Consider the following 72,089-nt stretch of genomic DNA (forward strand, 5'->3'; position numbering starts at 1 on the left):
GTACTGCATTATAAAAGGATATGGAATCTTTAAAGGGTGCAGAGGAGATTTACTAGGATGTTGCCTATTATGGAGCGAAGGTCTTACGAAGAAAGGCTGAGGGACTTGAGGCTGTTTTCGTTGAAGAGAAGAAGGTTGAGAGGTGACTTAATAGAGACATATAAGATAATCGGAGGTTTAGATAGGGTGGACATGGAGAGCCTTTTTCCAAGTATGTTGACGGCTATTACGAGGGGGCATAGCTGTAAATTGAGGGGTGATAGATATAGGACAGATGTCAGAGGTAGTTTCTTTACTCAGAGAGTAGTAAGGGTATTGAATGTTTTGCCTGCAATGGGAGTAGATTCGTCAACTTTATGTACGTTTGAGTCGACACTGGACAAGAATATGGACGTACATGGAAATGTGTATTTTAGATGGGCTTCAGATTGGTATGACAGTCCGTGCAACACCGAGGGCCGAAGTGCCTGTACTGCACTGTAATGTTCTATTTTCTATTTGTTCAAGGGCTGGGAATTGGGTTACTGCACGACCTCGAACAAGACTTCACCACCGTAGTAAAGCTTACTCAAGAGAAACAATGAAGAAATGAAAGATGTTTTAAGTTTGTATTAATCAGTCTCTCCTACCTCGACATGAAAACATCTGTCTGACATGTTATGGGAGGCAGTGGTAACTTGTGGAATACATGGAGAGAAACGTAGCGTTCACCCGTGTAAGATCAGGTTGGAGATCAAAATGAAGTTTGCGAACTAACAATGAATGTTCAAGTATTAGTTCCAGGAACATAGTATTTTCTTGGGAACGACGTGGTATAATCCAAGGCGGGAGTGGTGCCCTCATTGTGGAGAAGCCAAAGGAAAGCCTAAGGAAAACCAGTGAACTGAGGAGTTAAAAGACAAATACCATGAATTTTCTCAGGCTGTGTTGTAACGAGATCCCACTGTCGTAAATCACAGCAGGGAATCAAAACAATAATGAAAAATGGTGAACGAGTTGAGGTTCACTTCGATGACACACTGTTTTATGTCATGGTTCTGGAAAAACCTGAACAGTTAGACGGTCAGGCGGAGGTGTTTCATCCTGGAAGCTTCATAGACTTACAACAGAAAAACGATATTTTGCAGATGAATACCCAGAGCAGGGATCAGAATGTATTCGTGACTGTAATCGTCTTCAGGCTAGAATCTAAGACAAAAATGGAGACCACAGCTGGATAATGCTGAGGAGAAATAGGCAGACATGAACCTGATTGCGTTGCAAGTAGCATACAGACACGAAGCACTACGGGAAGCTCATGAATTAACAATAGGAGGTATCCTAAGGGTGAGGCCAACTCAGGCTAAGGCTCAAAAACACTTCTACAGGCCGAGACTGCATGGGGGGTGGGGGGGGGCGTGTTTGAGCTTTGCCATACCTGTAAAATGCGCCATAGGTTAGGAAAACCACCAGAGATGTCAGTTACTGTCCCGCAGTGTTCGGAATCATATCCAGATGGTGCCAATTTTGATGTCCCTCAAAATAGGTTAAGTAATAAGGAAATCCATGAGGATTAGAATAGGATAGTGAACTCCCTGCCTCAGGATCAAAGGAACGCATTGCAAAGTTTGTAACAGCGTTTTGAGAACATATGCAGAAATAGAATGGGGAAGGTTGAACTATTGTGCATGAGGTGGAAGTAAGGAATGCTGCCCAGATAAAAGAACAGCTCTGGAATTTCAGTTCTCTCAAAGCCACACAAATGCAGAAGAAGGTAAATGCGATGCTTTAACAAGATGTAATAGAGCCAAGTCAGACTTAATGGAGTTAACTGATATCTTAGTTCTAATGCTTGATGGGATTTAACGGTTTTTTTGAGGTCTGGTTTTGAGGTCATACCCAACACCAACGGAAGTTGGACAAACCACCTGCATCGTAAATTTGGACTTACTGCATGGTGATTGGCCGGTTCCTTGACTGGAGAAAGTGAAAGATGTTTCTTAGTTTGTAACTCCAAATGAGCATTATCAATTCAAAGTGCTGTCCTTTGGAAGGAAGAGCGCACCAGCCACATTCTAAAGACTATGTGACAGGATTGACTGTGTCATACATATTGGTGTCTTGGTGATATCTCGTTATTTGGGGAAAGATCACATGTTGCACTTAGCAGAGCTGTTTGAAGGATTACAGAAAACAAAATTGATTTCACGAAGGGAGAGGTGATGCGCTTTGGAAAAACACCGGGCATGGAACAATGACCCCAAGGAACGTGAAGACGAAGGACATCGCGGAATTTCCTCGACCATCCTCGAAGAAAGAGGATCTTCGATTTTTGGAACTTAGTGGATTCTCCCAGAAGTTTATATGAAATCTGAACAGCCTGGTGCAAGCGCTGATGGATTTGCTAAAGAAGAACATGGACAGAATTCCGCAAGGAGGCATTTACAAATCTGTCATAGATCAGGCCAAACATACTCAAAACATTTTAAGAATTTAGTCCAGAACGAAAGTTTTCTTGTTGTTTTAAGCAAATGTAAGCTAAATATTCAAGGCGTGACACAGCTGGTCAAATCCCTCGATTATAAACAAAATATTATTTGTTAAGCACGAACAAATAAAAGCAGAATTAAGAGTAACATATTTGGTTGAAATCGCAACCGACACGAAAACGGAATTTACCAAAGAGCTGCGTCACTTTCCTGAAACATCCCATAACGCCACATCGGCAGAAAGGTAATTTGAAACACAGGTGCTTGCAGGAGAGATATTGCAGAAGAGGGGACAGGATCAGCGCAGAGCTCTCTCTTTGGGACACAAACCAAAACCTTGAATGGTCGCTTCAAACAGTCTGCTTGCCAAAACCAAACTAAACGAAATGGAACAAAAAGTACTGAACTGGGAGAACTGGCCGCTCCCCTTCCATTATATAAGTATTTAAAACAACGATTCAAAGCATTTTCAAGTCCATATTTCCAAACACATCGGAAACTTTAACTTTCGGATCGCTGTCGAAAAAGATCAAAGGCAAAATACCATTTTTAAAGGAGCAGGATCGTCACACTTTCCCCGTAAAATAAAAAAAGAAGGACCATCAATACCCAAAGATGGCTTATTTTTATTATCTCGTAATTTTACATTATTCGTACATTGCAACACATACATTACACAGACAACAGCCATGCAAACATGGACTACTACATTTTATTTCATTCTGTTTCTTCCTGTCACCGAATGCCTACATTTCTCATCCAAGATTAGATATTGTGTTGGCGATTACGTTTTATCAGACTTCTACATGCAAATTTTTCAAATTAAGTGGCTGTAACAACAAGATCCATTCAAACACTCTGGACCTTTCATCATTATATTTCTCCAAAAACATCAATGACTGATCATCAGTTTATATGATTGTCCCAGATGCATTACCGGTAACAAAAAACGTTGAAATGTTGCAGAACCCACACCAATCTCAAAATCTCTTCTCAACAGTCGTATATTTCTGCTGATAAATTTTCAAATTCGCAGAGAAGTGGCAGATAGTTCTTTTTGTCTTCCCGTCGTCTTCGAGTAAGAGCACAACACTGGCACGCACATCTGCATCGAAAGCCAGCTTGAATGGCTTGACATAATTAGGTGTGTTTAGTATTGTGGCAGTGGTTAACACACCTTTCAAGGTGGAAAAACACCCATCTGGCAATCCGCTATTGACTGAAATGATTTGCCTTTCTTTAGCACGTCAGTGAGTGGTGAAGCCACACTGTTAAAATTTGGTAAGAACTTCCGATGCAATCCACTCAATCCCAAAAATTGTCGCACTGCTCTTTTTTTTGCCAATGGTACGGGAAGCGCCCCATTTACCTTTTTTTTTGCATTTCATGGAGCAATTTGTCTACGTACAATAATAAAGCCAAGAATTTTAATTGGGCTTCGGCAAATTCACCTCTGGCTAGGTGTATCACTAAATCATCCCCCAGAGTCGCTCGAACAATTTCATTAAATGTTCCTTGAATGTGTGACCAGAAGTAACCGTATCGCCGATATATGCAACACAACTGGGCAATCCGAAATGACCGTTTTTTAAAAAACTTTTAAATGTAGTTGACGCATTTTTCATACCAAACATCATGACTTAAAACTGATATACTCCATTCGTTGAAACAAAAGCTGAGATTCTCTTCACTCTTTTGGACAAAGTTACCAGCGAGTAACCTTTGAACAAATCAACTCAGAATTATGAGTTATTTGTCCCACGTTTTCGACACAGTCTTCCGAACAAAAAAAATAGATGAGGCAGCAGTCTTTGCAACTGCATTGGCTTTGCGATAATCTACCCATAACTGTTGGGTTGTCTGGGTAAGTGCCAGTCGCTGTAACTCACATTATTTTTGACTGATTAGAGCATGCGTTTAATCTTATTTTGAATCTGCGCTGACATTTAGATCGGTTGACCCGTCAGGATGTTGTTTAATCAGAGCAGCATTTCCTATATCTACATCCTGCCTAATTAGGTTGTTACTTCCCTGCTTCTTACGGTATGTCTCTGCATGTGATAGCCAAATCTATTTCAGGACATTTCGATTTTCCACTGGAAGGTAACTCAATAAGTTATCTTAAAAAGTGACAACTTCTTCCTTCCCGGGCTTAATTCGTGGAATATCCAATTCAGAATGCTTTGAATTTGATTCGTTACTCTGTTTTCTAACAAATAACACAGACCCCTTTTGTTTTCCTTCATTATGAACATAACGTTTGGGCATATACTTATGATCCACTGTGTGAAATTTCTTTCTGTCTGGAATCTTTAGCAAATTGTTCATATCACTCAATCTCCTTTCGACTTGATAACTCCACTAAACCTTGTTTACAATTGCTCACTTATCATTGGTAGTAACAATGTCACCTTGCATCCGATAGAACTATTACGAGTTTCTGACGTATTGTATGCTTACCGTTTCATTCTACAGTGTGATACATTCACATGCCGTCTACCCGACCCCCGAACGCTATTTGACCATCTCTTAAAGTGCGGCACAAAGTCCATATATTTGGCTTCTGAATTCTAACTCCATTTCTGCTTATTTAGTTTTATCGGTCCTCATCATTCAAAACTAATTCAAGTGGACTAAACTTGGTCGGTTCATTTGGTAAATCTCTGATGGGAAAGAGTAAAAGCAGATTTTTTTGTATTCCAATCATCTCGATCGTCTTGACTATAAACCCTGAACGTTTAATGACTGATGCCACCTTTCTAACGCTCCCTGCCCTCTGGATTGTATACAGCAAATCTGAATTGATTTATTCCTAATCTGTCCATAACTTCCTCGTGTAAGTTTGGACTCAATTTGATATTTGCTCTCATTTTAGTTCTCTGGTTATTTCATATCTTGGGAACGAAATTGAGTAACGCCTCCACAAACCGTTTAGCTGCGATACTTCATAACGAAATGGTATTGTAAATCTACTGGACACATGCATTATTTTGTAGCAAATACGACTTTGTATTTCATGTAGGACTCGGAAGCCACCGTTTAAGGCACTTGTAAAATTTTCCTCAAAAGCAAGAAGAGTTATTGAACGTATGGATTTTATTCTGCCCCGTTGTTATCGAATTACCTGACATGTATGACATGCCTGGACAAATTTACATACATCCTTGTGTAGTACAGGCCAGCAAAAAAAAATATATATAATCTATCCTGAGTTCTTCTTATCCCGAAAGGACATACTGGTAGTTCATCTGCTTCCCGCAATACCCCCTTTCTTTAATCCACTGGGAATTCGATTTGATCAACTTCGACCCATTTCTGATCGGCCTGAATATGTCTCCATTTCCCTTTTGAGTCATCATATTTATGTTAGTAACACACCGGGATGCACCTACAATCTCCTGTGATACAATTGGTTTAGTTACTCATCTTTTTGTTGCAACTGAGTTAATCTTTCCAAACTAATGTCAAATTTGATCGGACAAGGTATCTGATAATTTCACTTCACCTGTCTTATCTGTACTCTTTGATCTCTTCTGTTTTAACTGGTGACTTTGTGACCTTCTTAACATACAATCAGAAAAAATCCCATCATAAGCATCCTCACATATCTCAGTTGCGTGATGTTGCACTTGCTTTTCAACCACTGTGGAGAGGACTCCCACTGTTAACCAACCAAAACGCTAGCAAGCATAACACTTATTCCTGGAGCTAAGAGCTTGTCCAGTACTCCCACCATAATTTCTGAGTTATTCATTGGACATTCTGACTTCAGTCTACCTTGTTGTCCGCTTCTTGTCTGATTGTGAATTCCGGTTGCAAGTATGTTTTTCTGGCAATTGACTTTCTGAGGTGCATATAAACCTCAAAGATTGAGAGGATTCTATATGTTTTATTATTGCAACCTCATGGCGTACTTCTCCTGCCCGATGTGAATAAACTTTATCTTCACAAAGATGTGGATTAAGAATATCTGGCATTTCTTGCCTAACCAACCTCCGACTTGGTTGCACATTGTTGTGTAGATTTTGGTTTCCATTGTCATTTCTATTACCACTTCAACAAAAGTCACTGGCTTATTCTGTTTTCCTATATCTGGGTTCCAAATGTTTTTTTCTAACAAAGCAACACTGTGATTTCACGTGGCCTTCTTTATCGCAGTGAAACCATCAGACCTTGTTTTAACTTCCCTTATCCCTTCACGACGTAATCATCAGCCATCTTTTCCTCTAACCTTGCCGTTCTTACTCTCTGCTATTCCACATGAGTTCTCTATACTTCAAGGAGTGTATTTTTGAACTCCTCCAAAAATATTGTCTCTCTAATAGAGTCGTACATTTGCTCTACATTAATTCCCTTATTCATCTATGAAAATTACTCATTTTATTTATCATTTCAAGCATAATATATGTTTGACCAGGATTCAGATTGCTAAAACGTTGTCAGTCGGCTTCTGGCAAAAGCTCATATATACCTAAAAAAGCTTCTTTTACCTCCTCTTAAATCCTAGATTACTCCAATGGTAGTGCTACCAATACATCACGAAGTACAACTTTTATTTTGAATAACAAAACCAACATGGTCACTGGCCATTTGACCTAATTTGCCAGCTTCTCAAATGAGATGGAAACTACTTTCAAGTCTCTCTTATCAAACGTAGTCTGAATAAGTTAAAACAGATCCCCACGAGGCATTTTGAAAATATTGGTTTGCTCATCCTCACTTTCTTTCACACCAAAACGTGCCTTCCGGTTTTTCACAATTGTTTTAAGCTGATATTACTTTCGAACCGCCAGTTGGCTAAGTTCAAACTCATTTTCTTTCTTCCTTTCCTCTCTCTCCGTTCGTTCTTTCTCTTCACTTTTTTTGTGTTTTCGTTCTGCTTAAGCAATTCGTTCTTTTCTTCCTTCCTCTACTTAACTGCATTGGAAACAACTTCATAACTTTTGCCCTTTCCTTTCCTTTTTCATCTAATTCAGTCTCAATTATCAATTGAATTTTAGCCATATCCAAAATTCTGGGGGCGTTTCCAGTAAACTTAAATACTGAATGATTTCTAGAATTATCATTCCTAACCTACGGCAAGATGGCAGCTTCAACTCCTATTGGACGGTCAATATCAGCAACTTTTCCTTGTTCACCTTTTGTAAAAGGTGGCACGGCGGTACAGTGGTTAGCACTGCTGCCTCACAACGTCAGAGACCCGGGATCAATTCCCGCCTCAGGCGACTGACTGTGTAGAGTTTGCACACTCTCCTCGTGTCTGCGTGGGTTTCCTCCCACAGTCCAAAGATGTGCAGATCAGGTGAATTGGCCATGCTAAATTGCCCGTAGTGTTAGGTAAGTGTGGACTTGTTGGGCCGAGGAGCCTGTTTCCACACTGTAAGTAATCTAATCTAGAGTCACTTCTTTCACCCCCCGAAAAGTGTTAGTGACTGAAACAGCCATTACTGCTCTGAGCACATTTAAAATTACTGATTTGAAAAACCGGTTAAAAAGACAAACACCTACCATTCTCTGCCTTTGATTCCAGTAAAGATAAGCGTCAATTGTAAATATTGAACAAATCACGCTAACAGCCACAAAACCTAGATGGACTCGGCCAGACCCACTCAAAATGTTTCAGTTGTCTTAAGTGGGTACTTAGTGGATGTTCTGCAAGTGGCTCAGCTAATCAGTTTTAAACAAAACATAATTCATTTCCAAGATCAACGAATGAAACAAGCACAAAAGAGTACAGCATATTAAATAACTTAAACTATCCAAAACCCTAACAGATTACCCCAACTTTATGATGTTGTCCCAAATTGCTGAAACAACAACCATAAACACCCGTTCAGAAAAATAAGTTAAGGTCAAACACAGGTTCTCACAAAAAAGATATCAGAGACACAGAATCAGCATGGAGCTCTTTACTTTACTGGTAACCTGAAAAAAAGACTGCTTGCTAAAATCAAACCACACCAGACCAAACCAAACCAGAGTGAAGCTGAGCTGAGAGAAAGCAGCACGCCATTTTCATTGTCTAAGTATTTCTTTAAAAAAAAACATAGAATCTTCTTCATGTAGATAAACCCAAACATGTCAGAAACCGTGTCTTTATAAACCCATTTGGGAAAGAAAAATCAAGGAAACATAATCTCGTTAAGGGAGCAGCATCATTGCAAAGCACTCTTCACCATTTATCACATGTCAACCATGTTTCCTCTCCATCTCCTCTGCTCGATGTAAAACAACCCGCCATCTGTCCAATCTCTCTTCGATATTGGAAGCTTTTCAGTCCCAAGCAACATTGAGTTGAACCTCCCTTTTCACCCTCTCCAGTGTGATCACCTCCGATAATTTGGATTCCAGAACTGCACACAATATGTTCACTATGCAGTTTAACCAATGTTTTATCAAGTTAGCAGCCAAACCGTACTACTACTAAACCCTACGATAAGCTAAATAACACAAAATACCACATGAGGATGTTGTGAAACCTGAAAGGGTTCAGAAAAGATTTACAAGGATGTTGCCAGGGTTGGAGGATCTGAGCTACAGGGGGAGGCTGAACAGGCTGGGGCTGTTTTCCCTGGAGCGTTGGAAGCTGAGGGGTGACCTTATAGAGGTTTACAACATTATGAGGGGCATAGAAAGGATAAATAGACAAATTCTTTTCCCTGGTATCGGGGAGACCAGAACTAGAGCGCATAGGTTTCGGGTGAGAGTGGAAAGATATAAAAGAGACCTAAAGGGCAACCTTTTCACGCAGACGGTGGTACGTGTATGGAATGAGCTGCCAGAGGGTTTGGTGGAGGCTGGTACAATTGCAACATTTAAGAGGCATTTGAATGGCTATGTGAATAGGAAGGATTTGGAGGGATATGGGCCGCGTGCTGGCAGGTGGGATTAGATTTAGTTGTGATGTCTGATCAACATTGACGGGTTGGATTAAAGGGTCTGTTTCCGTGCTGTACATCTCTATGACTCTATAATCATTTTATTCATCTTTGCTAATATCTTAAGGGACTGACATAGATGCAAACCAAAGTCCCTCTGATCCTCAGTGCTTCTCAGAATCGTACCATTCATTATGTATTCTCTTTCCTTGTTTGTTCTGTTCAAACAATACCAATTCATTATCTCACATTTATCGGGTACAATTCTGTTTGCCTCTGACCACCGTTTCCATATGCTCTTGTAACCGAAGGCTAAACTTCAAACAATTTACCACTTCATCAGTTGTGTTATCTCCCACCAACTCATTCAACAGATGAACCAAATTCATTTCGAACCGTTTCTTCTTTTTCTCAACACTTCTTGAGTTTGGAAGATCTCAAACAACTATCTTCGTCGTGTGAAGTCTCATCGATCCGGCCATTAGCTGACAATGAACTGAATATGCACATGCCGACTGCTCACATGTGATTAGGCTCATCGTCTCCCAGCAGATTTGCTCTATAGCTAAGATCACTTCCTCCGAAGACCAACCTCATCTCTGGCAAAAGAAATAAATGTCTTCATTTGTTGAAGCTGATAATATTCAGATGTATTTGTCAGCACAATCACATATGAATTACTTGTCTACTTGCCCTTTTACTGAGATTTAGTCACAAGTGAGGTACCAGAAGATTGGAGGTTGGCAAACGTAATGCCACTGTTTAAGAAGGGCTGTAAAGAGAAGCCAGGGAGCCATAGACCAGTGAACCTGATCTCGGTGGTGGGCAAATTGTTGGAGGGAATGCTGAGAGACAGGATGTACATGTATTTAGAATAGTCAACATGGCTTTATGTGTGGGAACTCATGTCTCACAAACTCGATTGAGCTTTTTGAAGAATTAACAAAGAGTATTGATGAGGACAGAGCGGTAGATGTTATCTATATGGACTTCAGTAAGGCGTTCGACAAGGTTCACCATGGGAGACTGATTAGCAAGGTTAGATCTCATGGAATAGAGGGAGAACTAGCCATTTGGATACAGAACTGGCTCAAAGGTAGAAGACAGACGGTGGTGGCGGAGGGTTCTTTTTCAGACTGAAGGACTATCACCAGTGGAGTGCCACAAGGATCAGTGCTGGGCCCTCGACTTTTTGGCATTTACATAAATGGGTTTGATGCGAGCAGAAGAGGTAGAGTTAGTAAGTTTGCAGCTGACGCCAAAATTGGAGGTGTAGTGGACAGCCAAGAGGGATAGCTCAGATTACAACAAAATCTTGACCAGATGGGCCAATGGGCTGAGAAACGGCAGATGGGGTTTCATTCAGATAAATGCGAGGTGCTGCATTTTGGGAAACCAAATCTCAGCAGGAATTATACACTTAATGGTACGGTCCTAGGGGGTGTTGTGGAACAAAGAGACCTTGGAGTGCAGGTTCATAGCTCCTTGAAAGTGGAGTCGCAAGTAGATAGGATGGTGAAGGCAGCGTTTGGTATCCTTTCTTTTATTGGTCGGATTATTGAGTAAGGAGTTGGGAGGTCATGTTATGGCTGTACAGGACATTGGTTAGGACACTGTTGGAACGTTGCGTGCAGTTCTGGTCTCCTTCCTATCGGAAAGGTGCTATGAAACTTGAAAGGATTCAGGAAAGATGTACACGGATTTTTCAAGGATTGGACGACTTGAGCTCCAGGGAGAGACGGAACAGGCTGGGTTGAGGGATGACCTTATACAGGTTTACAAAATTATGAGGGGCATGGATAGGGTAAATCAGCAAAGTCTTTTCACTAGGGTCGGGGAGTCCAGAAATAGTAGGCATGGGTTTTGGGTGAGAGGGAAAGATTTAAAAGAGATCTAAGGGGGAAACGTTCTCACGCTGAGGGTGGTGCGTGCATGGAATGAGCCGCCAGTGGAGTGGTGGAAGCTGGTACATTTGCAACATTTAAGTGGCATTTGGACTGGTATATGAATTTGAGGGCTTTGGAGGGATATGGGCGGGGTGCGGACAGGTGGGTCTAGAATGGGTTGGGATTTATGGTCGGCATGGACAGGTAGGATTGAAGGGTCTGTTTCCATCCTGTACATCTCTATGACTCTATAATCATTTTATACTTCTTTGCTGATAACTTAAGGGACCAATCATGGGAATTGTAGGAATCTGCAATGCCCTCCCAAGAAGTGTAGTAGAGGCAGAAAACCTCAAAAGCTTGGATGAGAAATGTCATAACATTCAAGGCTGTCTGCCAAGTGCTATAAAATGTGATTAATACAGATTTAATGCACCTTTCACGCCATAAACCCAAGGGGTTGAAGACATCCCTCTGTATTGTTTCATTTTTTCGTTAAATTATTGTAGATTTATGACCCTGACGTGATTTTCCGTTTATTTTTCTTTTAGGTAAGTATTAATTATTGTAAGTTCCAGCTGTAGCTGAGGTCAGTCTCAGCTTCGGGTTCTCTGTTACAGAAAGCCTTTCCCCAATTAATTTATGGACGTTGTATAGACCAGGCCCATCAACACATTTCAAGATGGTAGACCAGATCCTTATTTTCTCTGCTTTTAACGTGGATATTCTAAGGTGGAAGGAGTTGATCAAATCGCTCAGTTTGAAACAAATCAGAATCTCTTTACAGACCACCGAATGAATCACGAACTAAAGAGAGTATCATGTACAATACATTAACATATTTTAAAAGCTAACAGATTCTATTACCCCTGAATGATGCTATTCCAATTTCACGCAGTCATCTTGGAAAAACGCGTAAAATGATATAAATTCTCACAGGAAAGATGTCAGAGAGATAGTGTCAGACAAAAAAAACCCAGCACGATTGAATCCCGCACCTTTCTCCCCTTCCGCCCCAGCAGATTTTCATTGACCAGCAGGTTAAAAAGAAAACAAACTAGCATAACAAAGAAAGCTGGGAGTCTGGCCACTACCATTTCGTACGACAACTGCTTAAACACAAACACTAAAGACGTCCTCTGGTTGTTGTCTTAAGCTGTACGTGTTAACCATTATTAAAGTAGCGAGTTGAAACAATCTGGTCCCTCTGTCATTATTAATCCTTTCGAACAATAACAAGGGTAAAATAGCTTTGTCAAAGGACCAGCGCCATCACCTACTGAATTAACAAGGGAATTATTGTCTGACAGTGTGCAGCAAAAAAAAACTCTCTCAAAGTGCTCGGCATATATTATAATTAGTCACTGAATAGTCTCAGCAAATTTAAAGTCATCTCTGAAAAGATTATTAAAAGTATTTGGATATTGCTGGGAATGTAAGCGCAAGAAAATAGTGCAATATTGCTGCTTGAAGACAATTGCAATGAACATTTCATGATCATGATCACGTTAATCCGTTCCTTGCGGTTTTAAATACGAACGTAAATCTAAATTTATCACACTGTATCATTAGGGTAAATCTGTCATAATGTGTTTGTTCAAAATCGAAAAAGTTGCAGTTCTAATTACAGCTTCCCAGTAGACATAGCACACAATATAAAAATACTTGTCTGAATTGTCACATCACCAATTCCGAGAAAATACTAAGACATTACCCACGGGAGGAGGGGCGAGATTGTTTTACAAGCAACACAATGCATCTTCCAAGGCAAATGGTGGCAAAAGTATTCTACACTATTATTGCTACTGTTGGTGTTCCTGGTAGGTCTTGTAACAATCTCTGTTATAGAAGTCAGGGCATTGAATCGTACTCACTTCCACGCTTGGATTAATGTTTAGTTTATGTTTTTCTTTTAGCAAATTAAATTGCAATGGTAAGCGATAGTGTCCTCGTTTACTCAGACTTAAGTGAATGTGTATCTTTCAGAAGACTCCTCAGTAATGAGCAGCTTTGTCTCTTTCTTTATACTGTATAGAATGCGTTTGCCAGAGGCCACAGTGATGGCGTTTCGCTCAGCACCAATTCTGGTTTTTCAAGAAACTGTTGAGCAAGAATGGGCTCTCACAGGTTTTTCTAAGCTTACTATCAGTAAATAGGTTTTATGACAACAACTTCTTGTTGACATTTAATATTTCCAATTTCGTGATCTAAAAGACATTGCTGGCGCTCAGGCGGCCTGCTCCACATGGAGACCAGGTACAACATGAGCAATAACTGAGTTGAGCAGGTCATTGTGAAATGAAAAGCTAAATTCAACATGAATGGCTTTGAATACCTGGTGGCTGAGACAATGGATGTTTGGGGGCACGATTTCTGTAAGTATAGATAGCTGGGAGCAGTGTTGAGAATTGGGGTCCGATTACAATATGCTTTCCTGAAATTATTTGATCAAAAGTTTTCATGTGAACTGTGACATTACAACAAGCTGCACGCTACACTGTTGTGAAATTTAATAGGAGAAGTGTTGAGAGTGGTGTGGTGGCAGTCCCCCAGATTGGTACAAACAACTTTGATGAAAAGAACGTTTCTCATCATGCCGTTTATTGTTCGCTGAACGTTAATGGTCTAATGGAACGTTCTTAACACATCGGACGTCTGTGAGCATTACTTTGTCCTTGGTTAGCATGTGTCTTTAGTTAGTACTGCATCCACACAGTGCCAGAGTCACAGGTGCGATTGCAACCATGGAACATTGCATGGAGGTGGCCATGAAAGATGTGCAGATTCCATGGATTGACCATGGTAGATGCGTGCTAAAGTAGATAGTGTGTGCCATTGTGTCGGTGTGTTTCTCTTTGGAACGTCGGTATGGGCTCGATGGATGAAATGGCCTCGATTTGCACTGTCAGGGTTCTATTATTCTATTAATTTAAATATATTATTGTTCTCATATTTATGACGATGGTGCTGCTGATGACGTGCTGACATTTTGGAGATGAAGGCTCTGGATATATTTTTAAACCGATTTACAGTGACACCTGCCGTTCATAGCACAGTTTGGACAAACCGTCAATGTTGCGATATCTCTGTTATCCCAGCTGGGCCACCGCGATCAGAAAGGTAAAGAATGTGCAATAGAATAGCTTTTGTCACCGAACAAAGGAGGCTTGGGTTGGGAGGACTGCGACACTGTCTCAGACATTTGATTGGGTTCGTTCTCCTCCAAGATGACGAGTTAGCATAATGCAGATTCGGTCATAATGAGAGAAAGTCACCCGTGCTGATATGACCTGCTTTGTGACTTTGAGGGACTCAGTGACTTAGAGATTTTCAGTGGTCTGCAACTGATTCATGATCCTTCAGCCGAGATCTTCTAAGAAAGAAAATGAGTCATCCATCGATCCTCAGGCAGCAAGATGTTCTTTGCCTTTTGGCTGAGAGATGTCACTTCGACAGTTGCCACAATTGTTACATGGGGCTCAAGGTGTCACTGCTCAATGTTATTGAAACTGTTTCTTAGAAATTATGCTGCATCTTCCTTACAATTTTGACGATTGTAATGTAGATATGTGTGGGAAGGACAGATCGACCGTATTATTTGTATATGAAGTCAGTAATGACAAGAACTCCTGCTGGTTGAGGATGACCGTTCAGGGAACCTAACCGCACATGTGTCCGACTTTTTCTGGTTGGGTGATTTAACTTCATGATTTTCAGACGGCTTTATCAATTTGAGGTTGTTTATTGACGATTGTATTTAGGTGAGTAGCGAGGGATCAAACATACTTTAAGGGACGAGAGTGAGGAACCGTTGAAAACATTTTTTGTTGTCTGCTAGCATGTGCAAGTTTTTAAATGTTTGCCGTGATGATAAGTCTCAGGTGAACATTGTCAAAACACATTGCCATTCTAAATTGCATTAGTAGCACCGTGTGGCCATATCTGGCTTGGCTGTCTTTTATGTGGCAGGATTTACGCAGTGAATCACAATCATTGACAAAATAATGTCCTATTTCTTCAATGCTAAAATGACAGAACATGTTTTGATGGAGTGTTGGGTAGCAAGATATCAAAGGAAATTCATTTGGAAGCATATAGCCTTAGGAAGATTCAAAGAATACGCAGTATCGTTATGAAGCATTCAATTCTTTGCTTTACCAATTACGTGTGCATTTGTGTGGATGTTGTGGTTTGAAGGGGAATTCAAACCTTTTCAGAGAAACCCATAAAGCAGAGAAAATCAACTGCTGCTTACCCCAGTAAAACATTTCATTGATTATGCTAATCATGTTCTACCCTATTCCTTTTGAAGTCATGATTCGGAGATGCCGGTGTTGGACTGGGGTATACAAAGTTAAAAATCACACAATCACATGATGAATAAGCGTCTCTCTGAAAACTAGTGTGCTTCCAATTAAACCTGTTGGACTATAACCTGGTGTTGTGTGATTTTTTTTAACCTTTTTGAAGTGTGCAATTGAATATTTCAGAATTTGATCCTGTGCTTCAGATTCTTAATTCTTGATATGACACTGAACAACAAAAATGTTTATGCTGATGCCAATCACTTAGAGGCTGGGTCAGGCACAGAAAATATGTTATCAGTAACTTCAAGTCCACTTTCCTTTTCTCTCTCTTACAGTTAACCTAGTGGCGATTGTATTCTTATCTGGGGGCAAGTGTGGACTTTCTACCTGCACCATTCGCTATCTGGTGGCCATGGCAGCATCAGATTTCCTGTTCATTTTATTTGACGTTATCCTTGATCGGTTCAGTTACTACTATTACCCACGGTGTTTCCTGGACATCACTCCTGTTTGTAGTATTATTTATGCCCTGAACCGCTTATCCATTGATTGTTCTGTCTGGTTCACTGTCGCTTTTTCTTTTGATCGTTTTGTGGCCATTTGTATTCATCACATGAAAACTAATTATTGCACTGCGAAAACAGCGATGAGAGTTACAGCAACAATATCCATTTTCTTTTTTTTCAAGAACATTCCTATTTATTTTCGATTTGAACCTAGAAGGTATTACAACAATGTTCCATGGTACTGTTCTACGAGGGACAGTTATCATGATGAACCTCAATGGATTAGTTTCCGATATTTTGAAAAATTCTTAACACCAATTTTACCATTCGCTTTTCTTCTCTTGCTCAACGTTCTTACAGTGCGACACATCTTCCATACCATTAAGGTGCGGAAGGGACTCAGGGATCAGAGGAAAATAGAGAATGATCCAGAAATAGAGAGCAGAAAGAACTCTGTCATTTTACTGTTTTCCATATCAGGCTGCTTCCTACTTCTCTGGCTGATGTATATTTTATATTTCTTTGATGTTGCTTATCATTTGGATGACTACGTTTTTGATCTCTTTGAACAAATCGCATATATGCTTCGAAACTTAAGTTGTTGCACAAATGCATTTATTTATGTGGTGACACAAAAGAATTTCAGAGACCAGCTTAAGTATGCTGCGAAATATCCATTTGTAAAAGTAATAAAGTTGATTTCTAAATCTAAGTGATGGGGAGTCAACATTAAATGCTTACAATGGAACAAGTTGTCCAGATGAGGAATTGCAAGAACGGAAAAGGAGGATTAGCAATGGGTTCGCATTCCTTTTAAATTGGGTGAAGAATGAAACTAGGAGAATGACATTGGACGATAAAGTATGTTGAAGTGCTGCTCCCAATGAACAATAGTCAGGAGAAAGCTAAACCGCAGCAACAAATATAATGGGATGTGCAATCAGATATTCGAAAAATGAAAATAATTCGTCCCATTCAATCGGTATTCAGAGAATGAGCCGGACAAAGAAAAAAGGAAAAGTGATCCACAACATGGTGTCATCGTTCATTTGGGATGAAAGTTGATCAGGCAAAGGCAGACTCATCCTCGCTTAATTGTCTGATGCGAAAGTCTGTGTATAGTCGGCATATGTGTTATTTAAAAAGGTAAATAATGTATTTCATACTTTGGTAAACATCCTATAGATTATAAATGCATTTTCAGAAATAATTAGTTTGTTTCCATTTCATTGCCACTAATCTGATATTACTTATCTTCACTTGTTTCATTCCACGAATCTGGTGATGGGTTGTTGGGGGGAGTTCAAGCCCAATCAGATGGTGTGTTGGCTACTCGAGTCCAAACATTCGGAATGAGGCTGAATGTAACAGAGAAGCTAGCGCGAATATCTCAACTACATTATTTTGTGATTATTACACGATTCATTGAGCCGAGCGGGAACTGACTCAGGATGAATTCCAAAAAAAATTCACACAATCACTAGACTTATTGTCTGAGTCGTCCATTCGCTCATAAATTCGCTTTTGACTCAGCTCATAGTGGTGAATCAGTCATTCATTCTAGCTGCTGGAAATCCGATGTCTAAACCACAACACACAGAGATTAGGACAGAGATGAGGAGAAACTACTTCACCCAGAGAGTGGTGGCTGTGTGGAATGCTCTGCCCCAGAGGGCAGTGGAGGCCCAGTCTCTGGATTCTTTTAAGAAAGAATTGGATAGAGCTCTTAGAGATAGTGGAGTCAAGGGGTATAGAGATAAGGCTGGAACAGGATACTGATTAGGAATGATCAGCCATGATCATATTGAATGGCGGTGCAGGCCCGAAGGGCAGAATGACCTACTCCTGCATCTATTGTCTATTGTCTATTGTCTATTGTCTATTGTGTATTGTCACACCTCCTGCGCAGCTCATTGGTACAGGAAAGAAAAACTATCTCTGCCTTTTGGTCTTCCTCCTGGATAATTTTCTACAGCTGTTCTCTGACATCCTTGATCATGTATGACAATGCTGATCCTTCAACAAAGTTTCATTGTCCTTGATTCTTTTCCAGAAGGTGTTGTAAAGGAAAAAGGGACTGAAAATGTATGGCTTTAGGGTTTAACTAATACTGCCGAAGGAAACAATCAGGCAGAAGACATTTTTAGTTTTATTTTTAAATAATCTTTGTATAATGAAAGGAGAATGGCTAGTTCTCCCGGTCGGGTATTTTGTAGTTTGCTTTTTTGGTTTTAGCTTGAGATCGAGAGAAACTGCTGAAGTGGAAAAAAGTTCCCACGCTTCAGTAAATGAAAACTGGGTGATCGTCCCTCTCACTGACATCTCTCCTGTTAGAACCTGTGGTTGAATGCACCTTTCATTTTACACCAAGAGATGTATTTTTTGGGGATGCTGTAGGAAAGTGGAACAGCTTTAAATAGCGGGGAATAGAATGTCGGTTGGGTTATCGAATAGTTGTTATTCTATCTTCTGTTCTACTTTGTTTATGTTTCCTTCGGTGGTGTGTAAATAAATTCTGATTTATAGGAAGTCGAGTGGTTGAACCAGATGCATCACTCCTGCGATATCCACCATACGTGTACCTGAGTCAAATTGAAATGTTCAGGTCTGGGCTGCCTTTGTATGGGTAAAAACAATGACTGCAGATGCTGGAGACCAGATTCAGGATTCGTGGTGCTGGAAGAGCACAGAGGTTCAGGCAGCATTCGCCACTCACCTATTGTACTCTCTGCCTTCTTATGGCTATCTAGCCTGGTCCAAACCACCAGGCAGCAGGGATATGGGCATGGCATTCTAAAGATATGTTTATTTATTGGAAATGGCAACCATGTTACCCATCTGAAGCATCCTCCATCAGTTCACCGTGTTCACCATCCTTCCGAACTTGAAAATAAAGCTGAATGACCTGCGGATGTCAGTAATCAAAAACAAAAGAAAAGCCAAAATGATTGATCCAATGACACAGATCTTAGTTCCGAAGAAGTGTAACTTGACATGCATCATTAACTCTAATTTTCTTCTGCAGATGCTGCCAGACCTGCTGAGCTTTCCAGAAATATCTGTTTTTTTTTGCTTATTCCTATCTTCCTATTCAGCGGTGAAACATATGGACCAGTCTTCACTCCTCTCATAAGTCATCAACATCTCAAGTTTCCAAACAAAGAAACGAATTCGTGACCTAGATTATCTCAAGGGACTTCTGAACAACTTGGACATTCAATATTTACCAGCAACCTTATGACTATGGTGTCACAATCCCCAAAATGTTAGTTGCGGTCATCCTCAGCCTCATGGATGGCATACAGTTATTCCAGATCTGGAAACTGGAGCCTCAGTGATTGCAGACTATGACATTTCCCAGTCACACATAAGTTTGCTGCAACACAATGTCCATTGCCCATTCAAGTAGCTCACTTTGCACAAGCTGACGTTTTTTTGCAGCCAAGTTGACAAATGGTAAGTAGTAAATGCAAAAGCATGTTTTTATAGGCAGGACAGATTTCATAGGGAAGTATCCGTCCAGAAACATCTTTGGAAGCATTCAACCTGTTTTGACTGTAGCAGATTATCTGCTTCAAACAGTTTTTCTGTCTAACAGCTAAAATTAAATCATACTGGAAAAATAATATCTGAGCTGGGCGAATGTCATAATTGTAAGTAGCCCTTCCAGACATATCCACATTTCTGCCTTGATGACAACTTTTGAAAGAAACCCAAGGATAACATAAAGGTACAGAACCGTCACAATTAACATCATACAACCGTACTAAAACATTTCTTGGACTCACTTTAATAAAGATCAGAACGAATTTCTCGCTGGTATTGTCACATACGGTTACCCTGAGCTAAAAACATTTGAAAAGCAACGCAGTCTTTGGTTGAGCTGGGTTTCACCTATTTCCATATTTGCACTGACGGCTTCTTTGTTACAAAAAAAAATGATAATTTCGTGAATGAGAGTGACTTAGCAGTGCAGTTAAATTCTATGCAGAATTTTACTTCATGTTCACGTTATAAACACAATATGGCTATTCCCAAAGAGATACACAAATATTAGCTCCAAGCTCTCATTGTCATCCATTCAAAAACATTAACGGCACCACAAGTGAAAAAGGTTATCGCACCCGCAGTCCATATTTTCTAACGGTGAAGATGGAAAGATGCCGGTGTTGGATTGGGGTGAATAGGGTCAGAAGTTACACGACACCGTACTATAGTTCATCAGGTTTATTTGAAATCACAGCTTGCGAAATGCTGCTCCTTCCTTATGGTGAAGTCTCCTGAACTTGGCAAAGGAATAACACATCGAAAACGTGTGATTTCAAATGAAGCTGTTGGAGTGAAACTTGGTGTTGTGTAACATTTGGCCTTTTTTTTTTAAATCTCCAACTTACATATCGAAGCCCGACTTTAACATTCAAGTGAACACAAGCTTGTCCTTAATAATGGTGTAAATGTTTCCAAGAAGGTTACACAATTGAAAAATAATTGTTTTTCGTATAATCCACTAATCTCTCAGTCCTTTTTTGCGTCATTCTTCATTGATCAATATTCTCAATATTGTGACGACACTACTTGCAATAGTGTGAGGACACTGTGCCCTTAGGAGGCGCTCTAACTTGTCTCTCTGGCAAACGAACCTTGTCACATTCGTGACGAACTGTCTCCTCTGACAGGCACTTAATAAACAGCTGGGACTTTTCCATGGTTGGCTTTTTTTCCTAGGAAGGAGAAAGTGAGGACTGCAGATGCTGGAGATCAGAGCTGAAAATGTGTTGCTGGAAAAGTGCAGCAGGTCAGGCAGCATCCAAGGAACAGGAGAATCGATGTTTCGTGCATAAACCCTGAAGAAGGGCTTATGACTGAAACGTCGATTCTCCTGTTCCTTGGATGCTGCCTGACCTGCTGCACTTTTCCAGCAACACATTTTCAGCTTTTTTGCTAGGAAGGCAAAACAATTATGAGTGAGCACCATTACGCTGACACAGAATCAATATACTTGATTTCACATCTTTGATGTTGTTTGCTGGCTCATGGAACTGAATGGCTGTGTCCTCTGTTGCTCGAGTGACCGCTCAGGCAGTGAGAAGTCCTCTTATAGATCACAAGGCAGAGAATGTTTCTTTCGTTATTTCTTTCTGCTAGACAAGGCAGAATTATAATCAGAATCTCCACAGTGTGGAAACAGGCCCTTCAGCCCAACGAGCCCACAGCGACACACCAAAGCATAAGCTATGCAGATCCATGCCCTATATTTGCTCATTGTCCAGAACTTACATGTATTCGAAAAGTATAGTAAATTTAGGATAGCCAATTCACTTAACCTGTGCATTTTTTGTGTCATGGGAGGAAACCAGCGCACATGGACAAAAGGCACCCAGCGAGAACGTGCAAACTCCTCACCTGCAGCTTCCCGGGGGTGGAATTGAATTTGTGACCCTAGCAATTAGCGAAATAGCAGAGTTAACCAATGAGCCAGCGTAGCACTGCAACTACTGTGCTGAACTATAATTGTGTTACCGAATTTCCATTGCAAGATTCGTGTTTATGTGATGATACCTGCATTGATAATATTGATAATTCGGGTTTAAATAAGGCGTTGACTTGTTCAGGCCATCAATATAATAAGATATTCTTTTTGTTGTATACTCAGTTGTAAGGATAAATTATGTTTCCATAAAGCATCACTGTAGACGAATTAAATCATATCCAAAACTCAGTGTCTTATACTTGCCTTTGATCTATGCCATCCGCATAACATACTTTGAGGTAAGAGTTGGTTCGGGGGTGGTTGGGGTCTGGTCTGCTGTTGTCCACAATAATGGATAGGGAGAGGCTGAAGAGACTGGGGTTGTTTTACCTGGAGCATCAGAGCTTGAGGGGTGACCTTATTGAGGTTTACAAAATCATGAGGGGCATGGATAGGGTGAATAGACAAAGTATTTTCCCTGTGGTCCAGAAGTCCAGAACTAGAGGGCATAGGTTTAGGGTGAGAGGGGCAAGATATACAAGAGACCTAAGGGGCGACTTTTTCACGCAGAGGGTGGTACGTGTATGGAATGAGCTGCCAGGGGAAGTGGTGGAGGCTGGTATGATTGCAACATTTTATAGGCATTTGGATATGTGTTTGAATAGGAAGGGTTTGTAGGGATATGGACTAGGTGCTGGCAGGTGGGACTAGGTTGGGTTGGGATATCTGGTCGGCATGGACGGGTTGGACCGAAGGGTCTTTTTCCATGCTGCACATCTCTGTGACTCTATGACTCTATGTGCCTTGAGAACATGTCCTTCAGGCATACTCCCGTGACGGGAGCCCACTTACAGTAACCGTTAGGTTTTGAATCAGCTCTCTCAATTGGAGTTATTTTAAAAATAGTAAGCAGAATTCTTGCGTCCAGAATCAACTCTCAGTTTTTCAAGTTAAATCTAGAAATAATTTGACTGCTAACCTAAGAGAGCTTCTTAATCACGGCCAATTGCTCTGGCTATACCTTCGTCCAAAACCTTTCAGATTTCAAAATAAAATGCTTTGCAATACAAGCATCATTCCTTATTCCCTGTTTATTATTCAACACATACGGACTTCATCTAAAGGATTTAATCTGTCAAAGCATTCATGTCCTAATACATAAAACTCACCGTAGTTTCCTGAGACAGTGAAATAATCCGAGATGTGCGGTGGAGTTGAGGGGAGCAGGCGGTCTTGTGTGTGAAATGTGGTTTCACCTTCGGATGTGAAACACTGACAGTGTGTCCTTTCTGCAGCTTAGCTGCACAGCCACGAAAGTCTTTCCCCACTCCACCGTCAACACCCCTCCTCCTCACCAAGCAAGGCTCTGTATTATTGAAGAAATTGTCAGGTTTAATCTAAATGGTCTTGGCCCAGGACCTCGCCAGATGGTACATTGTACAAAAAGCTAATTTTGCTGCAAGATCGACAGAGGGATGGATTAACCTGTAGAGTGAGATGGGCTTATGGCTATGTTTAGTAGTCCTGTATAGTGACTGGTCCAATTAGCATTCACAGTGTCAGCTGAATAAAAATTAATCAATACCTTGAGGAAGAGGACAGAGTTAGGCCTTGATTTTTTTATAGTTGTTGCATTAGATAAAATCACAAATAGAACTGCTTTATATCGTGTTTTGCCATCAAATTCAACATTGGATTTAGGGGGAAGGTTTTAATTAGTGTTACGGCTGGCTTTAGGATCTACTTCGATTTTCAGTTATAATGAGAACCTTGTTTTAATTTACTGGTGGGTTTCTGTTCAGAATGTATTTACATTTTATCAAGAGCATGTAGCTATCCTTAAGGTGAGGTTTAGTGTTGAAAATGTGACTGGAATTATTCTTTTTGTGACTTAGTCTTTGTCTCATTTGAGATATAACATTTGATTCTGAGGAAGGTCATCGATATTTTTCGTGTTGCATGAATTGTTAGACGACAATTTATGAAAGAGGGAGATGCTACTGCGGCCATGGTGACTTAAGGAAAACTATGTATCATGAATGTTGGTACTTTATTGAGAAGACATCTTGAGTAGAATGGTGCGTGAAATATTGACAAGAAACCTATTTAAAATGAGACTCATTGAAAACTTTGACAAAAGAAGATGAATGTAAGGTGTCCTGGGCACAAACTTGTTTTATCCAGACGCTGAGTTTTTGCCAGTAGATTTTGAATACTGGAGCTGCCAGTAGAAGAAAGGTTACAACGTTAAGACTGGAAATTACAAGTCAGATAGTTTAACAAACTCTAAAAACAAGACATATTAGTTCTGATACCTGTCACATGTAGAGTTCACCAAGGATCGGTGCTACATTTCGTCATTTATATAAATAATTGGATGTGAGTGTAAGAGTTAGTAATCCTGCAGAAGACACGAAAGTTGGAGTTATAGTGGACAGCGACGAAGGTTATTTCAGATTTCAACGGGACCTGGCTCAGCTGGGCCAGTTGGCTGAGAAGTGGCAGATGGAATTTAATTCAGACAAATGCAAAGTTCTGCATTTCTTTGAGATTCGAGTGTGGGAACAGGTGAAAAAGCAGTCCACACTGACCCTCCGAAGAGGGACCCACTCAGACCAATTTCCCTTTGACTAATGCCCCGAAAACTATGGGCAATTTAGCATGGCCAATTCTCCTGACCTGCATTGTGGGAAGAATCTGGAGTACCCGGAGGAAACCCACGCAGACACAGGGAGACTGTGCAAACTCCACACCTGAGGGACCATTCTGTGTGAGGCAGCAGTGCTATCCACTGAGCCTCCGTGCCACCAATTTTGGGAAAGCAAATCTTAGTCGGACCCACACACTTAATGGTTAAGGTAGTAGGGAGTGTTACTGAACTAAGCAACCTTCGAGTGTAGGTTTATAGCTCATTGAAATTGGATTCGCAGGTAGACAGGACACAGTGATGAAGGCATTAGGTACGCTTTCCTGTATTGATCAGAGTATCGACTACAGGGGTTGGGCGGTCATGTTGCAGCTGCACAGGATATTGGTTGGGCCACTGTTGGAATATTGCGTGCAATTCTTGTCTCCTCCCGATCGGAAGGATACCTCAAAGGGTTCAGAAAAGATTTAAAAGGATGTTGCCAGGGTTGGAGGATTTGAGCTATAGGGAGATGCTGAACAGGCTGGCGCTGTTTTTTCAGATTAGATGACTTACAGTGTGGAAACACGCCCTTCGGCCCAACAAGTCCACACCGACCCTCTGATGAGTAACCCACCCAGACCCACTCCGCTACATTTAACCCTTCACCTAACACTGCGGTCAATTTAGCGTGGCCAATTCAACTAACCTGCGCATTTTTGGACTGTGGGAAGAAACCCACGCCTGTACGGGGAGAATGTGCAAACTCCACACAGACAGTTGCTGTGAGGCAGCAGTGCTAACCACTGTGTGGAGTTTCGAAGGCTGTCGAAGGCTGATGTTTAAGCGGTTTACCCGATCATGAAGGGCATGGATAGTTTAAAAAGAGAAAGTCATTTTGCTAGAGTTCGGGGGTCCAGAACTAGAGGGAATAGTCTTAAGATGAGAGGTGAAAGATGTAAAAGATACTTAAAGTTCAACTTTATCATGCAGAGTGTGGTACGTATCTGGAAGGAGCTGCCAGAGGAAATGGTTGAGGTTAGTACAATGGCAGCATTTCCAAGGCACTGGATAGGAATATGAAAAGGAAGGGCTTGAAGGAATATGGACCGGGTACTAGCAGGAGGAATTAAATTGAGTTTGGATATCTCGTGAGCATGGAGTGTTTGGACCGAATGTTCTGTTTCCGTGCTGTACATCTCTATGACTCTATTTAAAAATGCAGCTTTGTTACAAAGATGTAGTGTGGGTTTTCGAAGTGGAATTCATGTACAGCAACGTTACTGGAGCTTTCATTTGAAAGTGGTAATAGAAAGATGGGATGAGCATTCAAATGTCATCCAACATACTTGATAGATGGGCAAATTTCTTTCACATGTATTTAATTGAGAACCTGTCATGCAGTTGATGGGATTGGAATAAAAGCACGAGGGCATTTTCTCCGCTGCTGTCTGTTGTCCTAATTCTTAATTAGGCAAAACACCGATTTTAACGAATATTAAATTGCACTTTTGAGCTGCTTTCTGAATTAGGACGGACTCATATCATGAATAAGTGTGTTCGTGCAGTAACGTAGATTGCGCAGCATGAACGTAACTGTTTGTATTCTGAATACAGAGTGGCTACAATGCCTAATATTTACGACTGTTGTATATTAATACAAGAAACCTATGAAATATACTAACCACAGAAGAATGTAGCTGCCGGTTATGTTGAAGATCAAAGTCACAGATCTCCTCTGGTACACCATTTCTATGAAATTACAGTAAACTTTGAGTTGCCCACTTCACCGGGTCTTACAGATGTAACTACTGACTAATAAATGCCGATAAATCAGGGTTCAGCAAAAAGAAAATGAAACAAATGGGTGCAATAGAGTTAAAACCATACCAAAATTATCAAATAACACCAGCCAGGAGCACTATAATAGTTCATCTTTCCAAAATCAACATTTTCTTTTACATATAAAAGTTCCTCTGTTCAGTAGTGAGGCATTTTTTAAGCAGAGGAGAGAGGTGAGCAGCAGTTGTGAGCAATAACGTTGCCGTTGACGCGCTTTAACATTTTGACTTAGACATTGACAACATGTTACCAGAAATCTCTCAACATTTATATTAACAGTGGATGAGACAAATTATTCGTTGCTGAATAACAGTAGAAACAGGTGCAATGAAAAAGAAAGACGATGGGAAATCATAATAATGGGTCTGCCACAGTACAACCGTTGAGCAAAGTAGAAAAATATACTGAGCAATCGCGCACGAGATGTGCAGATAGACAAGGAAGGAAAAAGAGAAACAGAGATGAATAGCAGCAGAGATCGGGACTGGAGAGCCAGACAGGAGATGGATGAGTTGAGACAGATTGTGGGAGCCAGAGTATGAATAGAGACTAGGCAAGAGAGATTGAGGGTTCACTCTGGGTCAAGGACTCGACGAGACACAGTGTTTGGAGAGACTGCGAGAATCAGAGTGGAGGGTAGGCGTGGACGACAGACGGTGAAGAAATTAAAGGAGGCGGGCAGATTTCAATTGCAACACCCAATCAGTGTTCAACAGCTCACTGCAGATCAAAGGAAAGATTACTACAACCCTCCACTAGGGGAGCAACCTGATACTTTGGTCTGCCGTGTAGCTGAAGCCAGGTGCTCTTTACTCAAACAGGCATTTGGTGAAATGCACAGCTTTGCAGTATCGCCATTGTGGCTTCAGCTAAACATTGATCGCAAGTCCTTCCAACTGTGATGGCCCAAGATTTATGGACTGTCACCAAGCTTTCACAGTCCTCAGAATGAACACTCCATACCTTTGTGAACTTGATGCTGCCCTTCACATTATCACCTGAACTAACCGATATGATTAGACAACTAATAATCTCTGGTCTGTCTTTTGATTATCACTTGGAACTTCATTTTCATCACACCCCACTCCAGGAACAAAGGGAAGGACAAATACTGAGGAAGTACCCACGTGAGCAATCCTTGAACCTTTTGTGATGCCACACATAAGTATTTATTGAAAATTAAACATTTTGTTAAGGAGGCTGTTAAATGCTCAATCGTGTTCTGTCTCGATCATATTTTAAATGTTATCCTTGTACCCTAGACTTAAACTGATCCTCCGACAACTTATCCCAATTCATATCAAATCAATTCTTGTAAGACAATCGACCTGCATTAAATCGAAAAAGTTATTTTCCCTTAGATTTGATACCTATTTTCACCAGTCATTTTCTTTCAGATTCAGTTAAATAAGTGGAGATTGTCATTCTGAACAGCAGCATCGTTGCCTCTCAAAATGTATCACACATTATCTGCTGAGAATGGTTGTGGTGTGAGTCATTTATGTCATATTCAACTGAAGCCTTCCAAACTACTGCTGTGTTTAGTCCGGAACTACATGCCAGTGCTATATCTTGCTCACTACCTTGACTTTGAAGTCAAAGAGTGTTTTGTTCTGATTCGTTGTCGCTTTTACCTTTGATTGATTTCGAGTCATAGAGTTACAGAATAATACAACATGGAAATAGTCGCTTTGGCGTAAACTGCTCCAGACTGACCATGGTGCCCACTCAGCCATTTATAATGTGGTCCCTATTTAAATTGCAACACCCAATCAGTGTTCAAAAGCTCGAAACCCTTGTCAACCATGTACCTGTTCAAATGTTGTATTTTTGAAATGATATTGTTACACCTGAATCAAACACTTATTTTCTGTCATCCCATTCCACTTACGTTCCACTTTCTGCTTGATAAATTTGCCCCACAAGTCCTTCTTAAAATTGTCCCCACTCATCTTAAACTAATGCCCTCTAGCTTTAAACTTCCCATCCTGGGTAAAACGTCGATATGAATTCAAATTGTCCATACTTCTCATTACATAATACACCTCAATAAGCTAACTCTTCATTCTCATTTGGTTCCAGGAATAAAGTGCTATCCTGACGAACATCTCCCTCGAACTCAGGCCTACTAATCATGGCAGTATCCTTGTATATGTTTATCACACTCTTTCCGGTTGAACAGTGTATTTCCTAAAACAGGGTAACCAATTCAGAACACAACACTGCAATTGCGGCCTCACCAATGACATATGCAGTTGTAACATAACTTCCAAACTCCTATATTCACTGCCTTCAACGTTAAAGACCACCATGCTAAACCGCTTCTTCACTACCTTATCTACCTGTGACGCGATTTTCGAAGAACTATGCACCTGTACTCCTAGGTCCGTCTAATCCCAAAAATCCTGTAAGAATTGACAGCTCCCTCCATTAGCCTCACATTGGTTTGATTCTCCAATATGTAAAACTTCACGCTTACTTGTATTTTTGAATTGCATTCACTAAGCATCAGCCCACTTCTCCACCTGATCAAGTGTCAGGATGCGTGGTCCGTAAAATACACAGCACGTCAGGAAGCAATCAAGGAGCAGGATTGTTGACGTTTTAGATATAAACCCTGGATTTGCCCTCGAAACATTGACTCTTGCTCCTCGGATGTTGCTTGACCTGTTGTGCTTTCTTCAACCCCACGCTTTTTAATGCTGACAGGCCAGCATCTGCACTCCTAGCTTCCGCATCTGTTCAAGAACCCTCTGATTTTTTGATAAGCCTCCTCGATATCAATGATGCCTCCTCGTTTTGAATTATTTGCAAATATACTTATCATGCCTCGTACATTCTCACCCAGATCACTTCTTTAAATAACAAAAGGCAAAGATCCCAACACTGACAACTGTGGCAAACTAGTGACAGGACTTCAGCCCAAGAAGCAACTGCAACCAAACCCCTCTGCTTCCGACCATCCAGCGAATTTTGAATCCAATTATGTAGCTCTCCCTGGATCCCATGAGACCTAACCTGCATGCCTAGTCTGCCAGTTTGGACCTTGTTGGAGGTCTGAGTGTAGTCCGTATTGCGAAATCCCACCACCCTAACTCCACCTATAATCCTCGATACTTCTCTGAAAAGGAATCTCTAGTATGTCTGTTAGACATGAATTCCCGCGCATAAATCCATAATCAAACCAATTAATATGATGCCTCATCCCGGCCCTCAATACCTCCTCCAACAATATGCCTAACTCTGATGTCAGACTCACTAGACCATAGTTGCTCTGTTTGTATTTGCTACATTGATTAAACATTGAAATAGCATGAGAAAACCTCAAGACATCCAGAACTTTACCAGTAGCTACCGACGAAGCAGAAATGTCTGCAACGGTCTCTGCAGTCTTTCGCTAGTCTCCCACATCTTCTGAGAACGGATTTGATCAAGTGAAGGGGATTTAACCTGCTAAATAAGCTGTAAATTTGCAGACATCTCTTGTCGTGGTAAACTGTCCCAAATACCACCATTCTTTCCCTTGTTTCCTTAGCGTAGACGATTCTCTCCTGAGTAAACAACAATGAGGAATACTCGTTGAAAATATCGGCAATCTCCTCTGGCTCGACGCATAGACGGCGATGTTGACATTTAAATGAATCTAATATCTCCTTTTTCACCTTTTTCACTTAATATAGCAAAGGAAACTCGTGGAATTTTCTACAGCCTTACCTAATACATCCATTACACGTCAACGATTTGCAGCCATTTGTTGCCAGAAGCTGAAGGCAAATTATTGCATCCACTAAATGTCCGAACATGCAGAGCACAGGGCTGGGGTTCGGGGGTTGGTAGAAGTGGGCAGATGGTGGTGCCTATAATTGTGAACACTTCCTTAACTGTCACTGAGTTTTCTTATGAGCAGAAGAGTCTCTTTGGGACATGAGTGAGAGGATTAAAATTATCAAGAAAGCAAATTAGGTCCACAGGAAGACACTGTTCGTATTTGTGGAGGGATCACAGCTGGGTAGAAAGATTAACGCTTAAAGGTAGATATGAGAAAAGGAGAGTCGTTTAAGTATTCTTTCCACTCAGAGGGTAGTGGGAGGGTGGAACACACAGTGTAAGTATAATCATTGTTACGGTGCGAATGAGTTAGATATGTTTTGGTTGTCTTTCAGAGCGATGGCTCTTAACCAAGAAAATGGCATGAGGATATTCAAAGAAAGAACAAAAAGTGAATAAAATTACAGCGCAGTTCCAGGTTCTTCAGCCCTCTCAGCTGCGGCGATCAAGATCCTCTATCTGAACCTGCGGTCTATTTTAGAAGCATCCATCTCCATCTGCTCCCTACCCATTCCTGCAACTGTCTTGATACATCTTATTTGACGTTATCGTGCCCGTCTCTACCACCTCCCCCGGCAAGGCGTTCCTGGCATCCACCAGCCTCTGCGTAAAGAACTTTCGAAACTTATCTCCCTTAAACTTTTACACTCTCTCTTTGAACTCGTGAGCCCGAGCATGTGAATCCCAAACTCTGAGAAAACGCTCCATTCTGTCTTAAAGTCTCGTGAGTTTATCGACATCAATCTGGAACCCCCTCAGCCTCCGTCTAATGAAAGCAATACTTATCTACTCAACGTATCTTCATAGTTCAGACCCTCCATACCAGGCAAGAACCTGGTGAAACTTTTCTGCTCCCTCTCCTAAGTGTCCACATCATTGTCACATAGAATTGTATGCAGTAACTCTTTCCTGTCCTGACAAATGACATTATCTCCATAATTTCTTGCAGCCACTACAGTGTTCATTATATGTCCAATATCCTCCAGCAGCGAAAAGTCCACCCATCTCTTTAACTTCCTCGACTCCCTATAATTTGTCACGTTGTGTAACCTACTCCAAAGCGTGATTGGTTGCGTAAATTCTTCTATTTCCCGCTCCCCTTGGTGAAACTCCCTTCTGCACTGATACAGCTAACTATCTTTGTAATCTCCGCACCCTAAATCCCTCCCCATCTGTGGAAACACGTCCAGTCCTCCCGATCTCTGTAATCACCACCAGATGTCAAAACTGTCCATGTATCTCTCACCCTCAGTGGACCCTTCAAATCTATAAATCTCTCAAACCTCTGCCAATTACTAAAACTCCATCTCCGCAAAATCCTTCAAATGAAATCACGTCCTTTACTCTCAAGCCCTCTGTTAATCTCCTTTGGAATTAATACAATTTTATTTTGTTTTTTGCAATCACAGGATCTCTACTCCCCAAACTAAACTGTCTTGCGCTCTCTAACCTCTTCCATAAACTCAATCCAACTGTACTCCTCTTGCCTTCTCCCACAGCAGGAAGGAGTTTTCCAGACAGGGGAGCTGCTTGGGTTTGGAGCATGTTGTAAATGTAGGGATATGTACAGAAACTGGACAGCTTGCAGAGGTAGGATGGATTAAAGAATATGAGCGATGTCACAGAGACTGGCAATTGTCGCCAGGGAGAAGATAATCTGCTTGTTCCCTGTCTGGCTGTCGGGATTTAAAGAAATATACTCTTTTCAGCTGCAAATGCATAGGCCTATTATCGAGCCTGGGACACGTCTGTTCTGATTGAGGGAATTAGGACTGGAACATGTACTTGCAGCCTATCCTGAACACGTTGGGAGAGTCTGTGAACTTCATAATGGGATCCGGGAGCTCAGTTTTAGAATGGATGCGAGTATCTGTAAATAACTAATATCCTGGGTCTTGTTCAGTTTAGAATGTATTTACCTATTCTGTATTTGTGTCTCAATGTGATTGTGAAATGAAACTGTTAGATCAGAAATGACACCCACAGACAATAAGTGCAAAGTATGAATTCTTGACGAGGGGCAATGTCAACACAGCCGCCGACTAGAATCAGTTCTCACTTCCTGAAATGTTAGAATTGAGAAGTATTTGTGACAGAAGGGACTTCATTTCTACTGCTGGGAATTGTATCTGCATCACATCATCTGTGTTGTATGGAAGTCCGGTTCACCTGTCACAGTGTGACGTCCATCTATCGGCTTTTTGTGTCTGATAAAACTCTCATATCTACCTGGTGAGGATTTGAAAAATGATGGTCAGAACACACTGGGCGAGGATTTTATCCCAGCTTCATCTACCGGCCGGGGACATTGTGTCAGCCACTTCAAGGACGTGAATCTCCTTCATAATTACAGTCCCTAACATTTTAAATTTAATATTTCACACCACAACGCCTGGAAACACCTCCCTAGTTTGGCACAGATAATGATTTGAATTTTATTATAGTTTGGTCAAGTTTCATTTTGGTCGGGTTTCATGGATAGAATATCCCTGCAAAACAAAATAAATTTATTAAATATACCAACCTAAATCTGTCTCATAATCTTCCTTCCGTGGCACTAAGGTACTCCTTTAACCTGACAGTCACCCGATTGTTTTTCATTCAAACACGCCTCGAAAAATTGTCCACTGTCTGGATTTCGCAGAATAGGCTGGCCTCCCTGTTGCAGCGGCCATCTTTAAGATGTCATTATACTGTTGTCTTCTCCATCCAAAGCTGCCCTGGACATGGCAGAGGGGATAAAACTAGGGCCATACTTTGTGGACAAGCCCCTGAGGTTCTGCTGGATGGCCTGGTGCAGGAGAAGGACATTATCTTGGTCCAGGAATGGCAGGGGAGGCGATGACAACAGACACTGCCAGCTTCGTCCGAGGTTGACCTAAGTGTCAGTGAGGTGCCAGCCTTCTGGGTCAATGCCCTGCAGTGTGGACAGTGGTCAGTGACCTTCTCCACTGCAACAGATTAAGTGCCACCATCGACAATTTGCAATCTCGCACTCACTCTATTTCTATTACTGCACCCGCCTCCAACCAAGTCTCATGTTCTCCCACTCCCACTGCATGCAGCACCTTCTCTCGTTGTGTCTCTAACCTATTCGCTGTCCCTGTCCCTAACTCTGCCTGATGCCTGTGCTCGGAGAAAGTGAGCACTGCAGATGCTGGTGATCAGAGTCGAAAACTGTGGTGCCGAAAAAGCACAGCCGGTCAGTCAGCTGCTGAGGAGCAGGAGAGTTCACATTTCAACGAGAGGTTCATCATGAGGAATGTGGTTGAAGTCCAAGTGGCTGAAAGATAAATGGAAGGGAGATGGGGTACGGGTGAAGATAGCTGGAAAGGGAAATTTAGATAGATGTGGGGGTCATGGTGATAGGTTGGAAAGTAGTTCAACCGATGTGGGAATGAACATGGATAGGTTGGACAGTTCAAGAGGGTGATGCTAACTTGGACGTTTTGATCCAGGATTGAAAGTTGAGGAAATTCGATCCCCCTCTTACTCATCTGCGTCTCACTTAGCCGTTAAACCTTGGCATTTACCTTCTCCACTATCACCGCTCTCCAGGCACGTTCACATTCTGGAACAGAAACATAAACTCGCTCCTCATATCTGCTAGAATCTTTCCCCCTTTTACTTGTGGCTCCTCGTAGTTTGATATCTGTACCCTCATTAAAAGGGTAAATGGTTATCAGGGAGCTCCATAACCATTGATGTTCAATTTAAAGCAAACGAAGTTTGTCCAATTTCTTCTCAGGGCTTACATTCTGCAAACCAGACAACATCCTTGTAAACATTTTTCAAATTGTCTCCAACACCTCGGAGATTGTTTTACTGATCTGGTAACCAGTCCTGCCCACAATATTACAAATGTGGCCGAAATAAAATTCTTTGCAGCTGAAACACTGCATGCCAATTTTTACACTTTGTGTTCTGATGGGTGGACGAAGTTATGCGATAGGCCATCTTGACGACCCAATCCACCTGTATTGCCTATTTCAAGGAACTGTGGATCTGCACGCCTAGCTACATTGTCTTCTTCCACTTACTGCATACCTCTCTCCTGCAGCTGACCTTTTAAATGCGTTATCTCGCATTTGCTCAGATTATCTGACATCTGTCTTTTTTCCACCCAGGTCTCCAGCCGACATCTATCCTGCTGCATTCTCTGGCAACATTCTTTATGATCCGCAGCACACCGAAACTATTGACAGATATCCAGTCACAAATACCCCTTTAAAACGCCTCTCTCGACTTTGATCAAACAGTCCTTTTTTTCCATCTGACTGACTAAATGCTGATCCCATGCCGAAAAGAAACACATTAAAGGCCTTGCTAAGTCCTTACCGCCAACATCCAGCAGCATGGCCTCATCAATCACCTTTGTCTCTTTCTTAAGACATTGAATCGAGTTTGTAAGACACGACTTTGCCAAAAACAAAGCCATGGTTCTTTTCGCTAATATGTCCACATGTTTTGCAAAGTGTGAGTCAGTCCTATCGCAAAGACTCTCGTACCACCCACGTAAAGCTCAGGAGCTGAAATTTCTTGGGTTAACTCTGCTCTCCCTCTTCAACAAACAGCAACATTAGCTGTGCTCCAGTTCTCTGGAACATCTCCTGCGACTGAAGAGACAGCAAAGCGTTTGCACAAGGCCCGAGCAATTTATACCCGCTTTTCCGTCAGTATTCTGGGATTTACCCATCATATCCCAGAGACGAGTCGACATTAATTCTTTTCAAATCATCTCGCAATTTCTCATTTTTTTTAACATCGAAATATTCTGGAATATCAACATGTCCTTCTCTTGACTCAGTACCAAAGCATCGTTCGGCTTTGTGACTATCGATGCAAAGTTTTCCTGAAGGACTTAACCCACTACCTCCAGCTCGACGCATTAATACCATCCTCTATCATTGAATGGACCTACTCTTTCCCTGATTACCCTTTTAAAACTGATAAACCGGTTTGGAATTTTCCTTAATTATGTTTGCTGAAGACATTTTATTGTGCCTTTTAGCTCTCCGATATACTTGTGTTAATTTTTCCAGTTTTTGTTTTAAGATTTTTTGCGGCCTCCTACCGACTGTCTTCATTTTCCAAACTCTTAGATGTGCTTGCTGTTTCTTTTTGACTGAGCTCACAATTTCTTTTGTCATCAAATGTTCCAAAATTGGCCATTCTTACCAACCTGTCTCAAATGCTAGATTTCATATTCCTAAATGCAACAACACTGAGAAGTGTATGAAGGGCTTCTCAGACAATTCTCCCAGATTCTCCAAGTAGTAAACTCATCTACTTTCAGGGCATGTAAATGGTCATTGCAAAAATCCTATGGATGAAAACAGAATAGTGTTGGATAGATATTGTTCAGATTGAATCCACTGGTCAGTGCAACATCGAGGGCCGATGAGGCTCGAGCATTCTATCACTATAGCCCACGTGTGGAGGACCCTTTAACCATCAATTCAAATTTAAAAAAATACAAACCTTTTACCTCTACATGTGGTTTCTATTGTTTGCTTCTTATGTTCCTTATTAAGCTTATTTTTGATCTCTGTGTTGGAAAGAAATCTGCTGAAGATTACTTCCTGTTTCTTGCCAGCATCATCTCACTCACACAGTTCCCTTTCCTATTTCATTTTCGATGTCACCGCTCCACATTCCACACATTCCTCAGCTTTCTGTTGAATTGAGCACCCACTGCCTGATATAAGCTTTGCTGTTCTCTCTCTGTGTATTACTAGACATACAGTGAGCTCTACATTTGGCAGCCAGACCATTTTTCCTTTGTGAGAACACATGTTCTTGGAGCCACTTCAATTTCTTCTCAGAATGCCTGCCACTGCACTGATTCAGATTTATCTCTTCGTCCTGTTCACTTGAATGAAATCACTTCTTGCCTTAATAAAATTAGACAGAACCATACTAAGATTCCATCTCTTAGTCCAGCGTTGTCCTCACCAGACTTACATTTGAATCAAATTAATTAGATCACTATTCCCTTAATATTGTCTTTTACCTTCCAGATGGCAGTGGTTATAAGCGTGGAAGGTGGCGCATTAGGTGTGTCATGAGACTCACACCTTCTGCTGAGTGAAGGTGTTGGAGGGAGGGTGTGATTGTGGATGCCGTCCATTCAAGTGGGCTGCTTCGTCTTCAATTGTTCATTTGGACAGGTGGAGATTGCACCACCATATTCCTGACTTCAATCGCGGAGATAATGGACAGACTTCGGAAAGACAAGCAAAATGCTACTAGCTGCAGGATTCATGCCTTCTGATCTGATGAGCTATTCATAACAGTTGTATAGTCTTGGATAAACATGAGAATGTTCGTATCATTGGATTCCGCAATGATAATGGATGTTGAATGGCGAATAAGAGCTGGTTTATGATGGTCATTTTCAGATATTCGTATGCACAAATGTTACTTGTCACATGACAGCATAAGCCTGACTGCTGTCCAAGTCTTGCTGCTGCTTGGCTGATTTTGTGATCTGAGAAGTTGAGAATTATAAACTCATGAGCAAACATCACTTCATCTGAGCGAATGAAGGAGCGACCTTGCAGATAGCTGGTTTTGCAAAGTAACTGATGACTTTGTTCTTCCAGATGGTGGTAGGTTTAGACGTTGCTGGTGCTATGAATCTTATAGATGGTGTACACTACTACCACTGTGCATCAGTGGTGGAGGGAATGGATGATCGGGAAAGTCATAGCAATTAAATATGCTGGTATTGTCCTGGGTTATTATTCATCACAGGCACTGGGGAGTCAGCAGTTCAGTTACTCACTGCCGAACTCCTGGATCATGAAGTTTAGATTAGAGTGGTGCTGGAAAAGCACAGTAAGTCAGTCAGCATCCAAGGAGCAAGAAAATCGACGTTTCGGGCAAAAGCCCTTCATGAGGATTCCTTTTCCTGAAACGTGGATTTTGCTGCTCCTGGGATGCTGCCTGACCTGCTGTGCATTTCTAGCGCCACTTTTATCTCAACTCTGGCTTCCAGCATCTGCAGTACTCTCTTTTACCTCCTGGGTCTTGAAGGCAATGTTGTTCATATGGTGATGCCCCAGAGCAATTTCTGACCATGATAGCACCCAGGATTCTATTTGACGCCATGTTCAGATATGAGTGATGGTAATATCATTGAAAATCAAAGTATAATGAGTTGATTCTTTATTCTCCTCTTTGTGTAATACTTTTCGTGGCTTGAACGTTACTTCTTTGTTTTTGAGACAAAACCTGGATATTTCCAAGACATGTTTCATTTAACATGCACTGTTCCAGGAATGGTATATTCGGTGAACATTCCCAGGTCTGACCTCATGATGGAGATGGGGTCATTGCAACAGTTGTAAATTGTTGAGCCGAGGACACTCTCTGTCCTGCAGAAGGGCTGCAGAACTCTTCTGCCTTGAGGTTCAGAGTAAATAGTCTCACTGCCCCTTTGGAATTTCGCTTTTTTTAATGAAGCTTGCAATGGGTTCAGGAGCTGAGTGAGCTTGATGGGACACTAACTGAACATCAGTGAGCAGGTATTTGCTGATCGATCACATTATTGTTATCATCTTCCTTCACATTTAAATGGTACACCATCCACCGATGGGTCAATGACTCGCTGCAATGCAAGTGCCCTGTTTTTTGTCTACAGGACATATTTGGGCAATTTATAACATTGTTGGTAATTGTTAGTGTTGGTTCTGGAACAGCTTGGCTAGGACGTGACAATCTCAGGACTTACATCACAGTTTCCAGTGGTTCCAGCCATTTCTTAACGCTATGTGTCACGAACCAAATTGACTGAAGATTGGACTGTGAGATGCTGGGGCCCATTCAAGGAGACTGAAAAGGATCATCTGCTTAACCCTTCTGGCTGAAGATTGTTGCGAATACAGAATTTCTTTCCTGAGGTGCTGCTGTTCCACATAATTGCAGATTTCATTTTTGGAGAGCAGCCTCGTCCTCCAATTTCTTTTCATACTATCCTATAATTTACAAATAAATGTAGCAGAAATAGATCTGAACCTTCGATGGTGGGATCACGGAGCTTTGTCCATCACTTGCTGCCTACGGTATTCAGCATGGAAGACATTTTGTTTGGTAGGTGAAGACAACAGTTTCCCCAGGTTGTCCTTTCATGTCTTGGTCTGCCTGGTGCTGCTACTCACATGTCCTTCTGCTCATTGAACAAAGGCGAATCCCTGGATTGATGCTACCGATGGAGTAGGAGGTACGTCGGGTCATGTGATTACAGTCTGACTGAGTTGTACAGACTATGATTTTGTTGCCGCCCATGGCCCACTGCCCCTCATGGACACCTCGTCGAATGTTGCACCATCTATTTGAAGTCTGTCCCATTCAGCACACAGGTTGCTACATAAAATGTTGGGAAGGGTCGAACAAATGTAAAGATGGCCAATACTCCCACACGGACTGCGCATTGCACATTAAATGGAGAAGTGAATCTGCAGCAGGCAGATTTATGACGATGAGCTCAATTATATGTTTCCATTTGTTGGTTTCCTCATAACCTGTGAGAGAGGAGTCGAGCAGCCACAGAATGAAGCACCACTGCTGGGTACTATATTGATTGTTCTCAAGGATCTGCCCCCCTCTGCCTGGCTGTGTCTTGTCAGTCGGACAGAACTTACCAGAGAGGATGTGATGCTGCTTGATACATAGCCCTGCTCACCGAATCCTGTTTTACTGTTACTGTCTGCATTTTGCTTGATTAGTCTCTGTGAAATATATGGCAGTATATTTATGCATACTATTCAATGAAGAGTTCATAAATCACTTTATTTCTTAAAAATTATAACACAAACCAAACAACATTATCTTTCTGTTAAAAATTATTAAAATGAACATTAATTAAACTAACAGAGTACAAACCGAAACATTGCACAATTCAGTGACTGTAGTAAACAGCTCATTCATGTTCAGGTCAGTGAACACACCATCTCGTAGTCAGCAAAACTGTTGAAAATGACTTTGTAAAATGGTTGAATTGAGACACGGTGCTCCTCGGCCTCACTACTGTCTCTGACACACTTGCAGTTCAAAATTCGTAAGAATCATCTGACAGCAAGCACGTCCTGCAAGATTATCTCTTCTGATATGCCACCTAAAGTCAATAATTCTGCACATTAGAGCGGATCCTGAATGAATAGGTAATGAATGTGACCGATATCTGCTGCACGTGTTATTTTGCGTTGAATCCTTCATAAACCATATCCAATGTATGTCAGATCAACAACATCAGAATCCACGCGGAATTGTGCAGCTCCGTAGATGTCAGCATGATCCTAGCTCAATGTCCTTGTGTGTGACTTGAGCTGGAAATATCTTTGCAGTTTGTTTCAGAATTGTTCTGACCATAAAAAAAACTTTTCTAAAATGCCCTCTCTTCATTAGTCAGAGAGAAACGGGTCTGGGTGTGTTACTCTTAAGAGGGTCAGTCTGGACTAGTAGGGCCGAAGGGCCTGTTTCTGCACATTTGGGAATCTAATCTAATCTTAACAGCAAAATATCTTTACTGAAGGACAGACATCCTTGGATAGTCTGTACTTTTCGATTGTCCAATAAGCAGAAAATCCACCCATCTATTCAGTTTACTTTCGTGACTCAACATGATGAAAACAATGTACAAATCACAGCAAGTGGTTTTGAGACGATGAGTTACCACACACAAGAACTAGTTATTATTAAGTGAAAGGGCTTAATGAAAATGTCCCTCTATCTCAGCGAGGAAGTTTGCGTCAAGTTCCACTTGTTTCAAAACCATGTTGCAACATATCCTAACAGATTAATATTCAAAGTTCTAAACTAAGGAGCGAAGTGCTTAACTCGGTTAGCTCAAACAGTTGGATAGCTAGTTTGCAATGCAGATTAATACCAACAGTGTTATTTAAATTCTCATACTGACTGAGGTGACTGCAAACGACTGTCCTACTCAACTTCTTCCTTATTTGGGGCTTGATGACTGCCCAGTTAAACTACCACCAGTCGTCTATGTCTAATGTGAGAACAACCCTGTCATCCCGTGGGAGTCTGGTGCCTAACCTTTCCACTTCGGTTCCACAGCCTCACCCATAAACACCTCCCCCGGGAAACTGCTGCAGATCTATTCTGGAGCTGAGATGGCTGCTCTGAACCAACCCCAACCGTTTTCTTTCTACCCGTTATATCGTCCACCAGTGCAGAGGCACGAAGAGGAACTGTTTAAAGGAGACCCGTAGGGCAGGCCTCCCAATTCGGGACCGAGCCCCGAGGCGTTAAGAAGGATGACTTTGCAGGGTCCACATGGCTTTTTACTTTTGTTCCAGTCAACCAAGGGGCCTTCCCTGTGCATCTGTTACTGACACTTTGGTCTTTTGATTGCACCCGACAAGGTCTCGTTCATTCCGTTCCTGCAGTGTATATTCCACAGATTTCTGAATTAAGTCATGACCCAACTCAGTTTTTTAAACTGTCCACCTGCATGTCTGTGTCAGGTACTTATCCGCAAAGACCGTTCCCTCCGTGACTACCTGGTCAGGTCCACACCCCCCCTACGACCCACCCTCCCATTCTGGCACTTTCCCCTGCCACCGCAGGAACTGTAAAACCTGTGCCCACACCTCCTCCCTCACCTCTATCCAAGGCTCTAAAGGAGCCTTCCACATCCATCAAAGTTTCACCTGCACATCCACCAATATCATTTATTGTATCCGTTGCTCCCGATGTGGTCTCCTCTACTTTGGGGAGACTGGGCGCCTCCGAGCAGAGCGCTTTAGGGAACATCTCCGAGAAACCCGCACCAATCAACCAAACCGCCCCGTGGCCCAACATTTCAACTCCCCCTCCCACTCTGCTGAGGACATGGAGGTCCTGGGCCTCCTTCACCGCCGCTCCCTCACCACCAGACGCCTGGAGGAAGTACGCCTCATATTCCGCCTCAGAACACTTCAACCCCAGGGCATCAATGTGGACTTCAACAGCTTCCTCATTTCCCCTTCCCCACCTCATCCTAGGTTCAAACTTCCAGCTCAGGTACTGTCTCCTTGACTTGTCCGACCTGCCTATCTTCTTTTCCACCTATCCACTCCACCCTCTCCTCCTTGACCTATCACCTTCATCTCCTCCCCCACTCACCCATTGTACTCTATGCTACTCTTCCCCACCCCCACCCTTCTCTAGCTTATCTCTCCACGCTTCAGGCTCACTGCCTTTATTCCTGATGAAGGGCTTTTGCCCGAAACATTGATTTCGCTGCTCGTTGGATGCCGCCTGAACTGCTGTGCTCTTCCAGCACCACTAATCCAGTACTTATCATCTTGTCGAGCCGCTACATCAATTTCTATTTCAAAATCGTCCAATCTCCACAATCTACATCAGTTACTACAACCGTATCTATAATTATTAAATTCCTCTAGCACCTACATCCCTCCCTATCTCTCTATCCTGCTCCCAAGTGTGACACTCTTCTATGTCTGTCTGACCATCGGCAGCTCATTTTTTGCTCTACGGCTGTGACTTCCTGCAGAATCTGTGCTACTCCATAATGGTCCAGCCTCCTCTAAACCCTGCAACCACTACCTATCTCTCCGAACATCTCCAGCTCCTTCACACTCCCTATCTCTCTAACCACGTCAAGCCCCTTCACCCATCCATATCTCACTGACCTCATTCTGGCCTTTCCCCCTCCCAATCTCTCTCACCATTTCCGGCACCTCCGCCCTTCCCTATATCTGTAACCACATGTAACCCCTAAAAACATGCCTATCTCTCAAACTACTTAAGCGCCTACACCCTTCCCTATCTCTGTAAACATCTCCAGACATTCCAGCCTAACCTATCCGCCCAACATCCTCCAGCACATGAACCCTTCATAACTCTGTAACATCCTCCAGCTCCTTCAGCCATCACTATCTCTCTAACCCCGTTCAGGCAAATCGCATCTCCTTATTTCTCTAATCTCATAGAACATAACATAGAAAAATACAGCGCAGTACAGGGCCTTTGGCCCTCGATGTTGCGCCGATCCAAGCCCACCTAACCTACACTAGCCCACTATCCTCCATATGCCTATCCAATGCCCGTTTAAATGCCCATAAAGAGGGAGAGTCCACCACTGCTACTGGCAGGGCATTCCATGAACTTAGGACTCGCTGAGTAAAGAATCTACCCCTAACCTCTGTCCTATACCTACCACCCCTTAATTTAAATCTATGCCCCCCCATAATAGCTGACTCCATACGTGGAAAAAGATTCTCATGGTCAACCCTATCTACACCCCTAATCATCTTGTACACCTCGATCAAGTCACCCCAAACCTTCTTTTCTCCAATGAAAAAAGCCCCAAGTGCCTCAGCCTTTCCTCATACGATCTTCCTATCATACCAGGCAACATCCTGGTAAACCTCTTCTGCACCAGTTCCAGTGCCTCCACATCCTTCCTATAGTACGGCGACCAAAACTGCACACAAAAGTCCAGATGCGGCCGCACCAGAGTCTTATACAACTGCAACACGACCTCAGGACTCTGGAACTCAATTCCTCTACCAATAAAAGCCAGTACGCCATATGCCTTCTTCACTGCACTATTTACCTGGGTGGCAACTTTCAGCGATCTATGCACATGGACACCAAGATCCCTCTGCTCATCCACACTACCAAGTATCCGACCATTAGCCCAGTACCCCATGTTTTTGTTACTCATACCAACGTGAATCACCTCACACTTACCCACATTGAACTCCTCCAGCCCTTACATCCCAGTCTGCCAAACCTCTAGCCACTACAAAGTTCCCGATCTCTCGAAAAACCTCCAGCTTCACGCCCCTACTTATGACACTCCCCATCTCTAGACATAAACCTCTCTGTCTATAATGCTGAACACTTGCATTCCCTACACCCCTTCCGATCTCTCGAAACTCCTCCAGCCACTACACCCACTCACATTTCTCTAACCACCTCCATCCGCTACACCCCTCCTGAACTCTCTGACCATCCACAGCCCCGAAAGCCCTCCCGAAAACCAACTCCAGCTGTCGCTAATCTCCCAAATTCTGTCTCTCTAATCACCTCAACATGCCTCACCCCCCGCTATCTCTCTTACCACTTCCTGTTCCACCCCACTATTTATTTATCTCATCACCTCCAGCCCCCACACCCTTCTCTATAGGGCTAGCTCAAGCCCGATATCCCTCCCTACCTCTTTACCCTCCAGCTCTGGCAACGCTCCCAATATCCTGAAAATAAACAAACTCTCAGTAGCCTGTTCTCGCATGCACAGGCCTCCCTATCTCTATCAGATCTCCCGCCTTGCTTTTCTCTTTCAATAAAATCCTCCAGCTCGAAAAAGCACGATTATCTCCTCCAGACTTCACTCCCGCTTACTTCTGTAACTTTGGCCAAAATTTGCACTATTCCAAAATTCTGTCATCACCACCTTCCGCGTTCCATACTTCTGTCAGTAAAATGCTCCTCATTCAATTCCATTTTGTATTTCCTCCAGTCCGTTCAAACCTCCCTATCTCTGTAATCTACTTCAGCAACTGCAACAATTACCTATCCATTTAATATTCGCCAGCACCTAAACCCATCCCAATCCCTCAAATATTGTCCAGCACCTACACGCTCTCCCTGCCTCTGTAACCCTCTCCAGCACCCACACCCAATCCCGAACCCTGCAATATTCTCAGGCAACTCCAGGCAATCCCTATCCCTATAAAATTTTCCAATAATTACACAACTTCTCCCCCCCTCCTTTCGAGGTAACATTCTCCAGCACCTAGATCCCATAATCCTTGGAATATTCTCTAGCACATGCACTCCTTCCAAAACTGCATCATTCTCCAGTATCCACACTCCTCCTTATCCTTGTAATACTGTCCAGTAACAACACCACTCTCTGTCCCTGTAGCATTCTCCATCATCGACATCCCCCCTTAAGCATGTAAAATGTTGCAATACCGAATCCATTTCCTATACCTCGAACATTCTCCAGCACCTTCAACCCTCGCTACCCCTTTAACAACCTCCTGCACCCTCTTCATTCTCTGTACCTGCTCCATTCCCTAGCTCCTGCATTTTGACCTCCGTATGTCACAATTCTTCAGCACTTAAATGCCCTCACGATCCGTAATCTTTTCCAGCCCTGACAAGCCGCCCTTTCCCTGAAAACGGCTCCAGCACAGGCCCCCTTCATATCCTGTAACGATGTCCAGGAACAGCATCGACTGCTTATCCGTGTAAACCCATTCAACGACACCCCCATCCCCAACCCTGTAACATTCTCCAGCAGCTACGCCCAATCCTATCCATGTCACATTCTCCAGCACGTACACCCAGTCAATACCTCGTAACACTATCATGCACTTACACACAAAACCTATTCCTGTGATCTTCTCAAACACCGGCATCCCCATCCCGGTAACATTTTCCAGCACCTACGTCCCTCCTTATCCCGTTAACACATTCAGCCTCTACAGAGACTGAACACTGCTGCTGTCATCTCTCCAGTGTTGCAATGAAGGGTAATTCTGATCATACAGTTTTAGATATCTGACACATCAGGAATGTGTGTGATTTGCAGGGACCTTGGAGTCATGATGTCCAAAAATATCGCCAACCTTCGTCCTTCCAGATGGTGAGGCTTGAGAGTTTGGATTATTCAGTCAATACATGGCCGAGTTGTAACGATATGCAATCTCAGCCCTTTGCCACTGCTTCTCTCACTTCTCTCCTTGTTTTATCCTTTAGAGGCCAGAGATTTATTTTTTTTCCGTGTTAAAAATAGGTGGCAGCTTCTCTTGCTAATTGTTTGAGGCCATTCTGACAAGTTTCACGTTCAGAAAAGTAGAAATTCTTGGAGAAGCTCAGTGGTCTATCAGGATTTGTGGAGAGAAAGCAGTGTTATGGTTTCGGGTCCAGTGACCCTTCTTCGGAAAATCAATTAGCATATTCATTCAGTTCAATGGCACAGCGGACATTTGTATTTCTATGGGTGATGTTTCATTGTTTGTTTTCTGATATAAAACAGTTTCAAAGGCAGCCAGAAGAGGAGCAATTACAGTCAGGGGTCACAGATCCAGCAGCACCTCAGAATCTGATCAATGTGTTCAATTTATTACAACTGGATTCTGAACATGGAAGGAATGGTCACAGTACAAAGTGAAGAGAAACCTTAGACGTGTTCTGTGTGTTGACAAGGCTTCATCCAGTCTCTTGCCTGTCGGGAAATAAGTACAATTATACCGAGGAGAGACCATGGAAGTTTGTACAGTTTGGGAAGGAATCTAGTCTAGTCTGAGGTGGAAATATATTAGCACAGTCATCCTCGGGGTGAGAACTTCGACAAACGATTCAGATCCTTGTCTGAATTGGGGGTCCATTGGCAAAGTCACACTGGGGAGAGACTATTCACGTCCTTCGAGTGTGGAAAAGTATTCATTCACTTTTCCACCTCATGATCCTCCAGCGAGTTTACAGTGGGGATACACCTGTGACGTGTCCAGATTGTGGGAAGAGTTGTAAATGTTCTGTGGAACTGCCCATCGATGCACCCTGAAGAACGAATATTCAGATGCTTTCCCTGCAGGCAAATAATTAAAACGTTATATGAAATTACTGTTTCCTAGTGAATTCACATCGGAGAGATAGTTTGGCCTGGTGAGCAATCGGAAGAGAGGCAATTGATTAGATGGTCACACTATTAGTGGTAAAGTCCATCAGCTCCTCACTTGTTGTTGGAGTGGATGATGGAGGAAAGCTTTCAAAATGGAGCAGTAGTTGTCCATTCCACCTTTGAGCCTGCTCAAACATTCAGTGATAGTTGATCATTTCTTTCCTACATTATTGCCATTTCTCATTACGTCATTTGCCTCAATGATTGAGATTCTATCTATCTCTGGTTTAAGGATTCTGGAGATTCTGCACCATCGGAATGAAATGTTCCTCTTCAACGTGATCTTCAATGGCCTACCGTTATTCTAAGACTATGTCCTCTGGTTCAAGCATCAACAGCTGGGAAGACATTTTTGCACATTCAACTGTACGAATACTGTAAATTTCAATGAGATTACCACTCATATCTGAACATTATGCTCCAAATAGATGGCAATAATGCACAGGTCAGATCTCTGCGTGAAACCTGGTTTAACCGATTATATGTTCTATTTATGCAGTTTGGATAGGATGCTGGTAAAGTTCTGAACACAACCCCATGAGGCTTCCAATGTTCTTTCAATAAAACAGAACAAATTCTGTTCGTAAAATAATAATGAGCTCTGAAGTTTCGCCATGGCTGCTGCTTACCATGGAGTGGTTATGTTCACCTACCTGGCAACTTTATAAAATGTCCAGGATTTTCAGAGACAGTACAGGTATAATACGCCAAAAGGTAGCATTCTGTACTTTCAAGTTTTATTTTATGTATTTATAATGAGTCAAAGTTTAATTATTTGCTCAGCTCTTGTCTCAATAATAAGCAATTGCTTCTTCATTCAACAACTGGTAATAATTGCACCATCTAAGTAAAGCAATAGCTTAAAGAAGACAGAGGGTGGTGGTTGATGGAAAATATTCATCCTGGAGTTCAGTTACGAGTGGGGTACCGCAAGGATCTGCTTTGGGTGCAATGTTGTTTGACATTTTTGTAAGTGACCTGGATGAGGGCATAGAAGGATGGGTTAGTAAATTTGCGGATGACACTAAGATTGGTAGAGTTGTGGATAGTGACAGAGGATGTTTTAGGTTCCAGAGAGACATAGATACGCTGCAGAGCTGGGGTGACAGGTGGCAAATGGAGTTTAATGCGGACACGTGTGAGGTAATTCACTTTGGAAGACGTAAAACGAAGGCAGAGTACCGGTAAGAATTTTGGTATTGCAGTTGAGCAGAGAGATCACGGTGTCCAGGTACATAGATCCTTGAAAGTTGCCAGCCAGGTTGTTAGAGTTGTTAAGGAGACAGTGTGTTCGCTTTTATTGATAGAGGAACTGAGTTTCGGAACCATTAGATCATGTCTGGTGTGGTCATATTTGGAGCATTGCGTACGGTTATGTTGACCGCATTAGAGGAGGGTGTGAAAGCTTTGGAAATATTTCAGAGGAGATTTACGAGGATGTTGTATGTTATTGAGGGAAGGTCTTACGATGAAAGGCTGCTGGACTTGAGGCTATTTTTGTTAGAGAGAAGAAGGTTGAAAGGTGACTTAGTTGAGTCATGTAAGATAATCAGATGGTTAGGTAGTTTAGACAATTGGGGCCTTTTTTCAAAGATGGCAATATCTCGCACGAGAGGACGTAGCTTTAAATTGAAGGTTGACAGATATAGGACAGATGTCAGAGGTTGTTTCTTTGCTCAGAGAGTAGTAGGGACATGGAACGCACTGCCTGCAACAGTCGCAGACTCGCCAGATTAAATTGCATTTAAATAGTCATTGCAGAAGTATATGGTCGAAAATGGAATAGTGTAGATTAGAAGGGCTTCAGATTGGTTCCACGGGTCGGTGCAACATCTAGGATCGCACAGTGATGTTCGCTATTCCAGGTTTAAAAGGAAATTATCACATTTAATAATCTCAGTCGTATTACATCAATTATCATGATCCTGTTATATTGAAGTCATTTGCAAAATATAAAAGATGACTAATCGGGATATATTTGCATTAATACTTAAATAATCTATTCGTCACATCTCAGCTGCTTCCCCTTGCTCCATTGACCAGCTAATATAAGACCTACGTTCCAAACATTACTTTACTATGTGTGACACTGATTCTGAGGCATTAAAAAGGGGGTCACGGTGGGAGAAATTTGGAAAGCAGTGATTTAATATAATCCATTTCAAAACTTTAAACGCACCGATCTCATTCCTTATTTCATCATTCACTGTCAAACTGTTCTCTCTCTCAATGAGAGAAACTATTGCTATTCTCTGGTTGTCAAGCATCCTTGTGAACTGTCGATTTCGAGATGCCGTCTGATTCATTCCATTCGTCATGGTGTAACTACGGATATGGTGCTGTTAGACTGTAGAGTACCGGCATATGGTCATACAAAATGCAGATCAGACTGAACAGTTTTGGTGGACAGCAAATTTTACCCAAAATCTTGTCAAACCTAATGCTTTCAGCAGATCTGCACAATTAAGGAAATGAGACAAATCCTGTTCCCTGCATTTTTCCTGCAGATGGATGTTCCCTACCTACTGACTGAACAGATTCATTTTAATCTCCCTCAATGAGTGAGCCTTTCCAGTCATTTTATGTCCTATGGTTCTGGATCCTCGCACTAGGGAACCATCTTCCAAGCATCTACAATAATCTCGAAATTCCATGAAGATTCTTCGTCTGTCAATAAATTCGCATTAACAATCTAAATTATAATGCATTCAAGTTCAATCTACTCCACCTTTTCTCATGAAAACCTCACTGAGGATCAACCTATTGAATATTCTCTCGACTGCAATCAATGCAAAAACGTTTTCTCTGCAGGTTCTCGGTGTGGTATGCCGAGTGCTTTCTAGATAATTTTCAACGAATTCCTTATTTTTTTCCATTCCCTTTGAAATAAATATCAGAATTCCATTCGCCTTCTCTATTACCTGCCCAACCTGTATGCGACCTTACCCAGATTTAGGGAGAAGGGCTTCCAAGTCCCTCTGCAGCGCAGATTTCTGCAATCAATCTGAAACCAATAAGTGTAAGCCTGACAAACTTTGTTGCACTTTAGAGCCAGTTGGCACTTAAATTTGGAAAATGCCAGAAATTGATCAGATGCATTCAAGGATTTTGAAAGATATGAATGCAGATATTGCAGGGGCACGGTCAATAATCTGTGTGCCTAACCCAGACGTAGAGGAGAAAACAGAAGAGTGGAAAGTTTTAATTAGATTTTTTACAGTGTGGAAATAGACCCTTCGGCCCAACAAGTCCACACCGACCCTCCAAAAAGTAACCCACCCAGACTCATTTCCCTCTGACTAATGCAGCTAACACTGGCCAATTGAGCATGCCGATTCAGCTGGCTCGCACAGCTTTGGAATGTGGGAGGAAACTGGAGGAACCCCAGGCAGACACGGGGAGAATGTCCCAACTCCACACATAGAGTTGCCCAAGGCTGCAATCGAACGTGGGACCCAAGCACTGTGAGGCATCAATGCTAACCACTGAGTCACCGTGCCCAGAAATCTTGTTTGAATTAGCCCAGCAATTGCAAACCATTCTGTTTATCATCACTGGTTAGAAAGCTTTCAAAAACAATTCTTTGAGCTGATATTGAAAATGACATGAAAAAGGATGGGTGATGTAGGAAATGTCAGTCTTGGATTCTAAATAGGAAATCTTGCTTGGCAAACTTCTTGTAATTATCTGGAAGATGCCCTGGTAAATCCTGTTATGGCAAATGGTAGAACTTATATTTTAAAACAAACTAGAATTAAGAATTTAATGATGCCTATGAGACAATTGTCGATTTTCTCAAAACAAACACCTCGTTCACTCATGTTCATTAGCCAAATAAACTGCCACCCTTACCTCATCTGGTCTGCATATTACTCCAGATCCACCGCAATGTGGTTAGCACTTATCTGCCCTCTATTAGGATTGGAAAATTCGTCAATGATTTATTTCAAAAGGAAGATTAGTGATAGTAACGTTGTTCATGTGATGAACATGAACTTTCAGAAGGTGCATCATCAAATGAATTTCAACAAACCTTCGCTGGAAAATTCCATATCATGGACCAAATGGGACTGCAACAATGTGGACACAACGATAGCTGAGTAATAGGAACCAAAAATAAATGGTCCAGAAGTATTCTATTTGGGATTGAGGAAGGCTTTTGGACCCTCATTCGTTTTCATACATGCATACGAGTGATCTGGAGTTGGGTGAAGTTGGGTCAATTTCAAAATTCACCATTACCGTGAAACTGAGAGAAATTGTAACTGTGAGGAAGGCAGTGTAGAACTACAAAATTACATTGGCATTGGTAGAGTGCATTGTGAAGTGGGAGAAGAATTTGAATGCAGTGAAGTGTGAGACATTGCAAGTTGCCAGCAAAGAAAAGACCATATAAAATTGAACATACAATATGAAGAAAAAAGAACGAAAAAGGATTAGGATGCATTTGTGCAAGACAAGTAAAGAGAGTGATAAGTAAAGCATAGAGTATTCTTGGTTTTATACACATGGACAGGACTTTGGTTAGGCCACAGTTGGAGTACTGTGTGCAGTTCTGGTCGCCTCACTTTAGGAAAGATGTGGAAGCTTTGGAGAGGGTGCAGAGAAGATTTACCAGGATGTTGCCTGAAATGGAGAGTAGGTCGTCCGAGAATAGATTGAGACTTCTCGGCCTTTTCTCGTTGGAACGGCGAAGGATGAGGGGTGACTTGATAGAGGTTTATAAGATGATCAGAGGAATAGATAGAGAAGACAGTCAGAAACTTTTTCCCCGGGTACAACAGAGTGTTACAAGGGGACATAAATTTAAGGTGAAGGGTGGAAGGTATAGGGGAGATGTCAGGGGTGGGTTCTTTACCCAGAGAGTGGTGGGGGCATGGAATGCGCTGCCCGTGGGAGTGGTAGAGTCAGAATCATTGGCGACCTTTAAGCGGCATTTGGATAGGTACATGGATGGGTGTTTAATCTAGGTTAGAAGTTCGGCACAACATCGTGGGCCGAAGGGCCTGTTCTGTGCTGTATTGTTCTATGTTCTATGTTCTATGTTCTATGACATCGAGTACATGCGAAAGAGTTTATGTGGATTTTTTTTTAAACAATAATTGTTAAACCTCAGCTGGAATATCATACAGAGCTTTTGGTGTCATAAATTGGAGAAACTGAAGAAATACTTCACAAGAGTACTTCCAGGTTATGAGGGAGTTCCGTTATAACTGCAGAAGAATTCGAGATTTTTCTTTTTGGACAGAAGAAAGCTGAGTGCAGATTTGCTGGTAGATTTCAAAATGCGAAACAGGATGAATACAGTAAGCAGTACTAAACTGTTCAGTCTCATTTCTGATTAATAACCCGAGATTACAGATTTAATGTGATTTGCAAAACAAGACAGTGATATGACGTATTCATTCGATGGATAGTTCTGGTTGGTGGAATGAACTGTTGACGCCTGTTTAACTAAAATAGTTGAGAGGAGTTTGGATGATTACTGTCATAAAAATAATGAGTAAAGACATGGGGAAAGCAGGAAATCAATACATGGTAATTGTGGACAGTTAATAGTCGAACACAGAGACCTATGGTTGCAGTTGCATAGTTTTAGTTGAAGGTGGCATCACATGTAGACATGAGGACAACGAAGGTTCCCAAACCCATACAGTCTTCTTCTACATTCTAGCCAAAATCATCGCAGGACTGCCCCAGCAGACCCATTGTTCCTGTACTATTGAACTTACCTCTTCCTGCACCAAATCCTCCCGCCCGTCCAGTCCCTTTCCACTTACATCTACTAATAATCTGATGTTTTAAATCAGTGTCCGAAATTCTAGTTCACGGGCGTCAGCAGCATTCTTGTTTTTGTCAACGTGTCATTCCTCGATCAGAATGTTATCATGGCTCTCCGCTTCTTCTTGGAAAAAATGGCCTGAAACTTTCTCATCAACCAACACCCTACTGTGCCTGGCTGAGGTCGTGTTTACTGTGACCAAGTTCTCTTTTAACTCATCTCATTTCCTTCAATACAAAGGCTTGGCCATGGGTAGCCACATGAGCCACAGTTACGTCTGTATATTTCTAGGCTAGATGGAACATTTCTTGTACACGTCCATTTTCGCTTTCATCGATATATCGATGGCATTATTTTCGCTGCAATTCTGTATTATCTAGGATTGCAAATGTTTATCAATATCCCTTCCAATTTTCACCACCTCTCACCTTCAACTGATCAGTTTTTGACTCCTCAGTTTTGGACATTCCTCGACATGTCCATCAAAATCCAATATCAACTTATCTACTCCCATAGCTACCTTGACTGAATGTTGCCTGACCTGCTGTGCTTTTCCAGCACTATACTATCAACTATACACCGCCTATTTCCTCTCAATACTTTATCCCATTCTCCCAGCTCCTCTGTCTCTGTCCCATCTGATCTGAATATGACAAATTCGACAAGGGGGGGGGGGGTGTTGTCGAAATGTCTCCATTCTGCCTCAACCAAAGATTCCCAAGCACCGTCGTTGCGCGGATCCTCAGCAGCATCTGAGCCATGTCCTGAAATTCAGCCCTCACTCCCTCTCGTCTCTCCCTCAATAATGATAAAACCTTGCATGCCAGCAGCATCGACATGAAGAGGATCATTAGCCGCCATTTCTTTCACTTCCACCGAGAATACACCAACAGGCACGTGTTCCACTCCCTCACTTTTCAGCCATCCATGAGGATCATTCTTTCTGTAATGCCATGACTCATAACTCTCTTCCACCCCATAACATAAGATCATCTTCCCTTGCAATCTTAGCGGATGCATCCACCGCCCATTTACTTCCTCCATCCTCAGTATTAAGCACACAGCACATCCTCCATTTGACATCACGGTATACACGCACGTCACTTCATCTCGGAGACTGCATTGGCTGCTCACATGTACTTTCCTCTACATTTGGGAAACGGGGCACAGATTGGGTGATGGCTTCACAGAACAGCTATGATGTCCGATAACAAGACCCAGAACTTACAGTTGCACATTATTTCTTCAACCCACATTGTTCCTTAGCCAACATCTCTGTCTCAGGCTTGCTGCAATGCTGCAGCGCAGTTCAACATAAGGTGGGAGAACAGCACTCCATTTTCCACTTGAGAAATCTACAGCTTTCTGCACTCAATTTCGAGTTCAAAATGTTAGGGGTTGTGTACCTTTCCCCATGTTTTTCCCTGCCCTCATATTCCAGGTCTTGTTATGACATGGTCTGCTACGACACACAACACTTTGTCACGTCGAAACCGACCCAATAGAAGCTTCTCGTTCTCATGGAATTAGCATTTTTGAGTCATTTGTTTGTCTGTTTCTCTCTTTTTCTCTCTCTCTACCACATCTCTCCATCTATTGTTTACTCTTACCCTTCCTCGCACACTATCTCCAGCAAAAAATCTAACCTGTTCCTCGTTGGTAGCCCTTCGGAAGCTGGATCCCCAGACCCAAAACGTTAAGTCTGATTTCTCTCCATGGATGCTGCCAGATTTGTTCAGTTTCTTTTTTCCCCAGAGATAGATGTTTTTGTTTGGACGTCGTTAAAGTGGTACCTTGAACTGCAACGTTTGTCTTTTACATAGACCCGGATGCTATTCCTTGTAACATTCCCTCCAATAGTCAAAGAGCAAGGACGTTTTCATTGGCGGAATTGATGCAGTTTCATTAATTAAATTTGATTGAAAGAGTGAATTTAAGGAGGTGCAACGTTAAATTAAATTCCATTGCAAACACACTGTTGGAGAAAAATCAGATTCTAACGTCTTCTTTCAATTGAAAGCAAATTCCTAGAACAAATGTCCACTGTTTTTCAAACGTCCATAAATTGAAAAATACGAGTCATTGCCCCCAGGGAGGAAAATAAACAAATGTCGTCTGCACTTTATGGACACAAGAGATACAGACTGAATATTCAGTATGAACAAGAAGCAAGTGTCAGAAAAACAATCATTTCTTACTTTTCCATGTGAACCAAAAGCTAACTTTCCTGAACAGTAATTTTTGTTCACCCATCAAACTCTCTTTTCCAGGTACACGCTTTTCATTGTCAGAAACATGTCACCTGCGTTCCTCCTTCATCTTCATACGTTTCTACTTCACTTGCATTGCCCATTCTTCTGTTACATACCCTGCCAATGACCATCTCCCTTCACCCTCCTATTTTGCAATATGTATCACACCACTTCCCCACTCCTCCTAATTTATCTCATTTTCCTTTTCATTTAAGTCGATAACGAGAAAGATGGAAGCTGCTGATTCTTATGTTGCTAATGGTTATCGGTGAACGTTGCAGTTGAAATTAACAACGCCCCTTACGAACAGTCAATAGGTTGATGCACAGTGAATGGGATGACATTTGCTCCTCATGCTGCAGAGTTGAGTTGTTTTTACCGGTGTTTCTGTGATGACGCTTAATCAAACATCCTCATCACAAATAGAGCAAATCTCACCAATCCTCTTGAGCAAATTGCTTAAATAAGCCATCTGCCGTATTTTTTTCTCTTTATTGTTTCAGCTAATCTTCTAAAGTTATTTTGAGGTGAGTGTGTGTCCCTGAACAGAGGTTCAAGATGGTAGCTTTCCATCACATTCGGCAGAGGTGTTGGAGATGATAAATCAACTTCCGTTTTGCTAGCTGCTTCCAAAACAAACGAAGAATATCTCCGACTAAAATAATACGATGTTTTATATTTGAACATTTCGCTTTAGCTCTCATAAAAGTAAGAAATTTCTGAATGAGTGTGACCCCAGCCGACGTTACATTGAGGGTTTGTTCCCTGTAATTTTCAATTAGTTGTTTTCAGGGGATTGAATGTGTGATGTCAGAGGTACTGGGTTCAACATTTTTATGGCACGTCATCACAAAGTGATATGTCGTCCATATTGAGGAACCTTTCGAATGTATAAAGTTCATAATTTCTAATTCAATGTTCATAGCCTAATTCATGCGAGTCAACTGAAATAATTACTTCATTGTTCTGGTTAAAATCAAACGCTTTGTCATCGTCCAGAAAGGACAATATAGAAATCGGAAGTTTTGGAGAAAGTCAGCAATTCTAGCAGCATTTGTGCAATAGAAACAGATTTAAGTTCTTGAGTCAAACTTAGCGTTTTGGCACAAAAAGGTCATATTACTTCCAATATGTTCAAATTCAGTTTCTTTTTATATATGTTCTGATCTGCTGTGATCTAATTATCTCCATCACTTTCTCTTCTCATTGTTGATTTAGTTCATCCCGAGTGTTTTGTTTTTATTGACACGTCTAGATGTTGAACAAATTCCAAAAATTCAGGCTGCTGTGCCAATGTAACTTGTATCATATCAGAGCCTGCTTTTTATTGAAGTTCGAACAAAAGAGTAATTTTTAAATTTGTCTTAAATGCTCCAAACTCAGGAAATCCATTTCATTTGAAGTAGAATATAGAACATTACAGCGCAGTACAGCCCCTTCAGCCCACAATGTTGCGTCGAACTGCAGAACTAATCTGAAGCCCAACTAACCAACATTATTCCATTCTTGTCCATATGCCTGAAAATTGACAATTATATGCCCTTAAATTTGGAGAGTCTACTGCTATTGCAGTCAGTGCTTTCCACTCCCTTAATACTCTCTGAGTAAAGAAGCCACCTCTGGTATCTGACCTATATCTATCACCCCACAATTTAAAGCAATGTCACATCGTGCGAGCCATCGCCATCCATGGAAAAGGGCTGTCACTGACCAACCTATATAACCCTCTGATTATCTAATATGTCTCAACTTAGTCGCCTCTCAACCTTCTTCTCGCTAACAAAATCAATTTCAAGTCCCTCAGCCTTTTCTCGTAAGAACTTCGCTCCATACCAGGCAACATATTGGCAAGTCTCCTCTGCACCCTTTACAAAGCTCCCACATACTTCCTGTAATGTGGTCACCAGAACCGTCCACAATACTCCAAATGTGGCCGCACCAGATCTTTGTAGCATGATTTTTTAATAATGACAACACGCTCCCCAGGTTCGAAAATCATTTAATGTATATCACTGAATCATTCCACGAAGATGATGGTCATTAACACTTCGCATCTGCTCAAGCTCAGGCTGAGCTGTATCCCTTCTATCTCCCTCCAGTGCTGTCCCTGTAGTCCTGTACATTTCTTTCTTACATAATAATTCAATTATCTTCTTCAATTCCATGATTTCACTTAATTCTGTGCTGGATTAGATTACATTACAATGTGGAAACAGGCCCTTCGGCCCAACAAGTCCACACCAACCCGCCGAAGCACAACGCACCCATACCCCGACATTTACCCCTTACCTAACACTACGGGCAATTTAGCATGGCCAATTCACTTTACCTGCACATCTTCGGACTGTGGGAGGAAACCCGAGCACCCGGAGGAAACCCACGCAGACACAGGGAGAATGTGCAAACTCCACACAGTCAGTCGCCTGAGGCAGGAATTGAACCCGGGTCTCTGGCGCTGTGAGGCAACAGTGATAACCACTGTGCCACCGTGCCGCCCACTGTCTCTGTCTATGCAGTGCATGCAAAATATTTATCGCTTTGAAGGTTCCCTTCCTGTTTATTTCGCTTGTTTCACCAAATTGAACAATATGTGTTGCCGCTGGCTCTTCATTCTGTCATTATTTGGGGTATGTTATTTTTCTCGGTCTATCCTGGACAAACCTGGCATAAATCTGAACAGTTCGACCATATCTTCTTTCAATCTTCCTTTTTGCAACCATACCCCAACTTTTTCATTCTATAAAATTGACTAACATTCCTCCACACTGTGAATAGTTTCTACAAACTCTCTTGGTTCCTTCACATCCTTTGTGGTGCCCAGAAATAGGCAGAATATTTCACATGGGGGCATAATCACTGTTCAACATTAGTCTTTCTAATCTCCTTGCTTTCTTGCTGCATTTCGTTCTTGACGAAGTTGACGTTGAGGAGAAGGAAAATGTGGAAGATGGCGGGAGAAAACATGCATAGTGAGGAAAAGAAAGTGATCGATAGTACAAAGTTGAGAGAGGGAGGCAAGAGAGATGGGACGCAGAGAAGAGTGTGAGAATGTATTTATGAGATGGACAGAAAATGTATAGATGAAGTGATAAAGTAATAGAGAAAATTGGATTATTGACTAAAGTATTTGTACTTCCCGAACTGCTTTGAAAAATTGCGTTCGATCTAGTCCTTTGTACAGTGAATGCATGGTAGTGTAATATGTTTAAATTCAGAGTCTGAGGTCATATCTTTTAACACATAGAATGTCGGAGAAATTGCTGTTCACAGATCTCAGCAAACGGAGACTGTTAAATATCTCTGACTCTTTAATCCATTGGCTTAAAATATGAAGGAAGGTGGACGTATCACGTTCGTCTTCGCAGTCGAGTCAAAACATCCAAAAGTCATTGCTCGAAATCAAACTGATGCCAAGAAAAGATTCGCTGAAATTGTACTGAAGTGTATTGTGAGTTAAGATACAACGTTGCCTTTATTAATGCAGTGAGAGGAACGTATTTTGACCTCAGTCTGAAGATAAACCTGATGGGTTCATGCGCTTTAATCATTAAATCTACACTTCTTCTGTGCAGTCAATTGAAACCACAGACCTTCCCTAACTGGCAGCATTTCCACCGGAGGAAATATTAGCATAGAAAGAGAAAAAGCTATTGATTTTTTTTAGCGGGTGGCAGCGGTATTGCGCGTGTACAAAGCAGCAGAATCATCTCATCTCACCTGTGAAAAGTACGCATCCATCATTCTCCCTCATCACAAACCTCACTGGAACAATTTCAATTGTGTGGTAATTAACCCAGGCCAGGAATTATTGTGGAATAAAATGCTGCACATTGAAAGGAATTGACTGGAGCTATTTGTTCAGTGACTGTGATCAATGCCAGTCTCAATGGAATTTTGTCACTGGAGGGATTCCGTCTTCTATTAATAAGGGACGCATTACAATCCATTTTCCCGCAGTAGCAGCAGGGCTATCATCTCCGACATTGACAGACATCAGCAGCTCCAGGACGAGAGTTGATAGAATCTGAGATCAATAAACTGGAATGTTGCAGCCATGGATCAGAATCTGAGATCAATAGATCAGAATGTTACAATCATGGACAGGAGTTTGTCCTGGGGTCTTTACTACCTGTCTCGCGATTGGGCATGGTTAGGATTGCGGATAGAAGGTGTACTGATGATTATTCAAGTGGGTTATTATCCAATCCTCGCTATTGTTGGTGTTCCTGGTAAGTTTTCATTTATTACTTCTGCAAACATTGTGAAGGCTATTGAAATTTATGTTACCTATGTTTGGCAAAAGAAAAACTATTGCACAACCCAAAGAACTGCGGAGACTGTAAATAAAAGACAAAAATAAAATTTGCTCGAAGAGCTTCGCTGACCTGGCAACATATGTGTAAGGAACTGTGGAAGCATGCCTGGACAATTCCTCTGAGGAAGGGTCACTCCACCCTAAACATTCAATTTGATTTCTCTCTACAGACATTCTGAGATTTTTTTTAGCAGCTGGCATTTTTGTTAGGTAGCTATTATCTTCATTTTCAATCACAAACTTCACCCCTTTTCCATGAATTTCATATCCTTCAGTTGCAAACACCTGAGGAGGAAGGAGATTGTTCAAATCCTCTAGGTCTACTTTTGCCCTGACCTGACGCATATCTCGGTATTTTCTCTGTCATAAAACCTGTTCATTATTATCCCAGTCATATTCCCTCCACCTCTTGCCTCCGTGCTATTGTTGAATAATTCAGCATCAGTGATTAAAAAATACAGACATTATGTTTCCAGTTCTGTTCTGGCCACTCTTGCAGTTTTCAATACTGAGACTTCAAACTTGTGCTTGTCGCTACAGTTACTTCAGAACATAGATTTCACATCAGAATAGCAATTCCACTGATTAGATTGTTCAAAGTTAACTAATTATTGCTTTACATACGTTAATTCAAATACCACCGTAGCTGATGGCAGAACTTAAGTTCAAATAATAAAATTTAGTATTTCAGTAATAGCAATTTCAGTAATAGCAATTGTTATGAAACTTCAGGCCTGTACTCTACCTGTGAGAGAAATAATGAATGTTATTCTGAACTGACAGCTTACAAACACCTTTCGTAATCCTAACAAGCAGTGTCAGAGTGCACTGGACAATTGAAAATATATACCATTTGGCTGTGAAATAATAACTTGAGTTGGTTGATGGTTTGACAACAATTGGAACTTAACCAATCAGTTTAAATTACATCCCAGGATAAGAAGGCCCAATTGAAATTGAATTTAATGCTTTTGTCAACATCGAAGCAATCAGACAATATAGTGTTGGTGGTTAAATAAAAAAAAACAGGCGGTTTGTAAGACAGACCAAATAACGGCCAACAAGAGAGTAACTGCGATCGAGAAAATTTGAAACATTCTCAATCAAATGCACTTTTTCATATGATACATCTTACTGTAAAAAGGAAGAAGACAACCCAGGGAGATATTCAACTGGAAGAAGGATAATACCGACGACAACGGTCATTGTATGATTTTGAAATTAAGTTGATGTAACTTTTATATTTGTCTTATTGGAAAAATATATTTGTGTAGAGTTGGAGACAGATAATAAGGAGTTAAGAGAAAGGGGGACTTGGAGTTGTGTTTCGGTTTAGTTTAATGCTCACTATTTCAGTTAAAGATTTGGCCGTTCTCTATCACTCATAATTTAACAGATTGCAAGGTGAGGTAAGTATTTCTGGCTGTTTAGTTGAATTAACAGAGGATGTCATCACCATGTCGTCACAATTTGGGAGCTCCAGTCTATAATTTGGACAGGGTTCAACAGTTACAGTCTGAGATTTGGAGTGATTTGAAAAGACCTGATGTTCAAAACTCTCAGCAAACTTAAACATTTGCCGGTACATGTTCTAGAACTTTAAACAAAACGTAGGTGAGAAAATTTATTTAATACAGTTACGTATGATTGGTTAAATCATAAGTGAGAAAATGGCTTTTAAGATTGATAATGAGGTCTGGGGTTTAAAGACGAATCCCAATTTGGCAAAGGAAGCTTAGAAAGAAAGAGAAAGCTATACTTTTAGAATTTTACAATTAAGTTAGATTTGGGTCTAAACAGGTACAAAAGGAAAGCTGAAATTTTAAATGAGTTAGTCAAGCCCTTAGGTGTGTTAGAGAAACAAACAAGCGCAATAGAGTTAGAAAAACCGAAATTAAAATTGAGACAAATGCAGTTAGAAAATAAAGAAAGGGAAAGCAGAGCCATGAGAAACGAAAGAGAAAGAGAATGAAAGAGAGAATTTGAAATTCAAAAGTTGCAAATTAGCCGGGGAAGTTAAGTTAATAGGATGAAGATGAAGAGAGAAAGTAGTGATGTGTACAAATATGTTAAAGCTTTTTCACCTTTTGTTGAGAAAAATGTCGAAGCCTTAGTTAACTTCGTTTGACAATGTGGAGCAGCTGATCCAGTGTTCAGATAACTTGTGGGGAATGTTAGTTCAGACAAAACAGGTCAGTGGAGCTCGTGAGGCATTTACAGCGCTATCAGATAAGAGGTCAAGAGTTTATGCAGATCCCAAACACGCTATTTTGAATGCTAATGAATTGTTACCAGAACCATACAGACAGCGGTTCAGAGACATAAAGAAGGAACCAGTACAGACTCATGTTGATATCGAAAGAATGAAACATAGCAATTTTGATATTTAGGTGTGGCCCTTAAAAATTGATAAGGTCTATGAGGCTCTGAGAGATTATACTAATTCATGTGGATGAACAACAAGTTCAGGGAATGAGAAGAGCGACAGGGATGGCAGATGAATATGCATTAGTACAAAAAGGCAAAATTTAGCATGTGTTTCATGCAAGTATTTCAGCCTGTGAGCGATAGAAATTGGGAGAAGAGGAGAACCTGTACGACAAAAAGAAATGTGCAGAGAGCACTGGTAATTGTTTACCAAAGAGAATGCACAGCCTCGGAAGAGGCTGCGTAAGGGAGTTGGTACCTGATCTGTATAAAGACATGGCCTCTGTGCGTCAAGTTTACTCAGAACGAACGGGGGGAGGGAGGGAAAAAATGGCTTTAATTTAAGAGATACGGGATGTGATCCGTCTCTAATAGTAAAACATAAATATATTTGCACGTTTTCTGTCCTGCAACCGAAAGAGTGGTAACTTGTGCGATAGAAGGACAGAAATATAATGTTCCCCCGTATCAGATCAGATTGGAGTGTCAACTCAAGATTGGGGAAGTAACAGGGGAGTGATTGACAGAGCATCAATTCTAGGAATGCAGTTTGTTCTTAGGAACGATTTAGTGGTTCGTAAGGTGGAACTGATACTCCTTGTTGTGCAGATGCCAAAAGAAGCACAGGGAACGAAAGAGTTAAAAGAAAAATACACTGGAGTTTTTCCAGAGTGGATATTAACAAGGTCCCACAATCATAAGTCACAGCAGGAAGTTAAAACTAAGAGAAAGACAAAGAAATTCAGGTTCAATTAGCTAACACACATTGATGAACTCGTGCACGGAGAAAAAAAAACCCTATACAGACAAAAGGTCAGGCAGAACTTTATCGACCTGAAAGGCTAATCGACTTACAACAGAGAGCGGAGACAATTAAAGATATGTTTAATTGTCTCGTCTTTCTGTTGTAAATCCATCAACCTTTCAGTTCGGGACACTTCTGCCTGATCCTCTGCCTGTTCAGATTTCTCCAGCAGCATTATATTGAACAGTGCATCCGCTAACTGAAACATAACTTCTTCATCTTTCTCTTTAGCAGTTGCTTTTACAGTGACTAATGATCGTCTGGTCTTGTTAATAGGTGTGTATATGACTGTGTATATATATATATGCACACATATACATTATATGTGTACACACACACACACACACACACACACACACACACACACACACACACACACACACACACACACACACACACACACACACACACACACACACACACACACATAGATGCATACTCAGGAAATGAGTCAGAATGTATTATTGCGGTTCATTATGTTAGAGATTGAATCCTAAGATGAAAAGGGAGACCACGGCAGGCTAGTGCAAAGGAGAAATGGGCAGAAGTGCTCCAGGTTATGTTGGCAGAGGCATACAGACAGCAAGTGTTATGAGTCGCATATTAACTACCAGTAGGAGGTCACGGAGGTTTCAGGAAAGCTCTAGCTAAGGGAAAAAAGCATTTCTGTTCGTCTGGACTAAGCAAGGACGTTGTTGCATTTTGCAATACATGTCACACATGCCAAATGATCGGTAAGTGACAGGCAGTAAAAACAAAATAACATCTTTGTTGCCAATTACTGCATTCAAAGAATCTTTCAAGTGAATTATGATTGATTATGTAGTTCCAGTTCCTAAAACTAAGAGTGAGAAACAGCACCGCTAACCATAAAGAATATGTCTATCAGAGTTCTGGAAGCAATTCCATTACAGAAATTTAATGCAAAATGTTGCTACAGGAGTGAATAGGTTGCTTCACGTAGTATGGGCTAGGGAGGGAGGTTCAGCTGACCCTGGCTCTAATTTTACTGCTCGGCTGTTGAAGGAAGGCATGGATAGCTTAGGGATATAGCATTTTAAGTAAGATGCATATCATCCTCAAACCTGGGAAACTTTGGAAAGTTGGCATCCGATCCCAAACTCCACGTTAAAAGCGTACTGTCAGGATTACCCGAATGATCAGAATAGAGGTATTCAATAATTTTTTTTTTGCTATAAGAGAAACCTCAGGCAAATATGTTCAGTTTAGTCCCTTTGAGTTAATATTTGGACATGAGGTGAGAAGTCATTTGAAGTTAATTAATTGAAATTAATTAAAGAACAATTGACAGGATGGAGGGCGGAGATTTCACACGTTGATTATGTTTCTGAGGTGAGGGAGAGATTGAATCGGGTAGCTGAGTGAGCTAAACAGGACCTGAAGTCAGCAGAGCTCAGAATGAAGCAAGTGGCAGATGAAAACTCTGAAATGTGGACGTTTTCCAACTGGAATCACATATTAGTATTGTACCAGTGGTAGGAGAGCCCTTCAAAGCTAGGTTTAGTGAGCCCTATCAAATGGAGAAAAGGTTAAGCCAGGTAACTATCAGGCAGGGAAAAATCTATTCCGAATAGAAAAAACACTAAATCGGATAAGTCATGTCAATAAGGTGAAACTTGTTTTAAAAGACACAGGGAACTGGCAAAACAGGTGTTAGTTACTACCCCGCAGCATGGCGAATCAAATTCAGATTCCATGGAGTTTGATGTGCCTCAACATACGTTAAAGAATGAGGAAGTCATTGAGGAATGGGTTATGTTAGTGAACGATCTGTCTTAGGAGAGAAGCCCCCAAATGTTAGGTTTGTTACAGCAGAATGAGGACATATGCAGAACTAAGATGGGGAGGCCTAATACCATTGCGCCTAAGGTCGAAGTAGGGAATGCTGTTCCGGTAAATCAACACAGACTTAACCCTTTCAAAGTCACATATGTCCTGAAGAAAGTGGATGCGATTCTTATCGATTATATCATCGAACTGAGTCAGTGTGATTGGAGTTTTCGGATCGTTTTCGTTCCCAAACCAGAAGGGACTAAACAATTTTGTGTGGACTACCGAAAGATCAATGTCATTACAAATCAGGCTCATTCACAATTCGAAGTTTGGAGGACTGGAAAGAGAAAGCTGGAGAAGCAAGTTACATCATAAAGTTGGATTTACTGCGTGGGTTAGGGTCAGGATTAGGGTTAAGTTTAGGCTTAGGGCTAGGTTTTATCAGAGAAAGCAAAAGACCTTTCTGCGTTTGAAACCGCAAATGGACTCTCAATTTGAAGTGATGCCTTTTGGAATGAAGACCTTCACATTCAGCCACATTCCAATGACTCATGAACAATGTTGTGGCTGAGATAATGATCTGTGCAAAATATCTGGATGGCCTAGTGGTCTTTAGAGGGTCATGGAAAGACATCAAGAACATTTTGACAGTAAGTGATAAATGCACGCTGAGGCCGCTCTCCGCTAGTTAAGGTCTTCTCTGACATGTATCAAGATCTTTACTGGTGTTCGATGTCATTTTTCTCGCTTCAAACCATATCTGCACTGTTCTGCAAGTAGTAACTAGGCCCAAACATATTTTGCTATTTCATTTCTGACCTTCCTTCCATCATGAGGTCAGAACTCAGGATGTTATCTGCTGAGTGTGATGTGTTCAACATTCACGATTCCTTGGGTACTAAACAGTCCATGTTCAAATGCAACAGGATCTGGACCATATCCAGGCTTGAGGTGGCAGGTGGTAGGTAACATGCACGCTACACAAATGCAGGGCACTAACAATCGCAAAATAGAGAAAATTTCAACTCCGCAAGTTGACATTGAATGTTGTTACCTTCATTGAATTCCCCACGATCAAACATACTGGCGGGGGAGGGGCGGCGAGTACCATTGACAATTGAGCATTATGAGTCCAAACTGCATTGGACAGACATATGAACACAACAGCCACAAAAGCATTTCAGAGGCTATTAATATTGTGAAGAGGAAATCGCCCCCTGACGCGTCAAAGACTCTTCATCATCGAAAAGGTTGAATTCCAGAATGTGATGGAATACTCCACATTTTTCTACGTTAGTGCAGTTCCGACATCACTGAAGAAACTTCACACCATTGACCTTCACCTCCAGTTTTTGTTACCCATCTATGTCCAAAGGCATTAATCCTTTGCTCAAGATGCTGAGTACCTTCCTTGCCTATCAATCTCATTGGGCCATCAGGCTGCTAACCCATCTCCTGTTCCTATGATAGTACCCTGGTGAGGAATTGCCTCTTGCTGTCTCTGCGTGATATGTCTTTGGAGCTGAATAGCGTTGCCTTATTCCTGTTTATATCTTATGAGATGGATTGAAAGGCTGTCTTTTCTGCATGAGTACGATGCATGATGAACAGAATGGCCATAACTTGACACTATGTTCAAAACAAAGATTTTATGACTGACGTGGAACTTTTCCTATGTAACAGACTGTCAGTCAGGAATGAGCTCCTGATTTTTACATGTAACAGGTTCGAGAGACTGCGGGACTTCTCTTGTTTCGCCAAAACTGACTCGAAAGGCTGAATTGCTCTTACTTCGTCCTGAGTGACAGATCAAGAAGATGAATGGCTTCCTCCTATTGCTATGTAACAATCTCGGGACGCCGAATGGCCTCCTTCTGCTCCTGTATAATAGCCATGACTAGTTGAATGACACAACAATGTGCAAATTAGGAACAGTAGTAGGCCTTCCGGCTTCTTGACACTGGACAATTATTCAGAAATTTCTGATTGCGTTTCAACTCCACTTGCCAGTCAGAACGTTCAGCAGGCAAATGATATAATGTTACAATGAACAACATTGCCACCGAGGATTGAAAGTTTTTGAGTGATAGTGACCAGCTTATTGTTTTATTTAAGCCTACTGCCGACTTCCATTCCACAACTGTTTGGACACAAATCAACTGTATTGTAGTTTTTCAACTGCTTTGTTGAGGATATTACTGGATAACACTTCCCGTCACTGGATAGATGCTGGCGTTAATAGAATATCCACATCCTTACAGTGATATTGCGACCAGAAGTGAATGCACTACTCTTCGTGTGGCATAACCAAAGTCTTCTACATCTGCAACATAACATTCCGGCTCTTGTAACCGATGCCCGAACGAATAAAGGCAAGTATGTTATACACCTTTTTTCCCCACACTACCTACTTTTGTGTGCACTTTCAGGAACACTGCATTTGAACCCCAAGATCTCTTTGTTCATCAGTGCTTTTCAGAATCATGCCCTTAACTTAATGCTTGTCTTTAACATTTGCTTTCCCAAATTGGAAGACATCACACTTGCCGGATTAAACTTCATCTGCAATTTCTCCGACTATATCTGCATTTGATCCAAACCCCGCCATATTCATTGACAACCGCGTACACTATATAGAACTCGACAGATTTTTGAGTCATTTGCAGAGTTACTAAACTACCCAGCTACATTATCATTCAAATTATTTACATATATCACCAACAGAAGACCATCCAGTACGGGTCCCTGCAGAACACCACTTGTTACGGCCCTCCAACGAGAAAGAAAATGCCCTTCCACATCAAAGTGTTGTCTTCAATGGAAAGCTAGTTGCAAATCCAAGCAGCCAAATCATCATTTTCACCTTCTTGATGAGCCTACCATGAGTGACTTTGTGGAAAGCTTTATAAATTTTATATAAACAATGTGCACTGATCTACCCTTGTCGACCATCTTTGTCGATCATCGTGAAATACACAAGCAACTTTGTAAGGCACGACTGGCTCTGCACAACGTCATACTGACTGTCCTGAATGAGATCACACTTTCCCAAATGCACGTAAAATCTTATCACTGAGGATTATCTCCAACAGCTTGCCAAAAACCGATATATACTTGTCTCTCTCTACGGATATATAATCTATAGTTTCCTGCATTATCCCCATTTCCATTCTTGAACAGCCATTAGCTAATCGCCAGTCCTGGGCGGAAATCTCCATTGGCAAGCGAAAATATAAACACCTGAGTCAAGGCTCCATTAATCTCTTCTCTTGCGTCTCATAAAATGTGGGTAAATACCATCGAGTTCATGGGACATATCCAATTTGATACTCTTCAAGAGACCCAACAACAATTATTTCATGATCTCAAATGCCCGAGTATATTAGTGCACTTCACAAGTATCTCACAATGCCCCATATCCTTCGGCTGAGCGAATACCAATGCAACGTACTAATTTGAAATCTCGCCCACATTCTCTGCCTCCCAACACAAGTTTCCTAATTTATCCTTCAGTGCCCCTACCAGCTCCTTAATTATCTTCTTGCTTTAATATATGCATAGAATGCCTTGGGATTCTGCACAATCATTCAGGCCAACCTTATTCCAAGCCCCCTCCTCGCTTTCCTAATTCTTTGCTTGAGTTATTCAATTCTTCCTTTATGTTCCTCACCGGACCAGGACGATTATTGGTCCTTGAACCTCGCATGAGCTTATCTTTCTTGCCTTTTGACTAAATTCTCTACTTGTCTCGCGAAACAAGGGTCCCTTTACCTTCCATCCTTTTGCTTCCTCCTTACATCAGTAGTTTCTGTGGAAAAGAATATGGAAGATATAGAGTGTCAGGAAATAAATTGTGACATCTTGCGAAATGTCCATATTACATAGGAGCAAGTGTTGGATGTCTTGAAACGGGTAAGGTGTATAAATTCCGAGGACGTGATCAGGTGTACCCTAAAACTCTGTGGAAATCTAGAGAAGTGATTGCTGGGACTCTTGCTGAGATATTTGTATCATAGATAGTCAGAGGTGAGGTGCCAGAAGATTGGACGTTGGCTAATATGGTGCCACTGTTTAAGAAGGGTGGAAAGGACAAGCCAGGGAACTATGGACCAATGAGCCCGAAGTCAGTGGTGGGCAAGCTGTTGGAGGGAATCCTGAGGGACAGGGTGTACATGTTTTTGGAAAGGCAAGGACTGATTAGGGATAGTCAACATGGCTTTGTACGTGGGAAATCATGTCTCACAAACTTGATTGAGCTTTTTTGTGGAAGGAAAAAAGATGATTGATGTGATCAGAGCGGTAGACGAGATCTATATGGACTTCAGTAAGGCGTTCGACAATGTTCTCCATGGGATACTGATTAGCAAGGTTAGATCTCACGGAATACAGGAAGAACTCACTATTTAGATTCAGAACTGGCTCAAAGGTAGAAGACAGAGGGAGGTGGTGGAGGGTTGTTTCTTCAGACTGGAGGTCTGTGACCAGAGGAGTGCCACAAGGATCGGTGCTGGTTCCTCTACTATTGGTTATTTACATAAATGATTTGGATTTGAGTATAAGAGGTATAGTTAGTAAGTTTGCAGATGACACCAAAAGTGGAGGTGTAGTGGACAGCGAAGTGGGTTACCTCAGATTGCACCAGGAACTTGACCAGATCCGCCAATGGGCTGAGAAGTGAGAGATGGAGTTTAATTCAGATAAATGCGATGTGTTGTATTTTGGGAAAGCAAATCTTAGCAGGACTTATACACTTAACGGTAAGGTCCTAGGGAGTGTTGCTGAACAAAGAGACCTTGGAGTGCAGGTTCATAGTTCCTTGAAAGTGGAGCCACAGGTAGTTAGGACAGTGAAGAAACCGGTTGATATGCTTTGCTTTAATGGTCAGAGTATTGAGTACAGGAGTTGGCAGGTCATGTTGCGGCTGTACAGGACATTGGTTAGGCTACTGTTGGAATTTTCCATGCAATTCTGGTTTCCTTCCTATCGGAAAGATGTTGTGGAAATGGAAAAGGTTCAGTAAAGATTTACAAGGATGTTTCGAGGGTTGGAGGATTTGAGCTATAGGGCTAGGCTGAACAGGCTGGGGCTGTTTTCCCGGGAGGTGAGGGATGACCTTATAGAGGTTTACAAAATTCTGAGGGGCATGGATCGGGTAAATAGGCAGCGTCTTTTTTCCTGGGGTTGGCGAGTCCAGAACTAGAGGGCATAGGTTGAGGGTGAGAGGGGAAAGATATAAAAGAGACCTAAGGGTCAACTTTTTCACACAGAGTGTGGTACGTGTATGGAATGAGATTCCAGAGGAAGTGGTGGAGGCTCGTAAAATTGCAACATGTAAGAGGCATTTTGATGGGTAGATGAATAGGAAGGGTTTGGAGGGATAAGCGCCGGGTGCTGGCAGGTGTGACTAGATTGGTTTGGGATATCTGGTTGGCATGGACGGATTGGACCGATGCGTCTGTTTCCATGCTGTAGACCTCTGTGACTTAATGACTCTATACCCATCCCGTGTGTTGATTTGAGAAACACCCACATGTCAAATGTGGGGTTGCCCGATAACAGCTCCTCCCAATTAACACTCCCTTGCACCTGCCCAATACTGATATAATTTGCTGTCCCTCAATTTAGTATCTTCTTGTATTCTCGTCGTTCACAGAAGACAGCTTTAGGAATATGACAAAAAAGTACGGTGCTAATCCAGCTTCTTAATATATTTTGTGATGGGTTGGCTTGGCCTGTAACAACAACTAATAGGAGATCAATTATATGTAATAAACTCCATTTTCAAAAATATTTGTCAAAATCTCACCAGCACACTTACTGTTTTATGTAAAAGCACATTAGAGTGCGGTAATATTAGTGGGCGGCACGGTGGCTCAGTGGTCAGCACTGCTGCCACGCAGTGCCTTGCACCCAGGATCAATTCCCGCAACGAGCAACTGCCTGTGTGGAGTTTTCACATTTTCCCCATGTCTGTGTGTGTTTGCTTTGGGTGCTCCAGTTTCCTCCCACAGTCCAAAGATGTGCAGGTTAGATGAATTCGCCATGCTCAATTGCCCGTAGTGTTAGGCGCATTAGTCGGGGGTGAATGTAGGAAATGGGTCTGGGTGGGTTGCTCTTCGGAGGGTCGGAATAGGCTTGTTGGGCCGAAGGGCCTGTTACCACACTGTAGGGAATCGAATCTAAAAATATACAAACTAGGATTCATAATGAGGCAGCTGAGAGCAAACAGTGTATGGGAACAAAAGGATATTTTGGAAGTTGGAGGCAATGATTCGTGGGTTTATATAGGGATGAATGTTTGTATGGACCCCAGCTAGTCAGAATATTTATTCAAACTTTTGGACGAGAGAACCCAATGCAGAAGTATTTCGAAGTCTGCTCAGGACACAAGACCCGGGAGGATTGTGCATGTGGGGCAGGATATAACGAACTTCCAAGTTGATTGAGCCAAGTTGAGTAAACATCAGGCAAATGTAGTGTAATGTAGATTAAGTTGACGTTGTCTGCTTTGGTGGAACAAACATAATGGCAGCTTATCAATGGAAATGCGATCCATTGAAAAATGTTGATCTTCAAATAGAATTATCTCTACTAGTAGATCTTCCGTTCAGCAGGGATTCTCATGGTCTGTGCACAGCAGCCATTTCTGAAGCATTCGGCAAATACTGGGAGTGATATAAGCACACAATGGATGTCCACGGACCCTCCGAGTGGGTAGATATAAGGTCTGGGTCTTATTATGTACCAGTAACTGAAAACAATACTTCAGGAGCAGCAAATGTAAGGAAAAGAAATTATGTGTGCGCCAATGCAAGGAATGTGAGTGCAGCTGTTTTAATATGATCGTGCAGAGCTTAGGTGATATCTCATCGCAAATATTCTGGTGGAGTGTGTGTAATTATTGTTTCTTTACGTAATTAATTCAAAGGTCCCACAGCGAGACACCCTGACAAAGAAGCAGGCTTCTGAAAGCGTGCACGACCAAATATACCAGTTGGAATTTAATCTGGTATAATGTGACTTTTAACATTGCCCGTTTCAGTCCAAAATCGTCACTTCCATGTCATGTTTACCTAATAAAGGTAAAAGCTTTCACAGACTGAATGGCAAGCAGGAATGACTGGATCTCTGGGATTACAGGTTTCACTTGTGAAAAGAGACTTGTTCGACGCAGTGTGTATTCAATGGACTAAAGAACAATAAGCAGAAACACTGAAACATAAAATAAAAGCTCTGACAGGAATGGACAGACTGGATACAGGGATGACTGTTATGTATACATCAAGTGGTCACAGACGTAGGATCTAAGACAAGGCAATTTGTACTGAGCTGTGCAGTACTCTCTAAATTCAGACACTGGTTAGCTGCGAATGTACCCCCCACATAAAACTGTCGAGTCCAGGGCATTGAATATAAATAGGAACACAGTAGATGTATATCTAGATACGAGAGGGATGGGGAGAAAGCAGGAAAATGGTGTTGCAGTCGAGGCTTACCAATCATTATATATAATGGGGTACAAGCCTGAATCAGCCAAAGGGCCTACTCCAGTTCCGAATTTCTACGTTTTGACTGCTATACTCATGAAAATGATGTGTATTTTGTGTGTTAAAAATGCATTAAGGAGGTGGACAACCATGAACAAAATTGCAGGAGGCAGGACAGGAGGCTCATTGTGTTCAATAGACTACTCCTTTCCCAATGTTTCTTTGTAGTCTGTTGAAAAGCTTTGAAAATGTTGTTAAAAGCTCTCAGATGTGTGTAAAGAGGCCTGTACAGGCTCGAAATATCTGGGTTTCTAGTTCTCGTTGTCTGATGTCTCGAATTCTGACAGAGTAGAAACAGGTTCTTCGGCTCAACAACTCCAAACAGATCTTCTGAAGAGTAACCCAACCAGGTCAACTGCCTTAGGCTTTTACTCTACATTTATGTCTGACTACTACACATGACCTACACTTCCCTGAACACTACGGGCTATTTAGAAAGGTCAACTCACATAAGCTGCATATCTTTGGACTGTGGGAGGAAACCGGACTACCCAGATGAAAATGTGTTGCTGGAAAAGCGCAGCAGGTCAGGCAGCATACAAGTAGCAAGAGGATCGACGCTTCGGGCATGAGCCCTTCTTCAGGAATGAGGAGAGTGTGCCAAGCAGGCTAAGATAAAAGGTAGGGAGGAGGGACTTGTGGGAGGGGCGTTGGAAATGCGATAAGTGAAAGGAGGTTAAGGTGAGGGTGATAAGGTGAGGGTGATAGGCCGGGGTGGGGGTGGGGGCGGAGAGGTCAGGAAGAAGATTGCAAGTTCGGAAGGTGGTGCTGAGTTCGAGGGTTGGGACTGATTGTGGGCAGATGTTCAAAGATAAACAGACGGCTGGAAAAATGGAAGCCTTCAGTAATGAGATAACAAGAATCCAGAGAAAGTATATTCCTGTCATGTTGAAAGGGAAGGCTGGTAGGTATGGCGAATGCTGCATGACTAAAGAAGTTGATGGTTTGATTAAGAGAAAAGAAGGAAGCATATTTCAGGTACAGACAGGATAGTTCGAGTGAATCCTGAGAAGAGTACAAAGGAAGTAGGTGTACTTAAGAGGGAAATCAGGAGGGCAAAAAGGGGGCATGAGAAAGATTTGGCAAATAGAATTAAGGAGAATCCAAAGGGTTTTTACAAATATATTAAGAACAAAGGGTAACGAGGGAAAAAATAGGGCCCCTTAAAGACTAGCAAGGTGGCCTTTGTGCGGAGCCACAGAAAATGGTGGAGATACTAAATGTATACTTTGCATCAGTATTTACTGTGGAAAAGGATATGGAAGTTATAGACTGAAGGGAAATAGATGCTGACATCTTGCAAAACGTCCACATTACATGGGAGGAAGTGTTCGATGTCTTGAAAAGGTTAAAGGTCGATAAATCCCCAGGATCTCATCAGATGTAACCTAAAGCTCTGTGGGAAGATAAAGAAATGATTGCTGGGCCTCGTGCAAAGATATTTGTATCATCGCTAGTCACAGGTGAGGTGTCGGAAGACTGGAGGTTGGCAAACGTGGTGCCACTGTTTACGAAGGGCGGTAAAGACAAGTCAGGGAACCATAGACCAGTGAGCCTGACGTCAGTGGTGGACAAGTTGTTGGAGGGAATCCTGAGGGACAGTGTGGACATGTATTTGGGAAGGCATGGATTGATTAGGGATAGTCAACATAGTTTTGTACATGGGAAATCATGTCTCACAAACTTCAGTGA

This window comes from Chiloscyllium punctatum, chromosome 43 (genome assembly GCF_047496795.1).
Source record: "Chiloscyllium punctatum isolate Juve2018m chromosome 43, sChiPun1.3, whole genome shotgun sequence".
NCBI classification, from domain to species: Eukaryota; Metazoa; Chordata; class Chondrichthyes; order Orectolobiformes; family Hemiscylliidae; genus Chiloscyllium; species Chiloscyllium punctatum.